Source organism: Bos javanicus, chromosome 19, assembly GCF_032452875.1.
Source record: "Bos javanicus breed banteng chromosome 19, ARS-OSU_banteng_1.0, whole genome shotgun sequence".
NCBI classification, from domain to species: Eukaryota; Metazoa; Chordata; class Mammalia; order Artiodactyla; family Bovidae; genus Bos; species Bos javanicus.
Window position 1 is genome coordinate 42,541,431 of NC_083886.1, and position 60,948 is coordinate 42,602,378.

General features: G+C 38.7%; 4 protein-coding genes and 1 pseudogene across 4 annotated transcripts; 1 reads left to right on the forward strand and 4 right to left on the reverse strand.

Moving 5' to 3' along the window:
* Window positions 1-20,864: 20,864 nt before the first annotated feature.
* KRT39 (keratin 39) lies at window positions 20,865-30,217 on the reverse strand. Its single transcript, XM_061389871.1, has 9 exons — window positions 30,158-30,217; window positions 28,744-29,343; window positions 27,810-27,892; window positions 26,929-27,085; window positions 26,053-26,214; window positions 25,812-25,937; window positions 24,259-24,479; window positions 22,596-22,866; window positions 20,865-21,539 (listed from the first exon to the last, which is right to left on the reverse strand). Exons 1-8 carry the CDS (start codon window positions 30,215-30,217, stop codon window positions 22,605-22,607), a joined length of 1,671 nt encoding a protein of 556 aa, XP_061245855.1. The 3' UTR covers window positions 20,865-21,539; window positions 22,596-22,604.
* Window positions 30,218-31,117: 900 nt separating this feature from the next.
* LOC133231479 (bax inhibitor 1-like) lies at window positions 31,118-31,942 on the forward strand (annotated as a pseudogene).
* Window positions 31,943-38,700: 6,758 nt separating this feature from the next.
* KRT40 (keratin 40) lies at window positions 38,701-45,691 on the reverse strand. Its single transcript, XM_061389963.1, has 7 exons — window positions 45,180-45,691; window positions 44,249-44,331; window positions 42,718-42,874; window positions 41,751-41,912; window positions 41,546-41,671; window positions 39,877-40,097; window positions 38,701-38,996 (listed from the first exon to the last, which is right to left on the reverse strand). The coding sequence occupies exons 1-7, from the start codon at window positions 45,624-45,626 to the stop codon at window positions 38,897-38,899; spliced, it is 1,296 nt and encodes a 431-aa protein (XP_061245947.1). The 5' UTR covers window positions 45,627-45,691; the 3' UTR covers window positions 38,701-38,896.
* A 3,924-nt stretch (window positions 45,692-49,615) lies between these two features.
* Window positions 49,616-50,357, reverse strand: LOC133231602 (keratin-associated protein 3-3). Its single transcript, XM_061389964.1, has one exon. It carries the CDS (start codon window positions 50,283-50,285, stop codon window positions 49,989-49,991), a length of 297 nt encoding a protein of 98 aa, XP_061245948.1. The 5' UTR covers window positions 50,286-50,357; the 3' UTR covers window positions 49,616-49,988.
* Window positions 50,358-57,407: 7,050 nt separating this feature from the next.
* LOC133231603 (keratin-associated protein 3-3-like) lies at window positions 57,408-58,127 on the reverse strand. The gene has a single exon (XM_061389965.1). It carries the CDS (start codon window positions 58,055-58,057, stop codon window positions 57,761-57,763), a length of 297 nt encoding a protein of 98 aa, XP_061245949.1. The 5' UTR covers window positions 58,058-58,127; the 3' UTR covers window positions 57,408-57,760.
* Between the last annotated feature and the right edge of the window lie 2,821 nt (window positions 58,128-60,948).

Sequence of the window (60,948 nt, forward strand, 5' to 3'; positions counted from 1 at the left end):
ACAGCAACATAAATCAGTCATAATTATATATATACCTCTTCCTCTTGAGCCTTCCACCTCCTACATCCCCTCCCTCTTGAGCCTCCCTCCCTCCTCCCATCCCATCCCATCCCATCCCTCTAGGGTCATCACAGAGTGCCAGGCCAGGCTCCCTGTAATTCACTTAATTATTTTATTGAAAATTTACTTTTAAACATTTATTTAAGCATTTTTTATTATTTATTTGACTGTGTTGGGTCTTACTTGTAGCATGTGAGATGTTTCATTTATTCGTTGCAGCACTCAGGCTCTCTAGTTGCAGTACTCGGGCTCAGTTGCCCCATGGTATATGGGACATGGTCTCATCACTTCAAGATTTCCCTAGTGGCTCAGACGGTAAAGCGTCTGTCTACAATGAGGGAGATCTGGGTTCGATCCCTGGGTTGGGAAGATACCCTGGAGAAGGAAATGGCAACTCACTCCAGTACTATTGCCTGGAAAATCCCATGGATGGAGGAGCCTGATAGACTACAGTCCATGGGGTTGCAAAGAGTCGGACATGACTGAGCGACTTCACTTTCCTCCTTCCCTTTCCCATCACTTCATGGCAAATAGATGAGGAAAGAATGGAAACAATGGTAGATTTTATTTTCTTGGGCTCCAAAATCATTGTGGACAGTGACTGGAATCACAAAATTAAAAGACGCTTGCTCTTTGTAAGAAAAGCTATGACAAACCTAGAAAGCATACTAAAGTGCAGAGACATCACTTTGCCAACAAAAGTCTGTACAGTCAATGCTGATTTTTCCAGTAGTCATGTACAGATGTGAGAGTTGCACCATAAAGAAGGCTGAGAGCCAAAGAATTGAAGTTTTTGAACTGTGTTGCTGGAGAAGGAAATCCAGAAAGCCGACTTTAGAACTGCTCTGATTCTAAGACACAGTCCCTGCCTTCAAGGATCCTTCAGCCTATGGAGGTGGGGTTTGTTTTGTTTTTCACAAATTCAGTTCCTCTGCCAAATGACACAACCTGTTACATCAGGGTCTGTTCTGGGTGCTTAGGAGCAGCTACTGATCTTTATCTATTTGTACCTTGGACTCAGAGTTTTAATTTTCAGGGAGAAAATTTAGCATTATCACCAACAGAGAAAATCTCATTTTCCTGTTTATCAGGATCTTTCCCCCTTTTATCGATGAAGTCATCATCATTGGAGTGACATGTTTGTCGTTAAGTACCTTAGTGTGAAGCCTGGGAAGAACCAGTCAGCTTCTCCCACGATACTGGGAGTTGAATCTCATTTATCACCATCACCTTCAAAAAAGGAGGCCCATCTCTGCCCCTTTATTAGAATCCTTTTCCAGTTGACATCAAACCTATCAGAGAAGGTAAATGATGTGTCAGCCAGATAGCTTCTTTGAAGGGAGTGCTGGGAGAATCTGGTTTAAACACGACCTTAGAAAGATCCTTCAGTCCTTTTGAAATCCCTTTGGCATGTCACCAGGCCTGTTGGGTGATTTTGTGCATTTAAGGCTACAGAAGAAAAACAGATGCTCACTGGTGGGTGGGAAGTGCTAGCACAAGACTACAGTGATTTCACTTTTGTGGTTTTCTCCTTATTATCATCTTAATCCAGAGAACATGATAGATAATCAAATAAATCCGTTGTACAATGGCTGTTGTCACTGATAATCCTTGAATTAACCCACACTTTAGCTTTGGTGCCATTAGGTATGATTTTCTTTTGCCATTTAAGGAGGCATTTTGAGTAACTGTGGTGTTGGTTTGCTGAGACATCATCTCATGCAATTTGCTGAAATCTTATTTTTTTTTAAAATTGAGGTGTAGCTGACTTATAATATGATACTAGTTTCAGGTGTACGACATAGTGATTTGATATTTTTATAGATTATGCACCACACGAAGTTATTACAACATTGACTGTATTCCCTGTGATCTACATTACATCTCCATGACTTGTTTATGTCTGGTAGTTTGTGTCTCTTATTCCCCTTCAAATATTTTGCCCATTCTCTGATTCCCCACCCTTCTGGTAACCACCAGTTTGTTCTCTGTATCTATGAGTTTGTTTCTGTTTTGTTATGCTTGTTTTTTAAGATTCTACATAGAAGTGAAAATATAGAGCATTTATCTTTCTCTAACTTCTCTCACTTTGCATAATATTCTCTGGGTCCATCCATGCTGCGGATTTGTAAAATAGTAATGTTTCATTTTTTACGGCTGAGTAATGAAAGGCAGAGGAACCAGAGACCAAATTGCCAACATCCGCTGGATCATCGAAAAAGCACGAGTTCCAAAAAAACATCTATTTCTGCTTTACTGACTATGCCAAAGCCTTTGACTGTGTGGATCACAATAAACTGTGGAAAATTCTGAAAGAGATGGAATACCAGACCACCTGACCTGCCTCTTGAGAAACCTGTATGCAGGTCAGGAAGCAACAGTTAGAACTGGACATGGAAAAACAGAGTGGTTCCAAATAGGAAAAGGAGTACATCAAGGCTGTATATTGTCACCCTACTTACTTAACTTCTATGCAGAATACATCATGAGAAACGCTGGGCTGGAAGAAGCATAGCTAGAATCAAGACTGCTGGGAGAAATATCAATAACCTCGGCTATGCAGATGAAACCACCCTTATGGCAGAAAGTGAAGAGGAACTAAAAAGCCTCTTGATGAAGGTGAAAGAGGAGAGTGAAAAAGTTGGCTTAAAACTCAACATTCAGAAAACGAAGATCATGGCATATGGTCCCATCACTTCATGGGAAATAGATGGGGAAACAGTTAAAACAGTGTCAGACTTAATTTTTTGGGCTCCAAAATCACTGCAGATGGTGACTGCAGTCATGAAATTAAAAGACGCTTACTCCTTGGAAGAAAAGTTATGACCAACCTAGATAGCATATTCAAAAGCAGAGACATTACTTTGCCAACAAAGGTTCGTCTAGTCAAGGCCATGGTTTTTCCAGTGGTCATGTATGGATGTGAGAGTTGGACTGTGAAGAAAGTTGAGCCCTGAAGAATTGATGCTTTTGAACTGTGGTGTTGGAGAAGACTCTTGAGAGTCCCTTGGACTGCAAGGAGACCCAACCAGTCATTCTGAAGGAGATCAGCCTTGGGATTTCTTTGGAAGGAATGATGCTAAAGCTGAAACTCCAGTACTTTGGCCACCTCATGTGAAGAGTTGACTCATTGGAAAAGACTCTGATGCTGGGAGGGATTGGGGCCAAGAGGAGAAGGGGACGACAGAGGATGAGATGGCTGGATGGCATCACTGACTCGATGGACGTGAGTCTGACTGAACTCTGGGAGTTGGTGATGGACAGGGAGGCCTGGCGTGCTGCAATTCATGGGGTCGCAAAGAGTTGGACACGACTGAGTGACTGAACTGAACTGACTGAATATTCCATTGTATATTGGGTTGGCCAAAAAGTTTGTTTGAATTTTTCTGTACTATCTTTTGGAAAAACTGAAATGAACTTTTTGGTCAACCCAGTATATACTATATGGCACATCTTATCCACTCACCTGTGATGGGTACTTCAGTTTCTTCCATATCTTGGATATTATAAATAATTCTGCAATAAATATTGGGGTTCATATATCTTTTCAAATTAGTGTTTTCATTTTCTTTGGATAAATACCCAGGAGAAGAATTGCTAGATCATATGGTGACTCAATTTTTGGGGGGAAACTCCATACTCTTTTCTAGTGGCTGAACCAATTCACATTCCCACAAACAGTGCATGAGGATGCCCTTTTCTCTACATCCTCTCCAACACTTGTTATTCTTGTCTTTTTGATAATAGCCATCTGAACGGTCTGAGGTGACATTTCATTGTGGTTTTGATTTGTATTTCGTTGATGATTAGTGATGTTGAACATCTTTTCGTGTATCCATTGGTCATCTGTATGTCTTCTTTGGAGAAATGTCTATTCAGGTCCTCTGCTCATTTAATTGGATTGTTTGTTTTCTTATGTTGGGTTGTATGAGCTCTTTATATATTTTGGATATTAACCTCTTATCAGACATATCATTTGCAAATATCTTCTCCCATTCAGTAAGTTGACTTTTTGTTTTGTTGATTGTTTCCTTCACTGTGCAAAAGCTTTTTAGTTTAATGTAATCTCTTTCTATATTTCTGCTTTTGTTGCTCTTACCCAAGTAGACAGATCCAAAAAAAAATATTTCTTAGACCAATGTTAAAGTGAGTACTGTGTATGTTTCCTTCCAAGAGTTTTCAGGTCTTACATTTAAATCTTTAATCCATTTTGAGTTTATTTTTGTATGTGGTGTGAGAAAATGTTCTAGTTTCATTGTTCTACATGTAACTGTCCAGTTTTCCCAGTACCACTTATTGAAGAGATTTCCCCTGCCCCCATGGCATATTCTTGCCTCCTTTGTTGTAGAATAACTAATCAGAAGTGCATGGGTTTATTTCTGGGTTCTCTATCCTGGATCTATGTGTGTTTTTGTGCTAGAACCATGCTGTTTCGATTATTGTAATTTTGTAGTAATAGTTTGAAATCAAGGAGTGTGATACCTCCTTCTTTGTTCTTTCTCAAGATTCATTTGGCTGTTTGGGGTCTTTTGTGTTTCCATACAAATTTGGGGGTTATTTATTAGAATCTTGTTTGGATAGCTTTTACTTTTAGTTCAGTGTGGTTCATGTTGTAGCAGAACCAGTGTATGGAAGACTATGGAAAAGTCCTTACACACCAGGATTCCTCCCCATTTGGCAGTTGTCAGTGCCTGAAATTCAACCATTTATTGTGTTTGGTTCACCAAAATATTGTTCCTTATTTAAAAAAAAACTTAATGTATTGTTTGCTTTTTTATTCATTCATCCACTCATTGAACAAATATCTAGTGAATCTAAATGGCTAGAGCACAAAAAGTAAGGGAGAAAGTAGAATGAGATGAGCTGGCAGTACACACGGCTGCTGGGTTGTTCTGGGGTTTTTCAACTCTGCTAACTATTTTGAGCTTCAGCATGAGAGTCGTGGAAAACCAGAGGCAAATTTTAATCAAGGGAGTGCCATGGAGTGGTCATATTTGTGTTTTAAAAAGACAACCCCTTCTTCCTTGTAGAGAATGAATGAGAAAAAAGAGTAAATTATGGGGATCAGCTGGTAGGCTATTACAATTGTGCAGAAGAGAGAAAATGGTAGGTTATTATTTATTTTTTGTGGAAGAATTATTTAGAGCAGTAGCACAGCATTTATTAGTTTTCTACCCCGAAGAGCATATTGAATAAAATTCAGCTTATTACAGACTCTTATGGCATCTATTGTATGTGTAGGCTGCATTCATATATTTTATAGGATTATATAATAAGCAATGTTTATTGTGCTATCTTAAACTCTACATGCTTGATAATATTCTAATCAGTATTCTTTTAGATAGGAAGTAGTTATATATCCAAAGAGCTGACTCATTGGAAAAGACCCTGATGCTGGAAAAAATTGAAGGCAAAAGGAGAAGAGAGTGACAGAGGATGAGATGGCTAGGAAGAATCACTGACTCAGTGGACATGAACTTGAGCAAATTCTGGGCGATGGTGGAGGACAGGGAAGCCTGGCATGCTTCAGTCCATGGGGTTTCAAAGAGTTGGACATGATGTAGTGACTTAAGAGCAACAATCACCGTCATATATTTCAGTGAAGTGTTTTTTATTCAAGGCTCTTGTTTCATTGCCAGATTACTATGATGGACTAAATGAAAGAATTAAAGCAGTGAAAGGAGAAAGACCTGCCTAAAGTTGTCCAGTGAGTCAGTGGCAGAGGTGCCATGGAGCCCAGCTCCCCACATAACCACTGGCTTCATATTTCAGCTGTGTTTACAGCCACTTCTTGTGTGTTTATAGTATCTTTGAAGATTTACTTCTAGTAGCTCCTTGCTATCAGAGAAGGCAATGGCATCCCACTCCAGTACTCTTGCTTGGAAAATCCCATGGACGGAGGAGCCTGGTGGGCTGCCATCCATGGGGTTGCACAGAGTCGGACATGACTGAAGTGACTTAGCAGTAGCATCTCTTTTCTATGGCATCACCGACTCAATGGACATGGGTTTGGGTTGGACTCCGGGAGTCGGTGATGGACAGCGAGGCCTGGCGTGCTGTGGTTCATTGGGTCACAAAGAGTTGGACGTGACTGTGCGACTGAACTGAACATAAGCTCCTACATTTGTGGATGATGTTCTCTTTATCTATTTTCCTGCCTATTAATATGCTCCATGATTTGACTTTTGACAAAATTAAACTTATTCTTTCCTCTTTCTTTCCTTTTTTTTTGGGTACAGAAGATTGCTTTTTCTATGCTTCCAGTTTCAAAGATCTCTCCATAGCCTTTGAAAAGTCTTGATGATACTGCACCTTTTCTATATCTTTGTTACGGTGTGGATTAGCAGAAAAGGCTTTGGGCTGGGGGTTAAGTCTCTGCTTACTATTCGGTTAAAAGCACTGGGTGTTCTTAACTTCTCTACTCCCAGCTTTTTCTTATCATTAAAATGGGACTAATAATTTCCCTTGTAATTAATAGAGCTGATATAAACAGTGAATGTATATGAGGTCTGTGATGGATGTATGTATATGAGCCTTGTAATCTGTAAACTGCAGTATGCAGATGAGGGCAGAAGATGGTGATAATTGTAAAACCTTTTGTCTGGCCTGCAGCCATGACCCCACAGGTCTAGGGAGAGGGGTCAATAAAGTTGTCAGGCAGTCACAAGAGCTAGATAAAAACTCCAATATAAAAGGCATGGCTAATTCACTTTGCTGTATAGCAGAAACTAACACAACATTGTAAAGCAACTATATTCCAATTTATAAAAGGCATACTTCTGTCTCCAGGTGAATTAAAAATTAAACATTAGTTGCAAGAGTTTATATTTTATCAATAAAGTTCATGTAAAGGTCAGCCTAAGTTTATGCTGATGAATGTTCTGGTTACCAGCTTTAAGTTTAAACTCTGACTTTGCTATTTGCTACCCAACCCCTTCAGACCTCAATATCCACAAATGTGAACTTAGATTAATACTCACCTCTGATTGATGAGGTTATTGTGTAAATTAAATTAGATAATCCATCTCATATAAAAATGCCTAGTGGTCTTGTTTTGTTATATTTGTTCATTTGTTTTGTTTTTTAGATTCCACATATAAGTGTAAACACAGAGTACTTGTCCTTCTTTGACTTATCTCATTAAGTAGAATTCCTTCCAGGTCTATGCATGTTGTGGCAAATGGCAAGATTTCATTCTTTTTTTATGGCTAAGTAATATTCCATGATATACCACATCTTCTTTAGCCATTCATCAGTTGGTGGGCACTAAGAGATACAAATGGCTAGTTATAAAATGAATAAATTGCATGGATGTACAGCACAAAGAATATAATCAATAACTTTGTATAGAGTGTACTCTATAAAGTATTGAATTACTATGTTGTACACCTGAAACTAATACAAGTCAACTATTCTTTAATTAAAAAAAATAAAATAAAAATATGAACAGAGAAAAAAGCTCAGTTGGTTCTATTATTAAAACACATTTGTAGTGCATGTGTGTGTGCAACAGCATACTCTAATTTGCACAACTCAACCACATAAAAGCAAACAACCTGATTAAAAAGAAAACAGAGGAACTGAATTGAAAGTTTTCCAAAGAAGATACACAGATGGCCAACAAACCCATGAAAAGATGCTCAACTTTACTAATTATCAGGGAAATGTAAATCAAAAACGCAATGAGATTATCACCTCCCCCCTGTTAGAATGGCAATTATCAAAATGATAAGAAATCACAAGTGTTGAAGAGTATGTGGAGAAAAGGGAACCCTCATACATTGTGGGTGGGGATGTAAACTGATGCAGCCACTATGGAAAACTGAACGGAGATTCCTCAAAAAACTAAGAATGCAGATGCCATGCAGCTACTCATTTGCTCAGCTGTGGCCAACTCTTTGCGACCCCATCGGTTGTAGTCCACCAGGCTCCTCCGTCGATTAAATTTTCCAGGCAAGAATACTGGAGTGGGTCACCATTTCCTTCTCCAGGGGACAGCTGCCATATGATCCAGTTATTCCACTTCTGGGTATTTCTCCAAAGAAAATGAGAACGCTAACTCAACAAAGATATATAAACCCCAATATTCATTCATTCCAGTATTGTTTACAGTAGTCAAGATGTGGAGACAACTTGCGTCTATCAGTGGATGAATCAGTAAAGGTGATATGGTACACACACACACACACACACACACACACACACACAGTGGAATACTGCTCAGCTGCATGAAAAAAAGAATTCTTGACGTGTGTGACAACGTGGATGGACCTTGAGGGTATTATGCTAATTGAAATAGGTCAGGTGGAGAGAAACAAATATTGTATGATTTCATTGATTTGTGAAATCTAGAAAACAAAACAAATGAACACACGAAATGGAAACAAACTCATAGAGATTAGATTCATGGTTACTGGGGGGAGGCAAGTTGCAGGGAGGATGAAATGGGTGAAGAGGACCAATTGCATGATGATGAATGGTAAATAGACTTGCGGTGCTCATCACTTTGTAGTGTATGCAAATATCCAAATTAATTATGATGTTGTACCTGTGAAATTTATATAATATTTTGTGTCAACTTGGCCTCCATAGAATATTAAACTACCAAGTGCAAGTTTTATCCAAATTTTAGATACGGATTTGACAAACATGAATTTGAAGCATAAAAGTAATAATTTCACAATTTGAAGGCAATTGGGAGACTACTGCAGATATTGCTCACTATTTACCAAAATTCAATATTTATTCAGCCATAGAAATGGAATTTTGGCCAAGCACATGCCTGTCTAACCATACTAGTTTTCTTAGCTTTGTTTAAATTTAGCCATGGTGGTATATCTAATTTCTTTCCAGTGAAGTACAGTCAGAAGTGTGGGTGCCAACTTACAGGCTGTGGCTTTGTTCCTGAGGGTGTGCCTCCTCAGTGTTCTCTTTCTTCTTCCCACCAGCTGAAATCCGAGAGAACATCTGTGATTTATGCAGACTACATCAATGCCTAGGGCTGGAGTTATGATACGGGAGGATAAACGTGGGTCCTTAAATCAACAATGTAGAGCAGATGTGTCTGCCAACCTAGGATACTCACCTTGGACTATTAAAAAGGGAACAATAAACTTCGGTGATTTTGTCTCTTAAAAAGAGAATACTCTGTTTTGGTCAGGTAAAATGAGCCTAAATCACACTATGTTCTGGCTTTGGATCCAGTTTGCTGGGAAGTTATATTTTTTTAAATAGAATGCTCTAAACTTATGGACTTTATTTCAATATCCTGGGTGCCTTTTTTTTTTGGCTGCATCTTACACTATGCAGGATCTTAGTTCCCCAACCAGAGACCAAACCCGTGCTTACTGCAGTAGAAGCACAAAATCTTGACCACTGGGCCACCAGGGAAGTCCCAGCCTGAGTGCATTTTAAAGTCTCACTTTTTTTTACATAGATTATATCCTAAATATAATTCCCAGTTTCTTTATTTGGTATATTTTATTCTTACTCTTACTATGTTATCTGTTTAAAGTTATTTATACTTTAGGGTGGATGCTATGTCCATTCTCAGGTTTCCAGAACATTCCATATGTTACAATGTGTTATAATAACTGAGGTTTAAAAGGTAGGGTGTCTTGCCTGAGGACAGTGTTATCTTAAAATGTAAATTATGGGAGTAGGTCGGAGGAGGTCTTTACAACCTCCAGACATTCTTTGGATTATATAACCTCATTATTAACACTAGCAAGCGGGTACTCTTTCTACCCCCTTCTGATGCCTATGTCAGAAGCTTTCTTTATCTCCTTTATACTTTAATAAAACTTTATTACACACACACAAAAAAATAAAAGGTAGGGTGGAGCAGTGTGCCAGTCTTCGCTAGGGAGGCTTTGCCTGTGTCCTATTTCTTTGGAGCAGGTGAAAGTCATCCCCAAATGTCTCTTGTTATATCTCACTCCCAATCTTTCCCTACCCTCTCTCTGTCTTCCTCATTTCTTGTACGAACTATGACTCCTTCCCTCCTGCTTTTTCTTTCAGTTCTCTCCTAGAATTAGAGGAGACATCAGGGGAGAGTGGTCAAGTTGGTTGGAGGGACAGAATCATTCCAGCTAGTTGTCCTTTTTCTTTAATATTGAGATCATAACACGTCAGGCTTCCCTGGAAGCTCAGCTGGTAAACAATCTGCCTGCAATGCTGGAGACCCCGGTTTGATTCCTGGGTCAGGAAGATCCGCTGGAGAAGGGATAGGCTACCAACTCCAGTATTCTTGGGCTTCCCTGGTGGCTCAGCTGGTAAAGAATCCGCTTTCAACCTGGGAGACCTGGGTTTGATCCCTGAGTTGGGAAGATCCCCTGGAAAAGGGAAAGGCTACCCACTTCAGTACATGGGATCGCAAAGAGTCAGACATGACTGAGTGACTTTCACTTTCTTTTCACAAGTTGATTAGGGAATAAATTCTTGCCAAGTGTATATTGCTTTAGAAAGGAAGAGGTGGTTTTGCATGATGGTTTAAAGTGCAGGATCTGGAATCATGCAGTCCTGGGTTTGAATCCCAGCTCTGATACTAGCTATGCTAAATTTTGAATGATTCATGCCCCAGGCTCCTCATTTGTAAAATGAGCAGTGTAGTAAAAGCACCAGGAGAACACTAAACACTTTGTCTCCAACATAGGAAGTACTCAGTAAATGTTACTTGTTATTATTGTTGCTATAAAAAGATGACCCATAGAAGGTTATGGAGCATGTTTACATCTTCAAATTATTAGTTAAGGTAGAAATCTAAATATATACTATCATTACATCAATTGTGTTCCCTGAGGCTCAAGTACAACAGGGAAACATGATTTCATGTTGAAATGATTTAAACACTCATGCCTTTATATGCACCGATCTCCAGTTTTGGCTTTTGGTGTTCTATGGAGATAATGCATGAGACTCCCCTCTCCAGGTTTACCTTTGATTCAGTTGTTAGATAAGGGTGGCAGACAGTAATGCTCCTCTAAAGATGTCCATTAATACCTAGAAGCTGTGCACATGTATGCTACATGGTAAAGTGGAATTAAGGATGCAGACAGAATTAAGATTGCAAACAAGATGGTCCTAAAATAGGGAGGTTTTCTAGAATTATTCAGTTGGACTTGATGTAGCCTCATGTGTCTGTAAAAGTGGAAGAGGGAGGTAGAAGAGTGAGTCAGAGAAGGGTTCAGAGTGATGAGATAGCTGACTTGGAAGATGGAAGGGACACACAAGTCAAGGAATGAAGGAAACTGGAAAAGGCAAGGGAACAGATTCTCCTCTGGGATCTCCAGGGAGGAAAATGGTTCAGCCAACACCTTTTTTTTTAAAGCCCAGTGAGATCCATGTCAGATATCAGACTTCTGAAATAGAGAACTGTGAGACAACAAGTGTATGTTGTTTTGAGCCATTAAGTTTGTGCTAATTTGTTACAGACGCCATAGAAAGTTAATACGGCATGTATATATGTGTGTATAACATTGCAAGTAGGAATTCTAGCGATTGATTTTGGCTGAAGATTAAATTAAGACCGATAGACTATTTTCCCATGTCACTTATAAAACATATATTTTCAATGCACATATATAATATGGAGTTTTAAATTATTACCATGGCAGCAAAGGTGATTGCAGTGACTACTTCATAAACTCTACATTATTCAAATTATAGGCAAATTTTTAAATTTACAAATTAATTTATGTATTATGCCTCACAGAATTAGAATGTAAATCACGTTAACTTGAACATTTCACAAGTGAGTTTATTGAAAAGTATAAAATTAATAAAAATCAAGGTTTTTCCTGAAGATGCAAGGTGTACATGGTACCATGGTTAGGGTGGATGCAAATATTTTTTTCTTTACACCCAAGTCCATCTCCCACCTGATCTCATTCTCTGTCCACATGTTTTTAACTCCCCTGTGGACTTTGCTCTCAGACAAACCTGAACTGTGAGTTTCTCTGTCACTAATTACTGTTTACTGCATAAGCTTCATATCATTAGTATGAAGTGATGGTGCACTAGCTGGACAGTGGACATAATATCTGCATTCTGCTCCCATTGAATATTCAGTCCTATTTGGGTGAGCTCCAAATGATCTCTTTGATTATCTCACTCTGTGGCCACCAGACCATACATTTTTCTTCCTTACTTTTTTCTGTTTCTCCCAATTTCTCCCCTGAAGTCACAAACATAGCATCTTCTATTTTTACTATCTAAACCTAATATTACACTTGATTTCTTTTCTGATAACTAATGCCCCCAAATTTGTAGCCTTCATTAAACATGATTCTGGGGATGGATTTTCAATATCCTATCCTATCCCCCCTTTCCCTGTTAATCTCAGGATGGATCAGAACCAGAAACCCCCTAGAGCTTTAGTGGCCCCTGAAGCTGATGAAGCCACAAGTCATCTGTTGGAAACATGAGTATCTTGTAGCCATTGTTTCAACCCTGTGTTTATCATGAATATGAAAAGGATTAGAATGATATTTAGTTTTGATATGCACTTCTCTGATAATTAGTGATGTTGAGCATCTTTTCATGTGCCTCTTGGCCATCTGTTTATCTGATTTGGAAAAATGTCTATTTAGATCTTTGGCTTATTTTTTGATTGAGTTGTTTGTTTGTTTGTTTGTTTTCATGATATTGGGTTGTGTGAGCTGTTTGTATGTTTTGAGATTAATCCCTCGTCCATTGCAAGTATTTTTCTAGCCCTGGGATTTCTTTGGAAGGAATGATGTTAAAGCTGAAACTCCAGCACTTTGGCCACCTCATGCGAAGAGTTGACTCATTGGAAAAGACTCTGATGCTGGGAGGGATTGGGGGCAGGAGGAGAAGGGGACGACAGAGGATGAGATGGCTGGATGGCATCACTGACTCGATGGATGTGAGTCTGGGTGAGCTCTGGGAGCTGGTGATGGACAGGGAGGCATGGCGTGCTGCGATTCATGGGGTTGCAAAGAGTCGGACATGACTGAGCGACTGAACTGAACTGAAGGGTTGTCTTTTCATTTTGTTTATGGTTGTCTTTGCTGTGCAAAAGCTTTTAAGTTTAATTAGGTCCCATTTGTTTATTTTTGTTTTTATTTTCACTACTCTAGCAGGTGGGTCAAAAAAGATCTAGCAGCTTGGTGCTCTGTGGTGACCTAGATGGGTGGGATAGAGGAGGGTGGAGGGGGGTCCAAAAGGGCGGAGATATATGTATAATACAAATAGCTGATTCACTTTGTTGTACAGCTGAAACCAACACAACATTAAAGCAACTATACCCCAATTAAAAAGAAATGAGGTTTTCCTGATAGCTCTCCAATGAAGACCTCTTGGTTTATGTCTGGTGGAGTTGAACCACTGCATGCCAACCTTCAAACAATAAACTTTACATGAACCCAGCAAACATAACTGCTGTGGTTAGACTGAGATGAGGTGGAGATGCTCTTTAGAAAGGCTCTGTCTGATTACCAAGGCAAAGCATTTCCAGGGTGACACTCCTCTGAGCAGTCACAGTGGTCCATCTCTGTTCTCAAGCTGGTGGGTCCAGGAGCATCATTATTATTAGTGTACCAGAACCAGAGGAATGTTCAAGAGCTGATTCGTAGTAACCTAACTATTAAGTGACAGTTGAGTGAGCTAGAATGCAAATGTAATTAATTTAACATTGAGAGATGATCCATTCTGCAGCCAGAAAATTCCCGTCTACACCTTCTTTATTGTATTGGAGAAACCAATTTGTGGTGTGGAGGTTGTTCAGCAAAATGGACCCAGATGAGAGATGCTGGGTTTTCATAATGAAGCCTTGGGAACCCTCCCAACTCTCCATGTACTGTGATTGTGTTCAGTGTTGGTCTTTCATAGATTGGGCTGGTTATGAACACCATTGATTTGTTTTTAGGGGTCCCCTTCTTCAGACCTCTATGACACACACGTTATTTCTTTAAACAGTTATGCCTTGATTGGGCCACAGATACTGTATTGTCAAACTTGAGTGATTAGGCTCAGGTCTTTTGGCATATATTAATGGAAGACTTGAATTTATTCCAATTTTAACTTGAGTGATTAATAACCGTATGACACTGAGCGAGTGGACTTCCGTAAGCTTTGGTTCACTTATCGGTAAGGTGAGAATGATAATAATAATAGTAGTATTACAGGTTTGTTTTGAGATTGAGAGACAAAATTCATGTAAAGCTCTTAGCACAGTTATGCTAGGAGAATGGTCACCAGTCCTATCTGAACTGTTCTGTCATAGCCATATTCCACAACAGTAATCCTATTTACAAGGCTGGCTTCAAACTATTTTCCATCCTCCTCCTGGGCCATCTTCTTCCTATTGACTGCCAAAGACTGTGAAGGTTGACATATTAAGAAGAGGTCATTTCCATCTGAGTTCCATAACATTCTGGAAAATAGAAGAGTTAGACCTATATGTGGCAATCATTCACTATGTGTATGTAATACGTCAAAACAACTTGAATGTAGGTAATGTTTATTAAAAAATAACATATAGATTTCATCTTAAATCTAGAACTTTCATTAGTTATCAGGATGGCTTTCCATTTTCTGTACCATTGCCAGAACAACGGAAATACTTCATTAGCTCAAATGCGGGTATTTTGCCCATTGAATGTACACTTCTCAAAGCAACGCAGTGAAGTCATACTCACAGTGTTGCCAGGTACTAGGCAGGCTTTCAGAGCTTTGCTTGCATTAATTAGTTTCATCATCTCAACCCTATGACGTCGAAGCTATTAATAGGCAGTGGAGATAGAGAAGTTAGGTAAGTTGCCCAAGATCTCATGGTAGGTGGCAGGGAAGGGCTGGGAATCAGACCCAGCTAGTCTAACTTCAAGTATTTGTTCTTAATCAGCATGTGACTCTGCTTCTTAGCTAGAGATGGCCAACGTTCTCTTCTGGCTTTTTCTGATGCTTTGGTAGGGGTCACGGGTTCTGAATTTTCTTTTTTTTTTTTTAAATTTTATTTAATTTTTAAACTTTACATAATTGGATTAGTTTTGCCAAATATCAAAATGAACTTGATCAAGTTAGAGTCTTCATGAATGCTGTAATTTTTATTTGCCTTCTACTGTGAGAGTTTTCTCTGCACCCACAAAGCTATGCTGAGGGATGGGGAGGGATGGTCTCTTGGACTGTGGTGGTTAAGGAGGAAGGCATAGTTAGTTTTTTCAGATGGGTCAGTAGAAAATGAGTTGACAAACACTTATTCTCCACTGAGATGCAGAGAGAAGACCTTTCTATTGTTACATACAAGTGAGAGATAGGCGGGTCTCTATAACCAAATACATGGCTTTGGAGAAATTCAGTCCCAAGAGGGCCTTCTGGGCCTGTAGCCTTAAGTTGCTTCTCCAAGGGCAACATGTATCGAATTAGTAGGTACAATCCTCTCCAGTGTAACTCACAAGCATCTGCTAGACCCACTGGGCCATCACAAGGAGGTGTAACACCAGAGATCTTTGCCCCTGGCTTAGAATAAAGGCCTTCTTATTTTTTTCAGGGTACCAGTATTATGTCCAAGTTGATTGTTAGCATTGTTCTAGGCAGAGAGGGAAGAGAGAGAGAGAAAAAGAGAAAGAAGGGGAAAGGAGAGAAGGAGGAGAAGACAGATGGAGGGGAAGAGAAGGGGCAAGAGAAGAAGGAAGAGGTGGAGGAAGAGGAGGAGGAGGAGAATATGAAGAGAACAGTGGGAGGGCCAAGAAAACACGTTCAGAAACTTGGCTATTGGTGACATCACCTTAATTAGAATATTTAGAAACATTGGCATATTACGTATTTTCTTATGTGCATGTAAGTGGTGGTCTACGTTTTAAATGCATCACCTAAGAAAGAACTGCATATATAATGTTCAACCCCAAATGATAATTCAATTAAATAAACCTTTTCAATGTTGCCAAATAAGGTTGTTCCCATTTGAACTGGGTGCGTGGGTTGTTCCCATGAAGCTTGTGAATCATGCATGAACACACTGGCCAGATATTTCTGGCCAGCCAAATAGCCAAAGGATTCATTTCCTATAAAGTCATTTGATCACAGTGTTGAAACAATGTATCCCAGACTTGCTTGAGTGATACTAACCCATGGCACTATCTCATGGACGCTGGTTGCCTTGGCCTAGGAACTCTTCCTAGCATGGATGGCATACCTCATTTCTCTTTTGGGACACTTACCTTTTCTCCTGAATTTTAATCTCTTTCTCCCTTCCTCTCATTTGGAAAGGGCATTTGCTTTTAAAATACCGTTTATTATCAAAACTTGAATTTAATTTTTTCTTTATTTTATTTTTATTTTTTTAAGCTCTTTATTTTGTATTCAGTTATAGCCGATTAACAATATTGTGATAGTTTTATGGGAACAGCAAAAGGACTTGGCCGTACACATACATGTATCCATTCTCCCTCAAACTCCCCTTCCATCCAGGCTGCCACATAACATTGAGCAGAGTTTCATGTGCCAACCAGTAGGCCTTGTTGATCGTCCATTTTAAATATAGAAGTGTGTACATGTCCATCCCAAATTCCCTAACTACCCCTTCCCCTTATTGCTCCCCTGGGCAACCATAAGTTTGTTCTTTGAAAACTTCAATTTTAAATCAAAACAGAGAGAATTAGGATAAACCTACTCAAACAATGAGTAAGATATTTTTCTCCATTGTTGGAGAGATGGAAGTTAAGGGAATTAATAATCATAACAACATACAATTATTAGCTTATAAAGAACTTAAAGAGCTTATTGATAGCATCAAATTGCTTTTTTTTTAAATTTTATTTTATTTTTAAACTTTACAATATTGTATTAGTTTTGCCAAATATCGAAATGAATCCGCCACAGGTATACATGTGTTCTCCATCCTGAACCCTCCTCCCTCCTCCCTCCCCAGACTCTCCCTCTGGGTCGTCCCAGTGCACCAGCCCCAAGCATCCAGTATTGTGCATCGAACATGGACTGGCGACTCCTTTCATACATGATATTATACATGTTTCAATGCCATTCTCCCAAATCTCGCCACCCTCTCCCTCTCCCACAGAGTCCATAAGACTGATCTATATATTTTGAAAGAAATCAGAGAGAGGAGTTGGAGACGTTTTGCCAAGTGTCATTTCCTGTGTACGTATGCAGAGGACTAGACACATTGAGTGACATCAGGAATTGTAAGGGGAACTAACCATGTTAGATCAAGAAGATTCTGGGTGAGGAGCCAGAGCACAGGGAAGTCAAATGATGCTCCTGACTATTAGACCTGAATGGCACTGTCTTGTGGCCCAGGGTGGTTTCCATCAGACCCAGTTTCACGTCTATCTACTACAGACGCGACAAAGAGAAGCAGAAGAGAGAGTACTGGAGTCTCTTACTGACTGCGTAGTGATGGGCCAGTCACCTTTCTCTCTGAGTTGCAGTTTCTCCATCTCTGATACTAAAAAAAAAAACCAAAAAAACTATTAGATGCCACAAAAATACTTTCCTGATTTTCAAAGAGATATGAGCACTTTCATGTTCATTGTGGCACTATTCTCAATAGCCAAGAGAAAGAAACAACCGTCTCTGTTCATTGATGGATGAATTAAAAAAAAAAAAAATCACACACACACACACACATACACAAACACTCACACACTGAGCCTTAAAAAAGGGAATCCTTCAATATGTGGCAACATGTCTGAACATTACACTAAATGAAATAAGCCAAGCCCAGAAGGACTAAAAATGCATAATTCCATTTATATGAATGATTTTAAATAAAGTCATCGCAACAAAGGGTAGAAGTTGCCAGGGGCTTGGATGAGGGGAAAGGGGGAAGTTACTAATCAACAAGTATAAAATTTCAGCTATACAAGATAAATACGTTCTAGAAATCTACTGTATAGTATTGTGTCTAACAAAACTGTATTGTTCACTTAAAAAATCTGTTAAGAGGGTTGATCTCATGTTAAGTGTTCTTACCACAGTAAAGTAAAATTTAAAATAAACACACTTAGTCTATGAAATTATGGACAAAGAGAACTATCAGTGCTAATGACATAAAGACTCCTGGGATGGTTTCTCACTGGAAGCAATGACAAGCAAGCTGGAGAAAGGTGCTTTGAAAGGTTGAAAAATAATCTGTTGCTGCTGTGAATTGTTTCTATTCTCGGACACTGATTATATCAAGTATCAGGTGCTATTGTGACTTTCCTAAGGAAATCAAAGTACTTAAAATTCAGTCTTATTGTGTGGTGGCATTGAGTGAGTCACTTAACTTCTCTATCTGTTGGTTTCTTTATTTTTTTGTATTTTATTTTTTATTTTCTATACAAGTTTGAAAGACTATTTTCCCATTGACAGTTATTAAAAAATAACTTTATTTTGTTGGTTTCTTTATCTTTTATATGGGAATATTAATAATAACTACTTTATGGTAGTGTTTTGAGGATTAAATGAGTAGTTAATAACACTTATTAACAGATTTATTATTGATGAACCCCACTGTATAAACAGGTGGATGGATATGTGGAGAAGGAGCTGTCTGCAAGTGTGGTCATCTAGCAAGCTCATTTCAGAACCTAAAAGAAAGCCCCCGACAAAGGTATCATATCATCCAGAACTTTAAATCAAAAGGCACTTGTCAGATAGAAAGCAATGGCTTTTAGTTCAGCATACATGCCTCGGCTGAGGATATTTGTTTAAATTTGCATTTCAGGGTCCCACACCTGGAGATGCTAATGCAGGAGGTCTGGGATAGGGCCCCCAAATTTGAATGTTACAAGCTCTCCAGGGTATCTAGACATAGTTTCTGGGTCAACTGGAGAATTTCTGGTGGAAAGTAATGCAAGAGGTTGTCACTAACCCAGTTCTTGGGGAAATTATTTTAGGCTGCTTCGTTTAACTAGAAATTTCTGTTAGTAATGGCAGTATTGATAATAATACCAACTAACAGTTACTGAATACATACTGTTCATCAGCTACTCCTTTAAGCACTTTACATGCTGTAGTTCATTTAATGCTCAGAATGATCTGGTGGTGTTACTGCTAATACCCTCATTTCACAGATGGGGAAAGTGAGGTCCAAGAAGGGTCAATAAACAGTCTGAGGTCTCACAGTGAGGAATCAGAGGTGGGATTTGAACTCAGACTCCAGAGAACATGCTGTTTCCTGATTTATGATTGACTTTTGAGCTGTGCTAAAGTTACACTTTAAATTTTTTTAATTTTGTTGACGTATATTTGGTTTAAAATGTTGTGTTTGTTTCAGGTGTACAACAAAGTGATTCAGTTATACATAGATACATATCTATTTTTTCAGATTCTTTTTCCTTACAGGTTATTACAAAATACTTACTTTAGTTCCTTGTGCTATATAGCAGGTCCTTGTTGGTTATTTTATATACAGTAGTAAAAACTCCTAATTTATTCCTCCTTCCTTCTCCTTTGGTAACCACAAGTTTTGTTTTTTTTTAAATCGAATTCCTCCTTTTCCTCTCTATTAGACCCTTATGTACTGTACTCCTGGCCTACACCTAACTAATAAAAAACCCTTTAACTCCCTCCTGTGGCTGTATAGGATATTAATTTAGCTTCCTGGGAAAAGTCCAGACCCGCTTATCACCTTTAAAAGGTTTGGCCACTCATATACAAAGTCCAGTAGATAGTTTTATCTTCCCATATATAGAGAAACACTTAAGAAACCCATTAGCTGTTGAGTGGTCAAACCCCCTCTTTACCACGCAGTTTCTAATAATTTACTTCGATCATGGAAGGCATGTGGGAGACTTTGCTCTGAGCAGAAGGAAGATGTCCTATTTTTGGGAAAAGTTGGCAATGGCATTGCCGTATCAGCCCAAGGTTTCTCTGAATCCAGCAAGGCTCCTAAGCCCTGAGTCGTGTTGGACTTGAACCTCAGAGCAGACTGTGCAGCTCTGATCTTTCCTTAGTTGGTTTCCCAGTTAGTGTTGATGGTGTGTACAGGGTTGACTGGGGACTATCTCTGAACCAGACACAAAGGAAGAAGGTATGGAAGGAAATGACACATGCCTAGATTTCAATATAAGGAATAAAAACTCCCTTCTGCACAGCGTTTTACAGCTTACAAGACCCTTTCACCATCATTATCTCCTTTTTAAAAGTTTATGGTACATTTTATTGAATATCAATGTTGTCACTATTTGCTTAAGACATAAGTCCCCATCACCATGAGGTATTTAGTGAGGTCAGAGAGGAGGGAGCTTTCCCTGGAATCTTATAAGATTTCAGTTTTAATGAATTTTGGAAAAATCATTGATTTTAAGGGTCATAGACCACTTGCATGGACTAAAGTTATGTTGATCACAAGATTGTTAAGGTGATTTTCATTAAAAGGTGATTTTCACCATTATCTCCATTAATCTTTCCAGCTGTGCAACAGACAGGGCCCTAGTTATTATGTCCTTTTTGTTCAAGGGCTCACACTCACACACAAGCTGATTTAAAACTCTATCTTGGAGTTTCTGACTCTAAACTGCATGCTCTTCCCACATTTCCATCCTTCAGTCTGAGATAGAATGCAAGGAAGTGCTGATCAGGGGTAATATGAGCATTCAGAGTTAAAAGAGATTATTGATAGAAAAGAGATCCCTCTGGGAGTCCTGCAATCCATTTGCTTAGTGTAATTTGTTACTTGTCTGGAAGAAGTGTAAGGCTAAGCTGTGAGCTAAACAATGCTTTCATCTTTGATGTGGCCACAGCCATCAACTGATACTGATATGTGCTCTAAGACTTCAAAGATGTTTTATTGAGTAGAACTGTGGGCTTGATCACAGGAGATCTTATTCTATTCTTTTTATCCATCAAAGCCAAACACTATTAAAACTCTAAAATCATTACTGGAGAACTAAATTCATGGAGAAAGAATTTTAACATGAGATAAAAATGATAAAATTAGTTCTAGGGCTTATATAAAAATAACATTTGTATAGTACTTTTCAGCATACAGAGCAGCTTCACATAGAAACTGCATCACATAGAAACTTCATCTGATCATCACAACAACCCTGTGAAGCAGGCATGAATCTCACTTAACAAACAAGGGAATTAAATTTCATGATGGCTCAAGATTTGCCAGAGTCATGGTTAGAAAGTGGCAAGTATAGGACTTCAGGACTTTTGACTTCACATTCTGTGTGTGGGTTGAAATTACTTACTGAAACCTCTGGAAAGGTAAAAAAAAATTTGTACAGACTGATTTAAACACTCTGAGACCCTACTGTAAGAAGCTCTGATAATGGCTGGTACCTAAATGCTTTCTCACATTGGGACTGCTTGCAAGCAGGAATTATTCTTGATTACTTCTCTGCAAAGTTTGTTGCTATTGAGTCCATTTCTCTATTCTGATAGATTGAAGCAGGCATCTAAGTTATTTTTTCAAGGTGCCTGTCACAGGGAGATAGAGGAGCAGGGTAATGTCTTGAGATTTCCAGCTACATGTCCTTTGTCAAACAATCAGAACTAAAGCCCATTCCCTAAAGAATAGAAAGAGAAATAGCAAACATTTAATGAAAGGATCCAAGATATGTCTTCAAAATGCTCTGGATTCATACCCCACAAGGATTCCCGATTCTTGATGAAAATGTTTGGAGAGCCTGATGATTTACAAAGTTTTGGAGAATGTGTACGTCTTTAAAAATATTTTTGTGCATGGCGCTTCCCTGGCAGTCTGGTAGTGAAGACTTGGTGCTTTCAATGCAGAGGGTGCGGGTTCTATCCTTAGTCCAGGGACTAAGATGTTGCATGCCATGCAGGCAGACAAAATACATACAACAAGATACATTCACACAAACAAAAATAAAAACGAGGAAAAGCTCCAGTCTTCATCTAGAAGGAGTGCAGAGAGAGAACAGAGAATGGGAGATAAAGGACTTGAATATCCTCAAACCCATGAGTTGTAAAACTTAAAATTCAAGAAGCCCAAAACATCTTGAGCATAATAAATAAAATGAGTAAAAAATTAAAAAAATATTTGAGAGCAGACAGAGTGTGTATGTGTGGATAAACAGTCATTGAAACAACAGAGGTGAATAGGATTCAGACTCATGACTATTCAAGGAAACTAAGTATTAAAGACTTTTCTCTGTTCATGCCATACTCACATAAGCTTCTTTCTATAGACAAATAAGGAGTTTAGAAGGAAAGATTTTAACTTTTCACCTTCATGTTCTGTGGCCAAAAACAACCCTCAAACTTGTCTGACCGGCTTTAGAGAGGAATGTAAGTAAACAGGCCTGAATGAACACAAGAGAACCTGCCCATCACCTGTGGAGTCAGGTAATGTAGGTCACCTCGTCACACCTACGTATCCGTGCCTGACCTTCAGATGCATGGGAAATGTGCTTCCAGAGAAATGTCATTTATTGTCGTGTTGGTGGCAATGACTTAGGGAAGGAGCAGAATAAAAAATCTTATATCTAGCAATGGGGACCCAATGTAGTAGCAAGAAACTAAGTACCTCAAGGGACTGGGGGGTTCTGGCAGAAACAAGGATTGGTCTCTCTTTCATGAATCAGAGTCATTTTTATCACCTTGGGATGTCAGGCTTTGGCAGTTCTGGTGATGAAGCAAGGCTGCACGTGCTTGTGAGAAGAAATGACTTTGCCATCCTTGATCTCCTCAGTGATGGTGCAGATTTTAACCAGAATTCTGGGCAGGATGCTGCAGGCGCTGCGGGACTCATGTATCCCACAGGGGCCTAAGGATGACGTGTGAACTGGGGTTGTGCATTCCATGGTCCTGGCCTTGCTGGATATGCAAGCAGAAGGCTCATGCTTGATGGCACACGGGTGACAGGGAAGCCTAGGAAAAAACAGAATTCTGCTTGTGATTGAGGGAAGGCAATGGTGGCTATGGAGAAACATGGCAGTGGTTAATTTTTCAATATGTGTCGCTTAAAACAAGTACTTCCTAATACTTGTTTATTCATTTTGCACAAGCACCAGCGGAAGAAAAAGAATCAGACCAGACCCATGGGAAACAGCATTCTAGGTTTAGACGTGCTAGATTATGTAAGCTGCCATTACAGCCAATGCCGTAGTGTTGGATGAACAGGCCAGGCGTCCAAGACAAGGGTGGAGCCCAGGTCTGTCATTTGCCAGCTGGTGACCTCAGATAAGTCAGTTAACCCTCCTGAGCTTTAGTTTTTCATCTGTAGAATGGATATAGTGGGAACTCAACAGTGAGAAGGGACAAGTCAGAGGGCTTACTATCTGCAGAAAGGAAATTAATCTGGTATTTTTCCTAATGAGAGTGTTAGTCACAGAACTTTTGGTGACCGAACTCCATCTATGGAAGAGTCCTCAACACTTCATCCAAGATCTCTGAAGTACCTTCTGGGTGTCTATAAGTGACTAATCTTTAGAGAATTAGAGTTGGGAGGACTTACAAGTGAGAACTCTTTGAGGAAGCATCATGTTTCTTTGATGGATGATTCAAGGTACTTTGGTATGTTATAGCTCCTCAGAGTGATCACAGAGGTGAACATTGTGCTAATATAATGTGGACATGCCAGTGAAAAGATTGCTGTGAACAGAGTTCACTGATTGTTTCTGGGAACGAAGTCTCCTTCGCAGTTGTAAATTAAGTCTGCATTTGGGGCATTAGTTGGTATGGAGTTGATTCAAAGAGCTCATACTCCTTATCAGTTCTTTATGAGTTGGTTAGCTTCTTATCATTAACAAAATCACAACTTCTATAAAAGATGCTGATACACACACGTGTACATGCTGCTCTTGGCCATCAAGGGCAAGTGACTGGACAAGGCTAGGAGTTTCATCCTGAGCAGAATGTTTCTTCTAAGGGAACATGGTTTTCCTATTCGATCTCATGACAGTCAGATTTTCATCTCAGTAGGGGAAAAATCTGTAAATCACCAGGAATGTTCATCTTTGGGGAAACTATTCTTTTCCCCTAGTAATTTTTAAGACTTTAAGAAGCTAGCCAGCCTGTAGGGAATCAATCTGGAGCACTGGCTCTTCAAAAACAATGCAGTTCAGCTCACCCCTCAAATTTGGACTAGGTTACGATTGTAGGCCTCCAAACGGTATAGCTCTAGAGAGAGTGGATGGACTGTTTCAGCCAAAGCTCCCCATCTGACAAGAAGACCAAGGCGATTGTTCCCCGTTGCTGGTGGCAGCACACGTATGTGTGTGTTTGAGCCTTTTCTTGCAGAAACTGCTTTTATTTACGTACTTGCCATCTGAGCTCTCCAGAAGGCTGTGGTATGTGGCAATCTCACACTCCAACCGTGACTTGACATCTAGCAGAATCTCGTATTCTCGGTTCTGTCTTTCCAGGGCCCCCCGGATCTCTGCCAGCTGAGCCTCTAGGTTATCGATCAGACACTGGATCTGGGTCAGCAAGGCTGCGTAGCGGGCTTCCGTTTCTGTCAGGGCACATTCCTGGGAGTCTCTCTATCACAGAGGAGGAAAGGAGAATTTCTAATGATGACTCCCTTAAACCCAAGTCATTTGTGATCAGCATCATTTTAAACAGTGTTTTTTTTTTTTTTTTAATGATGGGTACTAATGACTCTCCAAGCCCTCTTATTACTTCCTGATCAAACAAATCTAAAAATAAAATTATCAACTATGTTAAAACTCGCTTTTGTCTTTTTTCTTTGGGCATCTCTTTAAATAATTATCTTCCTCTTCCTTAATCACTTGACAATCTCCTACCACATTCTCCTACCTAAAACAGAAAAAAATTTCAACATATTTTACACTTAGGCATTAAAACCGCATTACCATGGCACCTCACTTTATGAGGATTTGTACCTTAAAAAGGAGAAAAAGGAAGTGAGAAGCAGTTAGACATAAACAATTCCTTCACTGGAGCGATTCCTTTACATGTAAAATATGAGAGTTGAATCTTTGGTAATTAAAGTTCTTTCCTGATCTATCATTCTGTATGACTATATATAATGGGATTTTAGTTTTCAATAACATATGTCTTGCATGATTATTCCAATTTTTACAGATGAGAAAACCGAGGCTCAGGAATTTAAATGAGTTGACCAGCTGGTGACAAAACCAGCTTTGGGGCAAGGTCTTCCTAATAGCCTTCATACCAGAGCATTTAAATAATTTCCTACTTCAGAGAGGTTGTAGAATGAGGAAGAAGTGGTTCCAGCTTTGGAACCTGCATTCTGGCTCAGACTTGAATTTTTTGTGTGACTTTTAGCAAGTTACTTAATGCCTCAGGAGCTCATATCTCCATCTACAAAATAAGTGAGATGCAACTTCTCTTGGATTTGACTTGGTAAAGCCACCTTAGCTCTCTGAGCCTCGTCTGTAAAATTGGCTTAATAATTATGCCATGTTCTTCAAAAGATTATTTTAATAAATTTGATAGTTTGTAAAACTGTTTTGCATATAATAAAATGCTCTTATAGAGTTTCCCAAAGTGTACTCCAAGGATTATCATTGCTGTGAGATGCTCTTTTAAAAAAAAGGAGTCCATGGTCAAATGAGTTCTAAAATGCTGAATACGATATATCCTTTTCTTGTTGATTCATGGTGAACATCAGCTTATTAAAGGCCTGTAGGAAGGTACCCTGTTTCACCTTTGTTTAATCCAGGATTTCTCTGGCTTATTTGACCACAAAGTCTTTTTTTTAGCACAGACCCTTTAGGAAACAGAGGAACTATTATTCTAAGGGACACATGTTGGGAAACACAGCACCACACAGATTCAGGGACTATTGCCATCACTGCTGTGCTGGGTCTGGTCAGTGTTTCGGGTACCATGCGGTGCTGGGCGTGCAGTTCAATCTCCAGAGCATTCATGGTGCGTCTCAGTTCAATGATCTCCTTCTGGTAGCACTGCTGTTGTTGAGTGCTGGTCACCACCTGCTGGTTCAGCTCCTCCATCTGAAACACAGTCAAAGGCCATCAAAGGATATCATGAAGGGAACACTTGACTGTGTTTCAAGGGCCCCTGGAAGTAGGGTTAACTTTTTGTTTTTGCATTTTCTACCCTCCCTACCTGTGTGTTGAACCACTCTTCTACATCTTTGCGGTTTGTCTCCATGATCGACTCATATTGACATCTCATTTCTCGTAGAACCCGGTTTAGGTCAACAGAAGGGGCACTGGTCACTTCAATGTTGAGTCTGTCCCCAAGCTGGCTCTGTAAGGAACTGATTTCCTATGGAAAGAAAAGAATGTGAAGTCACTTGATGAACAGATGACCCTCTTGTGCCCTTGTTTCTGTCTAACAGTGATAATTTAGCTTAATTGCATCTGAAAGAAAGCCCACAATAAAGGAATATATGATTTACAGGTGCTATTGTATGGCAAAAACCACTATAATATTGTAAAGTAATTAGCCTCCAATTAAAATAAATAAATAAAACATGTTACGACTTAAGGCTATTTTAGATACGACTGTGTGTTCAAGTATGTGCAATATTACAAGGAATTAACTAGCAAGATCAGGATTTAAAAGAATTTAGATAGTTTCCATGGGTAACGGGTGAAGTGACATAGAGGTGAAATTTATAATGAGAGATCATAGTCTTTATGATGCCAATATGTCCTTGTGCCAATATTGGCTTATACCAGTAGTGGCAGAAGTCTGTGCAGAGATGCCTATAAAAAGATGGGAAACCTGTGAGCACAGGAAAATTGGGTTGCTTCCTTTTCCTGGAAAAACTAGAGAGGACAGTGGAGGCTTCAGATATTGTGTTATAGGCAACAGATTTGAAACACACTGAATCAATGAATGGTAGTAGTAGTAGATATAATCAAGGTAAAACAGAGTAGTGGCTAGTGGGGACAACTTTTGTCACATTCAACTCAAAAAAATTGATGCTACTTTTAGAGGCTTAGTTTGTAATAACTCTCTTGGTCTATCTCTAACCTGTTCATGGTCATTTTTGAGGCAAAGGAGCTCCTCTTTCAGAGACTGGACTTGTGCCTCCAGGTCAGCCTTGCCCAGCGTCAGTGCATTCAGGATCTGCTGTAGGCCATTGGCATCTGCCTCCACTAGCTGGCGTAGGGACACCTCAGCTTCGTACCTATAAAAATGAGACATGAAAAAGTAGGCATTAAAATGTAGATGGTGTAAATCAAGCCAAGAAGAACTTTCTTCTGCATTTTTCACTAGGCTTCTCATTTCTTATGTTTCCGTCAGAGGTTTTATTCTCTTTAAAGGTAGAATCATTTGAAAACATCAAAATGGGTTTGCAAATTATACAGTTATGCAATTATGCAGTCCATGGGGTCTCAAAGAGTCGCAAAGAGTTGGACACAACTGAGAGACTGAACTGAATTATGATTCCTTAGTTTGTCAGTGGTGCTCTCTTATTATTTAAGATGAATGAGTTTATCGTCCTTCTCCTTCCACTAGAGGCAGTGTAGTGTAAGTGCAAAGAGCAAAATTAAGATTTAGCAAGCTTGGGTCCAAGTTTTCATTTTGCCTTGTACTAGTTGCATGCCTTGGAGCCTGTTAAACCTCAGTTTCTCACCTTAAATGGGATAGTAATACATTAGCTCTATCTATCTTATTGACTATTGTGCAGGTAATCAGATGTGTTCATATGTTATAAACTGCAGATACTGGATGCATGTGAGTGGTCGTGAATCTCAATCATTTATATTGGGTATGGAGGTCTTCTCTGGGCTGGTGCTGACATGGCATGGGCAGGAGAGTGAGTAGACTTGGAGATGGTCTTATCGGGACTGTGTCGCATCAGACGCAGGGTGAACTCTGTCATGGATGACAGAGTCGGGTGGGCTTACTTGGCTCTCACGTCATCAGCAGTCAGTTTGGTGTTGTCGATTTGTGAAACCAGTCTGGAATTCTCAGCCTTGGTACACAAGATCTAGAATTAAGAAGTTGCACACACAAATGAGACAAACACCAAGATATCCTCCTTTAAAAGCCTCCAAGGGGCTTCTCTGTGTTTCAGTTAACAGGGGGAGGCTGATTAGGCTTTTCGTAGCTATGCTTAGTATGCTGGGGAACTTTGGGAAGTCAGAGTTTTTTTGTTATTTTCCTAAAAGATCAGCAAAAGAATTACTTCAACAAAAACTTCTGTAGATGTTTTGCTGTTAAAATATAAAGTTCATCGCACATTTGCATAACATACCAGGGTCCACTAGAATGTTCATACTATGAGGGTGAGACATTTTAGTTCACCGATATGTTCCCAGAGCCTAGAATAATGTCCAGTACATTGTTGCTGGTGCCCAATAAATATTTTTTGAAAAAATGTAACAGAAAAAAAAATCCATGATGTGTAGCAGCAGCATATCATTCAGAATTTTAGGTTTGGCATGGGAAGAAACTATACAATTTGGAGATGATGAAATGAGCATAAAAGGAGAAAAGAGTGACGATGATTGAAAAAAATGGATACGAGTCAAATTGTTTCGGAACTTGTTTAAACAAAATTCATTTTCTCAGATCCCAGTTTTCTAATCTTTGTTAAAGAAATGGCAGCAGATATTAATATATTTTGGTCATGTGTTATCTGATAGCAGAGTGTAACTCTGGAAGATGAAAAGCTGTAAAACTCTAAATATTGCCTCAACAATTTCATTCAAGAAATTTTCTTATTCTACAAAATATTTTTCAGTATAAAATGAACTAAAATACTAAAGTTTAGCAAATGACTATTGCTTTGAGACCATCAACTCACAATGGGATTATACATGTTCCTAAGAATCTTACCTTTTGCTGGAGCTCCTCAATGGTTGCATAGTAGGACAGGTAGTCAGGACATATGACTGCGAGTTCTTTGTTACATTTTTCCTGGATTTTACACTCCAGTGCGGCGTTCTCTCGTTCCAGCATCCGTACCTTTTCCAGGTACTTAGTAAGGCGATTGTTCAAGATTTTCATGGTCTCTTTCTCATTACTATTGATGCCCCCATCACACCAGCCACAATCATTCAGAAAGGGACAGGTATGGAAGTTGCTGATTAAGCAGAGGGGTGTGAGAGAAAAGCAAGGAGTGGGTTCGTCGTCCTGGGACTGGAGGGTTCTCAGACCATGGCCGGTTGGTTGACAGCTATTGGCTTTAAGACCACCATGCTGGCAGCTGGTGTTAGGAAGGATGGTTGTTAAATTTGTAATCCCAGAACAGCTTTGGCATGGTGTTGCAGAAGACATAGTTGTTGTACAGCCCTTGGTATCCAGAGTGTGTGCCCAGCTTTGGTTGATTTCAAAGTCTGTGGTCTCCGGGATCCAAAGCTCAAGGCAGCCACGATTGAGTCTAAATTCCAAGCCTCTTGGCTTTTTCCTCTTTGAAGTACTTATATAGCCTTTGCTCTAGGTGGTGTCACAGTAGGCAGGAAGTTTTCCTTTCTAATGTTTATATATCAAATCCCACAGGAACATCTCATTAGTCTGCTTTTTACTTGCCTGAGAAGGGCTACTTGTCTCATAAAAATGTGTATTTAGGCTGTTACTAAGTTATTACCCATCACAACTACTACTTATCATTAGATTCAGAGCTTCACCTTATATCTTCAAAAGGATCTGTCGTCATGATTCTAACAGCATCCATTATTAAGCAAGTGTGAGTATGTTAAGTTCATTAAGTCCTTGTTGACCTCTTCCCATGGCATTAAGCTTGATCAGGAATGAGTCCATCCTTCTTTTCCTTTCTTCTCTAAAAAGGGGAAACTATTGATATCTAATAATTATTGGTGAACTTAGAAATCAGTATTTTATTTTGGTATGTCCAACAGAATTTCCCATTTTCATTGTTCTGACATGTTGGTCTTAAGACTCTAAGTAATTGCTGGATTTCTGTTTTAGATTTCCAGGTTGGCTTTGATTGCTAATAAGAAATTCCTTGGAAAACAGGCGGGTCACCTTTCAAGTTTCCAAAACTCACACTTTTAATACTCAGTGTTTGTTTGGTGTATTACATTAGCTAAAAATTTGCTATGGTGTTGGTTTATGTTTGCTGTTTAAACATGATCTGCTGCAAGACAAGTGTGCTCTTTTTCAGGAATACTTAGCATTATTCTTAAGAAATACTTTATCAGTATTTTGTTCTTGATCCTTTCTGGGGGACCTAGGAGACAATAATTTCCTTACCTTTTCCAGCTTCTGGAGCCTATCTATGTTCCCTGACTTGCTGGCCCTTCCATCCTAAAAGCCAGCAACAGCCAGTCAAGTTTTTCTCACATCGCATCACTCTAACACTGACTCTTCTGCTTCCATCTTCCACATTTAAGGAAGAACCCTTGTGATTACATTGGACTGATGTCATCTAGGATAATCTTCCTATTTTAAGGTCAGCTGATTAGTAACCTTTCTTCTCCTTTGTCATGTAGCCTAATATATTTGAAGTTTCTGGGATTAGGACATGAAAATCTTTAGGGACTCATTATTCTGCCTAACACACAATGGAAGGGAAAAAAACGCAATTTATAGTAGTACCATAAAATGTAAAATATGCAAGAATAAATTTAGACAGGTATAAGATGATGCTGTTAAAGTGCTGCACTTATTATACCAGCAAATTTGGAAAACTCATCAGTGGCCACAGGACTGGAAAGGGTCAGTTTTCATTTTAATCCCAAAGAAAAGCAAGGCCAAAGAATGTTCAAATTACCATACAATTGCACTCATTTCACACGCCAGCAAGATTATGCTCAAAATCCTTCAAGCTAGGTTTCAGCAGTACAAGAACCAAGAACTTCCAAATGTACAGCTGGATTTAGAAAAGGCAGAGGAGAAGCACATCCAGTGTTAGAAGAGCTGTATGGGCTCCTGAGAGGTGGGTCAGAAGAGTGGAGGCTGTATCCCACAGACACTGCTGCTGCTAAGTCGCTTCAGTCGTGATCGACTCTGTGCGACCCCATAGACGGCCTCCTACCAGGCTCCACCATCCCTGGGATTCTCCAGGCAAGAACACTGGAGTGGGTTGCCATTTCCTTCTCCAATGCATGAAAGTGAAAAGTGAAAGTGAAGTCGCTCAGTCGTGTCCGACTCTTAGCGACCTCATGGACTGCAGCCTACCAGGCTCCTCCGTCCATGGGATTTTCCAGGCAAGAGTACTGGAGTGGGGTGCCATTGCCTTCTCCTAGCATCATGCATAAATTTGATCGGAAGATCAACTTTGATGCACTCTTTAAATTTTCCCACATAACCCCCTCGACATAGCAGCACCTGAAGAAGGTCTCTGCCAGTTTTGTCCTCTGTATGTTTGTGGTGGCTGCAGGGGCCTATGTCCATGTGGTCACCCATTTCATTCAGGCTGGCCTGTTCTCTGCCTTGGGCTCTCTGGGGTTGATGATTCGGCTGATGGCAACACCTCACAGCCATGAATATAAGCAAAAAAAGACTGGGACTTCTGGCTGGATTTGCTTTCCTTACAGGAGTTGGCCTGGGCCTTGCTCTGGACTTGTGCATTGCCATCAACCCCAGCATCCTTCTCACTGCCTTCATGGTCCCAGCAATGATCTTCACTTGCTTCACCCTGAGTGCACTCTGTGCCAGGTGCCATAACTACTTCTTTCTAGGAGGTATCTTGATGTCAGCCACGAGCCTGATGCTCTTGTCTTTCCTGGGGAACCTATTCTTCGGATCTATTTGGCTTTTCCAGGCAAGCCTGTATGTGGGGCTGGTGGTCATGTGTGGCTTTGTCCTTTTTGATACTCAACTCATTATTGAAAAGGCTGAAAATGGAGATAAAGATTATATCTGGCATTGTGTTGACCTGTTCTTAGATTTTGTAACTCTCTTCAGAAAGCTCATGATGATCCTGGCTATGAATGGGAAGAATAATAAGAAGAAGCGAAGCAGTCATCCAGCCTTCCCCAATTTGACTTCCTTTCCCTCCACCCCTCTTTACCTCTTTGCACACATTACAGTTGGCATGTTCTGTGATAATGAAAAGCATCAGAAAAAAAAGAGAAGAAAAGGCAGAAGAACCAAAGATCAAATTGCCAATATATGCTGGATCATAGAAAAAGCAAGGGAATTAAAAAAAAAATCTACTTCTTCTTCATTGACTATGCTAAAGCCTTTGACTGTGTGGATCACAACAAACTGTGGAATATTCTTAATGAGATGGGAATACCAGACAACATGACCTACCTCCTGAGAAACCTATATGTAGGATAAGAAGCAGCATTTAAAACTGGACATGGAATAACAAACTTGTTCAAAATTGGGAAAGGAGTACATCAAGGCTATATATTTTCACCCTGCTTATCTATCTTATATGCGGAATACCTCATGCAAAATGCTGGACTGGATGAAGCACAGCTGGAATCGAGATTGCCGGGAGAAAAATCAACAATCTGAAATATACAGATGATACCACTTTAATGGCATAAACTGAAGAGGAACTAAAGAACCTCTTGATGAAGGTGAAAGAGGAGAGTGAAAAAGCTGGCTTAAAACTCAGCAATCAAAAAATGAAGATCATGGCATTTGGTCCCATCACTTCATGGCAAATGGAAGGGGAAAATGTAAACAGTGTTAGATTTCATTTTCTTGGGCTCCAAAATCAGTGCTGATGGTGACTGCTGCCATAAAATTAAAAGATGCTTGCTCCTTGGAAGAATAGCTATGACAAACCTATACAGTGTATTAAAAAGCAGAGACATCACTTTGATCACTCTGCCAACAAAGGTCCGTATAGTCAAAGCTATGGTTTTTCCCACAGTCATGTTTGAATGTGAGAGTTGGACCATAAAGAAGGCTGAGTGCTGAAGAATTGATACTTTTGAACTGTCCTGCTGGAGAAGACTCTTGAGAGTCCCTTGGACAGTGAAGAGATCAAACCAGTCAATCCTAAAGGAAATCAACACTTAATATTCATTGGAAGGGCTGGTGCTGAAGCTGAAGCTCCAATACTTTAGCCACCTGATGTGAAGAGGTGACTCATTGGAAAAGACCCTAATACTAGGAAAGATTGAGGGCAAGAGAAGGGAGGTTGAGATGGTTGGATGGCATCACAGACTCAATGGACATGAGTGTGAGCAAACTCAGGGAGACTGTGAAGGACAGAGAAGCCTGGCGTGCTGCAGTTCATGGGTTTGCAGAGTCAGACACGACTTAGTGACTGAACAACAACAAAGATTTTCAACTGATACCACATAAATACAAGGAATCATAAGTGATTACTATGAACAATAACAAACCAATAAAATGGACAACTTAGAAGAAATGGATATACTCCAAGAAATGTACAATCTGCCAATACTGAATCAGGAAGAAAGAGAAAATAGAAACAGATGATTACCAATAATAAAACTGAATCAATACGACAAAAAACTTCCAACAAACAAAAGTCCAGGACAAGATGACTTCGTGGGTGAGTTTTACTAGTCACCTTTTCAAACTATTTGAAAAATTTGCATAGAAAGGAATGCTTCTGAATTCATTCTACAAGGCCAGCATCACTGTGATACCAAAACTAGATAAGACACCACAAGAAAAGGAAAACGAAAGGGCAATATCACTGATGAACCCAGATGTAAAAACTCTCAATGAAATATTAGCAAACTGAATTCAACAATACCTGAAAAGGGTCATATACTACAAACAAATGGGATCTATCTCAGGCATGCAATGGTTCAATATTTGTGGGTCAATCAATGTGACACACCACATTACCAAACTGAAGAATCAAAACTATAGAATCACCCCAATAGACGGAGAAAAAGGTTTTGAAAAAATTCAACATCCATTTATTAAAAAACTCTCAACAAAGTGTGTGTAGAGGGAACATACCTCAGCAAAAACGGATCCTATGTGACAAGCCCACAGTTAACATTATACTTAATGATGAACATCAAGAGTATTTCTTTTAAGATCAGGAATAAGATGAGGCCCATTCTCACTACTTTTATTCAACATAGTATTGGAAGTCTTAGCTACAACAATCAGAGAAGGAAAAGAAGCATAAGGAATCCAAACTGGAAAGGAAGAAGTAAAACTGTCACTGTTTGTAGATGTCATGTTACTATACATATATAATATCCTAAAGAAGCACCCCAAACTATTAGAACTAATGAATGAATTCAGTAAAGTTGCAGATACAAAAATAATATACAGATATCTGTAGTATTTCTATATACTAATAGCAAACTATCAGAAAGAGAAATTAAGAAAATAATCCCATTGAAATTACATCAGAAATAGAATACCTGGGAATAAATTTAATCAGAAGGTAAAAAAACTGTACTCTAAAAACTATAAAACATTGATGAAAGAATTGAAGACTATGCAAACAAATGGAAATATATACGGTGCTCATGGATTGGAAGACATAAAATTATTAAATTAACCATACTACCCAAGACAAAAATCACTGCAGATGGTGAGTGCAGCTGTGAAATTAAAATATGCTTACTCCTTGGAAGGAAAGTTATGAACAACCTAGGCAGCATATTAAAAAGCAGAGACATTGCTTTGTCAACAAAGGTCCATCTAGTGAAGGCTGTGGTTTTTCCAGTGGTCATGTATGGATGTGAGAGTTGGACTATAAAGAAAGCTGAGTGCTGAAGAATTGATGCTTTTGAACTGTGGTGTTGGAGAAGACTCCTGAGAGTCCCTTGGACTGCAAGGAGATCCAACTAGTCCATCCTAAAGGAGATCAGTCCTGGGTGTTCATTGGAAGGACTCATGTTGAAGCTGAGACTCCAATACTTTGGCCACCTGATGTGAAGAGCTGACTCATTTGAAAAGACCCTGATGCTGGGAAAGATTGAGGACAGGAGGAGAAGGGGACGACAGAGGATGAGATGGTTGGATGGCATTACCAACTCAATGGACATGGGTTTGGGCGGACTCTGGGAGTTGGTGATGGACAGGGAGGCCTGGTGTGCTGCGGTTCATGGGGTTGCAAAGAGTCGGATACAACTGAGCAACTGAACTGAACTGAACTGAAGACAAAGTAGAGATTTGATGCATTTGCTATATAAATACCAAAGAAATTTTTCACAGAGCTGAGCAAGTAGTCATAAATTTTTTATGGAACCACAAAAGACCCTAAATACTGAACGCAACCTTGAGAAAGAAGAACAAAGCAGTATCACATTCCCTGATTTTAAACCATACGACAAAGCTACAGCAATCAAAACAGTACAGTATGGGCATAAAAACAGACAGATAGATCATGGGACAAAATAGAGAGCTCAGAAATAAACCCACACAGATACAGTCAATTAATTTATTGCAAAGAATACAAGAATGAGGAAATGAATTCCTTCAATTAGTGGTGTTTGGATAACCGGATAGAGCTATATAAAAGAATGAAAAGAGACCACTTTTCACACCATATACAAAAATCAACTCAAAATGGATTAAAGACTTAAATGTAAGATCCCAAATCATAAAATTTCTAGAAGAAAACATAGGTAGTATTCTTTCTTTGAAATTGGCCTTAGCAATATTATTTTTGGATGTATCTCCTCAGGCAAGGGAAACAAAAGCAAAAATAAGCAAATGAGAACACATCAAACTAAAACCTTTTGTGCAGCAAAGTAAACCATCAGAAAAATGTAAAGGCTGCCTAATGAGCTGGAGAAAAAATTAGCAAATGGTATATTTTTTAAGAGGTTAATATTCAAAATATAAAAATTCTCAGACAAGTTGACATTTAAAAAACACAATTAAAAATTGGCAGAGAACCTGAATTGACATTGTTCCAAAGAAGACATACAGATGATCAACAGACACATGAAAAAAATATTCAACAAAACTAATCATCAGGGAAATGCAAATCAAAGTCATAATCAGATACTACCTCAAACTCATCAGAATGCATATCATCAGAAAGACAACAAATAACAAGTTTTGGGGAGGATGTGGAGAAAAGGGATATGGACAAATACAAATTGGTGCAGCCACTATGGAAAACAGTAGGGAGGTTCCTAAAAAGCCTAAAAATAGAATGCCCTGTGATCCAGAAATTTGACTTCTGCATATTCACCTGAAGGAAACAAAAACACTAACTCAAAAAGATATAGGCACCCACATTTTCAGTGCAGCACTATTTACAATAACCAAGATAATGGAAGCAACCTAAGTGTCCATTGATAGATGAATGGATAAAGAAGATGCAATGTTACTCTGCCATAAAAAATGAAATTTGCCATTTGCAATGACAATTACAATGGATGTAATTCAGAAGACATTATGCTCAGTGAAATGTCTGAGAAAGACAAATACCATATGATCTCACTTTTATGGTGAATATAAAAAACAAACAGAGCAAAATGAAAATAGACTTACAGATTTAGTAAGTCTATTTAGAATGTAAGACTTACTAAATAGACTTTAGTAAGTCTATTTAGAATGTCATGTAAATAGAGCAAAATGAAAATAGACTTACAGATTTAGAGAACAAATAAACTTCCCTTAGTTTATTTTGAGTATTTTTATTACTCTTTTGTTATTGTTAAATCAGGAGGATGCTATATAAAACATCTAGCATAAAATTTTACGTCTCAAACTTGATTTTTCTTTCAACCTGTATTAACTATTATTATTATTACTGTTATGTGCTTTATTTCTGGATTTTTAAAAAGGTAGAAATAGAAAATTGAGGAGAAGAATTCTCTCCAGCTTTCTGGTATTTTTTCAAACTCTTAAATTTTGAAACAGTAATAGAGTCACAAGGATTTGCAAAGATAGTACAAGAGCTCCCATATACCCTGGTTTTCTGCAATGGTTATATGTCATTTAACTGTAGTACAGTTGCAAAATCAGGAAGCTGACATATTGATATAATATTTGTGTTTCACTCTATATAATGTTTTTTCACACATGTAGTTTCAGGTAACCACCACTGCAATTAAGATGTGCAACAATTCAACCAACACAAAGATCTCCTTCATGCTACACCTATTTGTTCTCCATCTCTATAATTTTGTTATTTCAAGAATGTCATGTAAATAGACTCATACAGTATCTGACCCTTTAAGACTATCTTTTTTTCACTTAGCATAATGACCTTAAGATTTTGAGCACATTTTGGTTGTTTGTAGTTGTTAGCTATTATCAATAAAGCTTCTATGAACAATTGTGTGATTTGTTTTGTTTTCAATCCCTTTACTTACAATGGTACCTATACCATTGTATTTGAAGTGATCTTCTTGCTGAAAGCATAGAATTGTGTCATGCTTGTTCTAATCCATTCTTCCAATCTCTGTCCTTTAATTGATGTATTTATACCTTTTCTATTTATTGTAATTATTGATATGGTAGGGCTTAAGTCCACACTTCCTTTTTTGTTTTCTGTTTGTTCTCTCTGGGTTTTTTTCATTTTTCTTTTTCCTGCCTTCCTTGAACATGTTTCAGAATTCCACTTTGATTTGTCTATAATGTTTTTAAGTGTATTTCTTTGTATATCTTTGAAAGCAATTGCTCTAGGTATTACAGCATATATGCATATCATGGTCTACTGGACTTGACATTTTGTCAGTTCAAGTGAAGTTTAGAAACCTTGCCTCCCTTTTCTTCCCTTTATTCTCCTCTTCTTGGAGCATTTTTTTTTCTGTCTGTACCAGCTGGTGTTACTGGGTTCTCGGTTTCTCCAGCTCACAATTCCAGCGTATATGAGGCAAAACAAAACCCCAGGGAATTCACCACTCTGTTGTTCCCTGAACAGCAAGGAATCTAGATGGTTTGGCTTCTTCCAACTTTTCAGAGTCTGCTTTTGTTTTATATATGACTTCCAGGGTTTCTAGCCATACTTAGGAAGGGAAATAGGGAAATACAGGTCTACTTTATCTTTCTGGCAGTTCTCTACTTTGCCATTTAAATATGTAAAAATATTCATTCTTATACCCTACATGTCCAATAACAGACCAGTGTACCTTAAGGTATTTTATGAAACCACAAAATAATGATCATGAAACAATCTTATATTTTTATTAGGAAGGAAAATGCTTAGATAACATAGTGAAAAAATAGGTTAATATTATATGCATATGCAACTATGATTACTACCATTATAGGAAAGAAAACTGGAAGTTCCCCAAATACCAACAATGGATATTTGGGGTATGAAATTATGAGTGATTTTTCCCTTTCCTCTGCCAAATTGCAGAGAAGGTAATGCCACCCCATTCCAGTACTCTTGCCTGGAAAATCCCATGGATGGAGGAGCCTGGTGGGCTGCAGTCCAAGGGGTCTCTGGGAATCGGACATGACTGAGCGACTTCCCTTTCGCTTTTCACTTTCATGCATTGGAGAAGGAAATGGGAACCCACTCCAGTGTTCTTGCCTGGAGAATACCAGGGATGGGGGAGCCTGGTGGGCTTCCGTCTATGAGGTTGCACAGAGTCGGACACGACTGAAGCGACTTAGCAGCAGTAGCAGCAGCAGCAGCAGCTGCCAAATTGAAAAAAAAGGAATCTAGTACTTTTATAATTAATATTCTCAAGTGTTTCTTCTCAGAATGATATATACACCTATCTTCCATGATATATGACATTTTATATGAATTAGCTAATCTATTTGTATTCAAGGAGTTAACAAATATTTTCCTTCTGGGTTTAGGCAAAACCAAACTACTGGCATGGGTTTAGACAATTACCTTGGCATCAAATGGTTATTATATTAACAGTAATGAGCTACGAGGCAAGTATTTATCGTGCTAAAGGAATGAAAACATTTTATTGGAGAGCAGCAAGAAAGCTTTACAGACTCCTAGAATATCACAAATAAGCAAGCAGGAGAGGAAATGACAGAATAGAGATACTTCGTGCATGCTTAGAGGACAATTTTAGAATACAAAAGCCTTCTTAACTTGAATTTCAAGTTTGGATGTCCCTGATTGAAGCACCGTCTTCTTTCAAGGATTCTGCTGGCTTCCCTTCCTCCATCTGCTGGGTTGGGTGTTTAACCTTCAGGGACAGCTGTTTTCTACTGTGCAAATTACGTACGCCGAACATGGCTCACAAGTGTCATTTGACATGCTTGTTGCAGAACATGGGTTACAGGGAAGCCTGTGAAAAATCCATTTTTAACTAATCTCAATATGGAGAAGCTGGATAAAATGTCAACTCAGAAAAAAATCATGCCAAAATTTGCCCTTCAAATTATATTTTGAACTCTGTTTTCAGAATAACATTTGAATGAAGCCTGTTTTATCCCTGGACCCAGAATTGTCACTTCATGTTCACTGTAGCAGAGACAGTTGGATAAACTTTTATGTATTTTCTTTAGTTGGCAAATGCCATCTTATGTGTGTTACTGACTTTCCTTTTTTTCTTCTTCCAGTTTTATTGAGATATACTTGACATACAACACTGTATAAATTTAAGGTGTACAGCATAATGATTTGATTTATATACAGCATGAAATGATTAGCACAATAAATTTACTGAGCATCCATCAGCTCATACGGATATAAAGTAAAAGAAAAGGAAAAATATTTTTTCCTTGTGATGAGAACTCTTAGGATTTACTCTCTTAACATCTTTCATGTTAATATATCACATACAGCAGTGTTATTAATTCCATTGCTTTCTAATGCCTATTTAGGTCCCATTAGCCAAAAGTTATGCATATTTTGTCATTTGTCTAGTAGTTAAATCATTCAGTACCCTGGAATATTTCTCCTGAGTTTCCTGAAGTCAGGAGCAAAGTGAAAGTCCCAGCTTGAAATGTTACATATTATATTTTTTTCTGCCTTGGAAATTTAGAACATTTTGAACATTTCAATTGTCATGTGACTAGCCTTGCTGCTTTTCATCACTCTTTAAGAATATCCTTTAACACCTTTAAGGAGGTTTGAATATGGCCAGATCTTTGGGAAACAGGATGGTCCTTCAAGAGCCTCTTTGTGACTCTGGGGGATTTTAAGAGGGATCGTGTGGAACTTGCCTGCTGTCCTCGCTGTCCAGCAGCCCCTGGTATGTGTTGATCTCACACTCCAGCCGGGCCTTGGTGTCCAGCAGCACCTGATACTCCTGGTTCTGCCGCTCCAGGTCGCAGCGGATCTCAGCCAGCTGGTTCTCCACGTTATCGATCAGACATTGTATCTGGGCCAGCTCCGAGCTGTACTGGGCCTCAGTCTCTGCCACGGTGCATTCCAGAGATTCTGTCTGCAGAAGGAAAGAGTGTAAAGAAGGGGGTTGTAGAACAATCTCTGGGGCCAGATTGCCTGTTTTCCAACCCTGCTCTACTCTTTATCTTTCCAGCTATGTGACTTTGGAAAATTACTTAGCTTCTCTGAGCCTCAGTTTTTTTTTTTTTTCCAGTTTGGGCATTATTTATTTAGTATAAATACATTTTAAAAGCCCCAAATCTCCTACTATTTTACCACCCTGGAAACACCATGTTGTCAAAAGTCCTGTTAAGATCAAAACTGAACTGAAAAGCCATCAGTCTGAACTCAGTTTTACTGTATAAAAAACAAAGAATGCAAAGTACCAACCTCATAGAATGGTTGGAGGGTTAAATGAGTAAATATACATAAAGTGTCTAAAAGAGTGCCTGGAAAATTTTAAAGGTAGTAAGAGTTATCATTACCACTATGACCTCTGCGACCTATAACATACTCGTGTAGCCTAAGAAGGATCAAAAGCATTGAGAGAAAATGTTGTAATGGGCTCCTGGCTCCTAGTGTGGTTAAGAGAAGAGGCTCTGAGATTGAACCACTTGGATTCAGCTTCCACTTTTGCCACTTAAAACTTGTATGAACCCCTGTTACTTGATCTGAGCCTCAGTTTTCCTCATCTGTATAATGGGGTCAGTGGAGGGATTTACCCCATAAGGTTAGTGTGAGAATTAAGTTAGCACTGTGCCTCTCACAAGATGAATGCTCAGCTATTATTCATTTAGACATTCTCTATAGGACCTAATGTGGCTTTCATGGTAATGGAAATGCTTAGTGTAATCTTGAATGCTTTTCAAGATATTCTTGAAAATATCTTTTCAAGGTATTCTTGCTGCTTGGGTGAAGCATGGTACAGAGAAGGGTCCAGCTGAGGTGTGCATCCTGGGAAAGTTTAGGATAGTTATAAAATGTAAAGTCTGAGTATCTTCATTTTAAATGTGATGGTGAGCTTGGAAAATTGGCCCAAATCACAAAAGAGTTAGTGGGAGAAAATATTTGTGAACCATGAAACCAACATCTCTAAAATTTGCAAGCAACTTATGTGGCTCAATTTTTAAAAAAACAAACAACCCATTCAAAAAATGGGCAGAGGGCCTAAACAGACATTTCTTCAAAGGAGAGCCTTTGGTTTGTAAGTTCCTCTCTCGTTCTGCTCCTTTCTGTCCCCCTTCTCTCTTTGTCTCTGGAGGATGCTGCAGGATCATGCCCAAGCCCAGAAAGGAAGGTCAGGACATCCTAGTGGTACATTACAAACTGTTGACCTATCACTTCTGCTTCTAGCTGGGTAAACAGCATCCTTGAAAAAGGGAAGGAAATTCAGACCTTCTGCTGCATGAACTGTGGGTTTGTCCTTTGGGTTACAGAATAGGGGATAGTTAATATCTTAAGCATGATTCTTCAGTGACAAAACAGAGTGGTCTTGCCCTTACATACCAGGCTCTGCTGTGCTTGAAGCTCAATTTCCAGAGTGTTGGCTGTGCGCTTCAGTTCCAAGATCTCCGTCTGGCAGCCCTGCAGCTGCTCTGCACTGGATAGCTGCTGCTGATTCAGTTCCTCTGTCTGAAATACAGGCATGATTAGAATACGCAAATTAGGCAGAAGTCTGCATACCTGTCATTTTATTGCTCTAAGTGCCAACCTGAGCAGCGAACCATTCTTCCACGTCTCTGCGGTTGCTGGCAAGCACAGTTTCATACTGACAACGCATCTCATCCAAGACCCTGTTGAGATCTGTGGTGGGGGCCGTGTCTAGCTCCACACTGAGTCGGTCACCCAGCTGTCCACGAAGCACGTTGACCTCCTGAGTTGGAAATGGAGTAAAGAATGTCAGACTGGTGGGGAAAAAATTCAACGCGATGTACCAATAGCGCCCTATTTCTGTTTTTTGCAGTAGTGAGTAAAAGTGTGAGATTTAGATTCAGATTGCCTAGCTTGAGTCTCCTTTCATCGCTCAGTTTTTTCATCTGTGAAATGGGTATGATTTTACCTTTACAAGAGAGTTATTGTGAGATATATGAGAGTTCATATTCATAGAAAACACTTAAACAAGTCCTAAGTGCCTCATAAGGTCTCAATGTTAGTTACTATTATCATAAACAAATGTTCAAAAGGAAGATATACTCTGTAACATCATTCAGCTTTTCATTTGTCAGCTTCATAAATATAGGATAATTATATAATTCACGTTGATGATTTCAAAAGTTTATAAATGCAGAATATTAAAAAAATCAGTCTAAATATTGCATGAATCTTTTCTCCTTTATGAAACAACCTTCACACTCTGCAATTATCAGCTTGATTTTCATACTTTATGGGTTAGAGATAAGAGTGGTATAAAACACCCAGGAAAGCTATTTGTGGAGCTACCTTCTCCCCCAAAATAATGGCAGGTGAAGTTCCTCCATTTGGCACTGGCCAGTGGTCATTTTACATTTACGTTCAGAGATATTCCAGAATGATCAGGCTGAATAGTAACAGTGCCTACAGTGATTTTCTTGCACATCGATCAACGTCTACTCAAGTTCTATGTATATACACAACATGAGCTCTCCCAGCTTAACTTTGTCACTTTGAGAGTCCTTCAGTGATTTTGCCATTTTCCTCACCTCTTCATGGCTTTTCTTAAGGCAAAGGAGATCATCCTTCAGAGACTCCACATGGGCCTCCAGATCAGATCTGCACACAGTCAGCTCTCCCAGAATCCCACGCAGGCCACTAATGTCTGTCTCTACCAGCTGGCGAAGAGAGAGTTCAGACTCATACCTTTTACAGCAAAAGAGATACAGTCAATGCTTACTCTGCTGGACACTGAGAAAAGTGCTGAGGCATACAGATGAGGGACACATGACATCAAGGAACCCACATGCCATAGTTTCTTCTACACCCCAAATCATGAAAAATTCAAGCTTTGTGAGCATTCTTAGCTTGAAAAAATATTATAAAGGGAATACTTGTGATGTGTGCATGTAGGTATGTGAGAGACGAAGTGAAACAGCCTACCATATATTAAGTTCAAATTCAGATCTGGTCTTACTCTAGCTTGGACTTGCTTCTAAGTCCATGATATAAGCAGCTCATACAGCTCAATATCAGAGAAATAAACAGTCCAGTCAGAAAATGGGCAGACCTAAACAGACATTTTTCCAAATAAGACATACAAATGGCCAATAAACACATGAAGAGGTACTCTACATCTCTCATTATTAGAGAAATGTAAATCAAAACTACAATGAGGTATCACTTCACACCAATCAGAATGGCCATCATCAAAAAAACTACAAACATTAAATACTGGAGAGGATGTAGAGAAAAGGGAACCTATTGCACTGTTGGTGGGAATATAAATTGGTATGGCTGCTATGGAGAACAGTATGGAGATTCCTTAGCAAACTAGGAATAAAACTACCATATGACCCAGCAATCCCACTACTGGGTATATACCCTGAGAAAACCATAGTTCCAAAAGACACATGCACTCCAGTGTTCATGGCAGGACACGGAAGCAACCTAAATTTCCATTGACAGATGAATGGATAAAGATACTTACATTCATACATACACACATAAAGATACATACATGTACATATATGTATGTAAAGATACATACATACATTGTGATAATACATATAATGGAATATTATCCAGCCATAAAAAGAAAAAAATTTGAGTCAACTGTAGTGAGAAGGATAAACCAATAGCCTATTATACAGAGGGAATCATTAATAAGTTGGAAAGAGAACAACAAATATATTAATGCATATATATGTATGGAATCTAAAAAAATAGTACTGATGAACCTATTTACAGAGAAGAAATGGAGATGCAGATGTAGAGAATGGTCTGGTGGACACAGCAAGGGGAAGGAAAGGGTAGGACAAGTTGAGAAAGTGACATGGACATACACACACTATCATGGGGAAAATAAATAGCTCATGGGAAGCTTCTGTATAACACAGGGAGTCCAGCCTTGTGCTCTGTGGTGACCTAGAGGGGTGGAATTGGGGCGGGAGAGGCTCAAGAGAAAGGGGATATACATATATATATAATTATGATTGGTTCATGCTGATATATGGCAGAGACTACCACAACATTGTAAAGCAATTTCCGTCAAGAAAAAAAAGTTCAAATTAAACTTACTTTGACCTAAAGTCATCAGCAGCCAGTTTGCAGTTGTCAAGCTGTACAGCGAGTCTGCAATTCTCGGCCTTCGTACACAAGATCTGGAAAGTAAGTTCCTATGTCGTGAATGGTTCTTTGAAAGAAACCCACATATCTACTCATTTAATAACTATGCCAGTGTTTATCTTTTAAAAGTCTTTGTAAGAAAATATAGAATAGCTTTCAGCCTGCTTTTATTGACCACATCATTTCATGAAGGAATAAGGAGGGCCAATTTATAAACAAAATAGAGAAATAAAAAGTTTTATTTTTTTTTAATGACTTAAAACATTTTTGCAGTATTCCTTGGCCACTGAACTTAGATAGATTTCTCTCTAGGAGTTTATATTATGACTACATCTCCACCCATAATAATAAAAATTTATCAGTAAAAAAAGGACATAATTACTAGGTAAAATTATATGATTAAAAATATGACATTTCCATATCTATGTTAAATAATGTACATGTACACTGTTACACAGAGAAATAATTTTAGATATAACACTGCTTTTCCTCATTCTCTAGCTGATAAAGGTAAATTTAGGGATAAGCGAGTTTATTATGGTCACTTGGTAATTAGCGGCAGCATATAGGCTAGCGCTGACGTTTACTGACTTTTTTCCCCGCTCTATTCTTCTTGGCCATGCCGCATGGCATGTGGGGTCTTAGTCCCCCACCGGGGATGGACCCTGAGCCCTCTGCAGTGGAAGCACAGTGTCTTAACCATTGGACCACCAGTCACCCTGTTTGCTGACTTTTTGTCCAGTACCCTTTCCTCTACATCACGTTACCTCCGGGAAGTCCCTCCCCTTTCCCGGGTTTCCCTCCATAGAACAGACTCGTAGTACAAACATAAAGCACATCACAGACTGGGAAGGTGGAACATTAGGGTGATGAGATACTAGACCTTTTGTTGGAGATCTTCAATGGTGTCGAAGTAACACTGATAATCAGGGCACACCAACGGCACATCCTCTTCACACTGTTCTCGGATCCTGCATTCCAACTCGGCATTCAACTCCTCCAGCCCGCGCACCTTCTCCAGATAGCTGGCGAGCCTGTCATTCAGGAACTGCATTGTCTCCTTCTCGTTACTGTTGAACACACCATCCTCACTCCAGGCGCAGTTCCCCACCACGCACGGAATATTACAACTCCCAGCAAAGCAGGCCGGCGGGAGGCACCCAGTTGGCAAACGAGCCCCGGATGGAAAGCTGGGAGTCTGGCAACTGGATGTAGCGCAGGCGCTGGGGAGACATGTGGTTTCCACGGAACAGGTTGAAGCAAGCGCACAGTCAGAAGCCCTGGCACTGGATTCAGAAGAGCAGCCCGTGGGGGAACAGTCAGAAGCCATTCTATCAGGACTGAAGGATAAAGACTAGTTGCAAAACTCCAACTGCCCGCCTCCAAAAGTCTCATTCCCTCCCGAGACTTTTATATATACCCCACTTCAAATGGGTATTTACAGACTACACCGGATGTTTTCCGCTGCCAGTTTTCATATGAACATTCATTAGTGTTGTTGATTTGCTGAAGAAGAGTTTTATGCTTCATAAAAGAGACATAACTTCAGGTTTCTAAATAAGGATACCATCTCCATGTGCCAGTAGGATAAAGCACTTGTTTCAGCAAATCTTCATAGGAAGCATTGTCCTTTTGACAGAATGAGGAAAGAAAGAGAAAATTTGGGCAATCAGTAATTATAGATACAACTGATTACACATAAGGGAAATAATATCCCTACAGATTTTGATCCTGTGCATTGAAAACTGCTCATGTCTCCTTTTGAAATTAATATTACAACTCATGTAAATGCCATTTATTTGTTTGTGCCACCACCATAAAAGAGTTCTGTGTGATTAGCCATCTTCAATGCTGTTTGTGGTCTTGCTGTGCTCACATGGAGGAGGAGTGTGTACTGAATTTGAAGTGTGTGTGTGAGAATCATACATGCCCATGTGCAAACTGAAAAGTCACTTTACGTAACTGATGGGCATCACTTTTGCCCTACATGCCAAAATATAAATTGGTTATCAAAACACGGAGTTGTAACCTTTGATTTCCTGAAACTTGCCTTCTCCACTTTTCCTATGCTTCACTTTTATATTAGAGATACTGATTTTTATCTGTATCTCTATAAGAATGAAATACAAATTCTGTTATAATTTTTTAGTCTCAGGAAGCTAAACCTTCGTTAACTACACTTCAGTATAGAAAGAAGAAAGTTGCAAAAGGCATTTCTTCTGGGACATGAAAGTCGTTTTCTCTTATTTACTTATTTATTTAATTTTGAAGGCCTCAATTTCATGAAAATTGAATATGTTGAAACTTGGGAATAAAGTTCTATTGTATGAGTTCCAGCAATTCCATTGGATGAACTCCCTGGGGCAGTACTGAATGGATAGGGATCTGAGATGTAAGTTTTCTGGGTTCTTTGTTAAGTTTTATCTCCAATTTTCAGTTTTCTTGCCTTTGATTGTGGTATTTATTTCATTTTAAAAAGTGTACAGAGCAAATTGTCTGCAGAATGTTCAAGATCTTTATGGGGGGCGGGTAGCCCATTACTCCGACAAAGTTAAAATTTTCATAATTCAGAATAAACAATTTTTTTCTAACTCTGAGGACTTCTTCCTTAAATAGCTGATAATGGAAAAACAACCAACCAACCAAAACCAAACCTGGAGACTTAAGATAGAGGATTAAAATAGTCTCTTAGAATTTATTATTCATTGAGCAAAGTTGGCTTTGATTTTAGTAATTCTCCTTATATTTCAACACTAGGCTAAAAGTTCTTAACTGTATAGAAATTAGACATCCTTTTACTCTTTGATACCCTCTTTGTAATGTGGGTTTCCCCCTCATTTAAAAAAATATATTCTATTGATCTTTGTTAATTCAGCAGTTTGAACATGATATATCTAGATGGTGTATGTGTGTGTGTTTGTTTAGGTTGTATTTATCCTGCTTGAGATTCTTGAATTTGTGAGTTACTGAAATACATCACTAAATTTGGAAAATTTTCAGCTTCCCCTCCCCCAGTTTTTCTGCCACATTTTCACTTGCCTATCATTCTGGAATTCCGATTTCATGCATATTGGACTACTTGACACTGGCCCAGAAGATTTAGTTGGCGTTTTCTATTCTGGTATTAATGGCAACTATTGACTTTTTTTTTATTACAGTCTTTAGTTCTAGAATTTTCATTTGCTTCCCTCTTAATTTAAATAAATTTAATTTATTATTAATTTATCATATAGAATTAAAAATTTTTACTTTTTCTGGTGAGATTCCTCATCTTGTCCATTCTTTTCCTTTTACCTTTTGTCCATCATTCCCTTTAAATCCATGAAAATATTGATAATACCTGTTTTAAGATATTGTCTGCTAATTCTAACATCTATATATCTATGGATCTATTTCTATTGGCAGCTTTTTCTCTTGTTTATAGGTGAGATTTTCTTGCTTCTTCATGTGTCTGGAAATTTTAAATTATATGCTATCCATTTTAGAGAATACATTTTAGGAAATTTCAATTATGTTGCAGAGTTTTGAGTGTCGGGCTTTGTTCTGACAAGACGTCAAATCTCTGGAAGATCCCCTTGCTCCTCTCAGGTTAGGTTTTAGAATTTTCCAGGGCAGGTATAATTTCATGTGTTCTCTTCCCAAAGTTGTGATCCTTACTCTTTTGGTGTGTTCTTCTGGAATATCAGTAGAATCCCCAAGGTACACAAAGAGCTTTGGCCCCTCTAGATAGGCTGGGAATTCAAAGTCCATTAGTACTGAATGACTTCTGGTATTTCCAGTCAGCTCTTTATCGCTCAAAAGCCATTCTATGGCAACCTCATAGAATTTCATTCAGTGCGCGTGCAAAACAGCTTTCTCTTGACTATCATCTTTTACACAGACTTCCTCACCTTCCCTCATATATGTGCTTCCTTCTAGAACACAATCACAAATTCCGGTTGCCTAAACTTCATTTGTTCCCCTGGTGGCTCAGACGATAAAGAATCCACCTGCAGTGCAGGAGACCTGGGTTCGATCCCTGAGTTGGGAAGATCCCCTGGAGGAAGGAATGGCAACCCACTCCAGTATTCTTGCCTGGAGAATCCCCATGGACAGAGGAGCCTGGTGGGAAGTCCATGGGGTCACAAAGAGTTGGACATAACTGAGCGACTAAGCACAGCACAGCACAAACTTCATTTAGATATGTCACTTGCGTTTTGACATTTCTAGAGCAGAACACAGCATTCCTTTTTAAATTGGTGACCTTACACTGCTGCCTAGTATCTCTCGACATCTTTTCCATATTCATTTGATCTCCAGCTTCGGTCAATTTGTCTTTGACTGTGTGTTTTCTCCTTTTTATCACTTAAATCTTAATTTCTTAATTGTTCTCCATTTTTCCATACCACAGCACTTCTCTAATGCACATTTTTGACTCACCTTTTTTAAATTGAAGTATAGTTAGTTTACAATGTGGTGTTAATTTCAAGTTTATAGCAGTTATACATACGTATATGTGTGTGTGCTAAGTTGCTTCAGTTGTGTTCCTCTCTTTGTGACCCCAGGGACTGTAGCCTGTCAGGCTACATGAGATTCTCCAGGCAAGAACACTGAAGTAGATTGCCATGCCCTTCTCCAGGGGATCTTTCTGACCCAAGAATTGAACCTGTGTCTCTTATGTCTCCTGCATTAGCAGGCAGGTTCTTTACCACTAGCACCACCTGGGAAGGCCCTGCATATAAATACTTCTTTTTCAAATTCTCTTCCATTATACCTTATTACAAGATTTTGAGTATAGATCCCTGTGTTATACAGTATAATTCATATATTTTTATTATAATAGAATGCTAGCATTCAATAAATAATTGTTAATTGTATGAGGGAGTGAGTGGATATTGTATATATATTTGCCTTACTTTCCAGACAATCAGTTCATTTTTAGCAGAGATGGTAAAATAGGGTACATAATAGGTACTTAGTATGTTTATTGAATGAATAATATTGCTGTATATTTTTTGCACAAATAGATCTGGCATCTAGATTAGTTGATATATTAGGTCATATTTGGTCTTTGGATCATATTTGGTGTTTCCCAATCTACCTTCAACCATTTTGAAGGAAGGACAAGTTAGGGATATTATGCTGATATCCTGGACCATTTTATATGCAACGCCGTTTAGTTTTCTTAAAACAACAAGAACAACAAAAGCAAGAAGTATTTGTCTGTACTGCCACCCTTTTCAGTTTTGCAGATGTTCTGAGTTTCTTAAAATGCTGACCTTTGGAGTTAACAAATACATTTGATGCGTTAACAAAAATAAATGGGAGTAATTATAGACATTTGTGTTATGCCAGAGATGTAAACTTTATTAGAATAATCATGAAGAAGCGCCTCAATTTCCAGAAAGATACCATTCAAGACTGGAAACAGAATTCCCAAAGCACCAAAGAAAGATAGAATTTAACATGAAGGAACTGAACAATGTTGGGAAGCCTATAGGCATCTACCTATTCCAGCTGTCCTTGTTCACTGACGTCTACTACACAGCCATCGAAAGTCTCTTGGTTTCTTTTTTGTGAGGGTTGTCTGTGATAATGCCATCCTTGTTCCAACTTCGAAAGCGGAGCCACAGTTAGTTGCAGTACTGAGACAGGTGAGCACTAAAGCTTCTGGGTTGACTCTGTGTCAGGAACTGGGTGAGGCAGCTGTCGGTCAGCAGCAGCTTGGGATGCAGGGCTCACAGCTGGGCTGAGTGTAGGTTGTGAGGTTGATGGTTTCCAGGCCTGGGGTGGGCTGGGAAGAGTTGAGCAGGAAGCAGGTGGGCACACAGGGCTGAGGAATGTGGCAAGGTGGGGGGCAGTTGTCACAGCAGGTTGGCTCCAGTAACCAGACTGTGTGTGGGCAGGTGCTGGGCAGGCAGACTCCACATCTGCAGAATTTGTCAGAGGAGCAGATAGTGGTGGCGGGGCTGGTACGGGCGCTGCAGCAGAGGGGAGCACAGCAAGCCATGGTGTTGGGAAGCTGTGTTTTTTATTGATTTGGTTTAAAGAAGATGAGTCTCCTGAAGTGCGAATGTCTCTTTTTTGCTCTGGGGCTCTTATATACCCTCTCCAGTGGGTGTTGGTCCAACCGGAAGGCTTCTTTCCTGATTCTTGTTTATGTTAGTGTACCCATTATCCTTTGACTGGTTTGACATTTAGATGCTTGTAAATTTATTTTCCTAATTAGCTTTTGTTTGAGTTCACTGCTAAATTTGAACAGATTACTCTTGCCATTTGTCACTGGGACACAAGCTTTATGAGGTGTCATCAGTGGCTTCTGCTATTATAATTCCAGCGCCAGCCCTGATGGGGAATATGCGTGAGAGCACAGCTGTAGGGCGTAGGGCTTTTCTCTCGTGCTGGTCAGTTTTTATTTTCTTTACCTTTATCTGTTATCAATTCGTTCGATGAACTATTCTTCTTTTAAAGATAACTTGTTTTTAGTAACTCTCTTTTAGCTTTGGGGACTTTAATAAATTAACTGACTTTTAATTGACACATAATATACATGTAACATTGTATTAGTAGTATTGTAGTGCTGGGACTTTTGAAGATCTAACTTACATTAATATGGAGACATACACTATTATCCCATTTTTATTGTAAAGTGTTGCATATTCATTAAAAATGCAGACTATATAGAAATATATAAAGAAATTTTCCACAACACCTTATCATCAAGAGAAATTATCTATCAGCATTTATATATATCCCTCTAGTCATTTTTCTATAACTTGTTTATCATTTTATGACACCACTGGAATCACATTGTATATACCATTCTATTACTTGCATTTTCACTTAAATATATATATTTTCATGATCTTATATTCTTAAGTATATTTGATAATATTATTTTAAGTATTTCCTAGTGTTCATCATACAATTGTACTTCTAAATTGCTTAGAAATCTCATATATTAATCATTTAAACTGTTTGCAACTTTTCTTCTAAGATAATTGTGGCAATAGTAACAACTGTGTACATAAATCTTTATGCACATGTCTGGTCATTTCAGGAAGAGGACTAATTATTAGATAGAATTATTGGAGCAAATGTTATTTAATGATATTTTAAGACCTTTGATATTCATTGCCATATTGCTCTCCAGAATCATTTTATTTAGGTATTTTTTTCTGTTTACATATTCCCAATTGCTATTTGAAAATTCCTGTTTCTGTATACTTTGATGGATATATTATTTTAAAAGTGTTTGTCAATTTGTCAGGTGAATATGAAATTCCATTGTTATAGTATTTGTATTTCTTTCATAACTGTTAGGTTAAAGCATTCTCTCATATACACATTGCTGCTAAGTCACTTCAGTCGTGTCCGACTCTGTGCGACCCCATAGATGGCAGCCCACCAGGCTCCCCCGTTCCTGGGATTCTCCAGGCAAGAACACTGGAGTGGGTTACACATTAACCATGTATATTTCTATCGAAAACTGGTTTATTTTCTTTCTCTACCGAGTGTGGGAAAGTTGAATTTTTAGCTTATATGGGTTCCATTGCTGGGTCGGGAAGATCCCCTGGAGAAGGAAATGGCAACCCACTCCAGTATTCTTGCCTGGAGAATCCCATGGACAGAGGAGCCTGGTGGGCTGCAGTCCACGGGGTGGCAAAGAGTCGGACACGACTGAGAGACTTCACTTTCTTTCACTTTCAAACACTAGAAGAATAATTTCACTACCAATATTGCTACCAATGGAAAGTGAAGTTAAAGACCTATGTTAATCTATCCACAATCGATTTTGTTCATTGTTTTTTTTTTTCCCCCCAAAGTAGTACATTTTCTCCCCAAGTGAAATGTAGCTGTGGTAAGGAAGACCTGTATTCTAGTTCCAGTAGACCTTTTAGGCTTCAAGCATGGTCCAGCATGAAGAGTAAGCACAGTGCAGACTCCTGTCCAGGGTCATCCTGACAACTCAGACCATTTCCTCTCAACTTGGATTCACTCATCCTTCAAGCCAAGGTTATCCTCTCTTCTGTTAAGTCTACCTGTATCTCAGTGCACGATGGTGGGAAAGTCTGTGTGGTTTTTTCCTGGAGAAGGTGTGGATTCAAGAGCACCCCATTAAGAGTTACAATTGGTTGCTGCACTGCTGGCTACCTTTCTTGCTATGGCAAGCAATTAACTTTTTGGAAGCTCATCTTTCTCCTCTGTAAAATAAGGATAATTCTATCTACATTCTTCAACTCTGAAGATTATTGTGAGGCTCGAATGAGATAAAAATGGGTTAAAATCCATAGATGAAGTGCAATGCAAAGGTAAATTATTGTCATTATCTAAGCAAGTTACAGATCAAACTCAGGGGAAGAGGAAGGCAGAGAAACTAAGTTAAAGAGCAACCTTACAGGAAATAGCAAAATTTACCTAAAAGTTCACACCTACAATTAGAGAAAATGGCTGGCACAGAAATGAATACATTTCAAATTTTAAAAAGTTCTCTATGGCTCTGCTTGAAATAAAGTGTTCATGATCTTTACTGATGTCCCTGGATTTCCCCCAGATGAATCTTTGAGTGAATACCTGCCAAATTGACCACCCTTTTCCTCAGGCAGATTTATATTTTTTTCCAGTATTTAAAAAATAATTCAGTAGATATTTATTGAGCTGTACCATATGCCAGAAACTGTGATTATACAATAGTGAACAAAATAGACATCATCCCTGCTTTCAGGAAGCTTAGGGTCTGGAGGAAGGTTTGTCATACATATATGTCTTATGTCATAATGTATTCTTATAAGTTACTGTTGTTATAATTTATGAAGGAAAAGAAAAGACTGGGTTCCAAGGATAAAAAATAAGCTGAAGGAAATTATTTTGACATTTTAAAGAAAAGTATTATAAAGGAGTTTTCAGACTCTTGCAGTTAGAATTTCATGGCAGAAAAACATCAGTCTCTTACTTAGAATGCATATTATTTTGAATCAACCTTATTAGGATAAAGGAATTGTTATTATTTTGTGTGGAATGGTATGTTTCTAGAACTAGAAATAAGACTTAGCATTACAGACTAGAAAGAGTCATAAAATACCAAGTTTATGAATAAACTCATATCTTTTATTGAAAGGACTTGTACTTCATTAAAATGTATTTTCTCTGCAATTGTCTAAGAGACCTGGGAATAACTCTCCTTTGTTTTTAAATTAGGATCATGAATCTTAGACAGGTAAGATGATTTGCTTTAGGTAGCCTGGTGACCGACTTGTTAAGAACTAAATATAGGACCTACTGGGACTGAGTTACCTTTTATGTGGTTAAAAATGTAAGTTTAAAGTATGTGTCAGAGATACTAAACATTTTATTTTTAGAAAGAAAAGGTACCCTTTTCCTTCAAGCAAGTGCAGGAAAAACATGGTGATCCTTGATGAATTTCAACAGTTTGAAAACCTACACACACACATACATGCACACCCACTCATGAACTTGTCCGTTTTTTTTTTTTTTTGAAATATAGTTGGTTTACAGTGTTGTGTCAATCTCTGCTGTATAGCAAAGTGACTCAGTTATACACAGACATTCTTTTTTAATGTTGTTTTATATTATGGTTTATCATAGGATACTCAACATAGTTCCCTGTGCTATACAGTGGGAACTTTTTGCTTATCATCCTACAAAAAATAGTTTACATCTGCAAATCCCAACTCCCAGTCCTTCCTTCCCCACTCCCCTTCCCCTTGGTGACCACAAGTCTGTTCTATATGTCTGTGAGTCTAGAACTTGCCCAGTTTTAATTACACCTTTTTACAGTCAGTAGGGGTATACGTGACAGTAAAGACACAGAGACTGATCATAAGAAGTAATAGAAATAAGAAGTAAAATATGATTGTTAGTCTCTTGCTTCAAATCTCTCACTGCTTCAAGGGTTCAGCCTGAACCTCTCTGCTTGGGGCCCACTTCAGGGTCTCTGCATTTCTTCTTTCTCGTTGGCCCCAGCCTCTCCCATCTTCAATGTGCCCATGAGTTAGTAAGCTCCAGTTCTGCTCTTCACCTCTTCCACCTCGTCATCTCTTTTCTTTTTTTATTCCGGCTCATCATCTTTTAATGCTTAGCTTGGATAGCTTGAAGCCTTTTCATAACTGCCCCTCACCCTGACACTGAATCATCAAATGAATCTGGGTTTTAGTTACTCTGTGTGCTTGCTTGGCATACTGCTCATAGCTCTGCCACAGCAGAGATTCCATGGTATTATAATTACATTTGTACAACATGCATAGAACATGTATACTGTGGTTGTAATCACTTGTCTGTCTCCTTCACCAGATTTGAGAGAAATGTGAGGGAACTTTAGATAATAACACTACTTTTATCTTTATACTCTTAGTGTGGATTTGAAGCCTGGCATGGGGGAGGCATGCAAGAAATGTTGGCCAAGTGAATGAGAAAATGGACTAAATCCTTTGTTGACTGTGTCCTAGATTGTGTTCCATCTACCCCGTGGCTTCTAAGTTCTGTTCATTCAAAGTCGAGCTTCTAATAAACCTGTGGGATCCTCTGAGAAATTCTTCTCTGGAGACAGTGTCAGGGACAATGAGGACATTTAAAAACATTTATTTAAAGGCATTTGCTTCTCCTCTTCCTTGTTCGTTTTCTTTTTCACATGTATGCTTTTGGTTCTAGCTCAATGCTTTATCAGAGTTTGACGTGTACCTTAATGTATATATTATAATATTTATATATAAATATTTAATATAGACTTATATATTATCTATTCTAATATATATATATGTAATCTAAGGCTGGGAAAAATTATCTGTGCAAAATTAAAAAAAGTAGGTTGGTAAAATGAAGTAAAATGAAGTAGTAGATTAAATCATGTTTAATCAGACTTTAGCTCTAGCCCTCAGACAATCACCTGGAAAATATTGCTCTTCTGTTCATTACTGGGGTAGTGTTGTGGCAGGTAGAAGGGTATTCCTATTGCCTTATTATTAGAACTGACCACTGTAAGTTCTCTCCAAGGGAAGATGAAGTCAAAATGGTTGGTCCAGTAAATGACTCAGCTCTTAGAACTGAATACCTGCCACTTTTAATCTATAAGCCAATATATCCTTGTCCATTACAGTTGGATTGGATGATTTTGTTAAAGATTTTTATACTTTTATTTCTTTTTCATATTTTAAGTTAATGTCATAACTGTGTTTATTAAGTTTCTGGCTCTGTTAGCACTGGGGGTTCTGTGACGTGATAGAAAGAATTGGGCTTGAAAGTCAAATAGATATACGAGGAGCTGAATCCTGGTATTTTTAATAACTTTGTGACTTTGAGAATGTTGAATCACTCATAAAGCTTCATTTTTCTTTTTATGCTGTTTTAAGGGTTACACGAGTTAATACATGTGATCTACCTGGCAAAGTGTAGGTAAGTAAATGTTTCACCCCCAAATTGTATTTGTCTGAGCAAGAGAAAAGAGGGTGAATTTAAAGATAAGCAATTTAAAGTTAGCAAGCCATGTTAGTAAGCTAGTTTTAGTCATTCCTCTGAGATTCTTTTTTTAAATATAGATCAATAGAACAAAATAGAAAGCCCAGAGATAAATCCATGCACCTATGGACACCTTATCTTTGACAAAGGAGGCAAGAATATACAATGGATTAAAGACAATCTCTTTAACAAGTGGTGCTGGGGAAACTGGTCAACCACTTGTAAAAGAATGAAACTAGAATACTTTCTAACACCATGCACAAAAATAAACTCAAAATGGATTAAAGATCTAAACGTAAAATCAGAAAATATAAAACTCCTAGAGGAGAACATAGGCAAAACACTCTCTGACATAAATCACAGCACGATCCTCTATGACCCACCTCCCAGAATATTGGAAATAAAAACAAAAATAAACAAATGGGACCTAATTAAACTTAAAAGCTTTTGCACCACAAAGGAAACTATAAGCAAGGTGAAAAGACAGCCTTCAGAATGGGAGAAAATAATAGCAAATGAAGCAACTGACAAACAACTAATCTCAACAATAAACAAGCAACTCTTGCAGCTCAATTCCAGAAAAATAAACGACCCAATCAAAAAATGGGCCAAAGAACTAAATAGACATTTCTCCAAAGAAGACATACAGATGGCTAACAAACACATGAAAAGATGTTCAACATCACTCATTATTGGAGAAATGCAAATCAAAACCACAGTGGGGTACCATTTCACTCCAGTCAGAATGGCTGCGATCCAAAAGTCTACAAGCAATAAATGCTGGAGAGGGTGTTGAGAAAAGGGAACCCTCTCACACTGTTGGTGGGAATGCAAACTAGTACAGCCACTATGGAGAACAGTGTGGAGATTCCTTAAAAAACTGGAAATAGACCTGCCTTATGACCCAGCAATCCCACTGCTGGGCATACACACCAAGGAAACCAGAATTGAAAGAGACACGTGTACCCCAATGTTCATCGCAGCACTGTTTATAATAGCCAGGACATGGAAGCAACCTAGATGTCCATCAGCAGATGAATGGATAAGAAAGCTGTGGTACATATACACAATGGAGTATTACGCAGCCATTAAAAAGAATACATTTGAATCAGTTCTAATGAGGTGGATGAAACTGGAGCCTATTATACAGAGTGAAGTAAGCCAGAAAGAAAAACACCAATACAGTATACTAACGCATATATATGGAATTTAGAAAGATGGTAATGATAACCCTGTATGTGAGACAGCAAAAGAGACATAGATGTATAGAACAATCTTTTGGACTCTGTGGGAGAGGGAGAGGGTGGGATGATTTGGGGTAATGGCATTGAAACATGTATAATATCATATATGAAACGAGTCACCAGTCCAGGTTCGATGCAGGATACAGAATGCTTGGGGCTGGTGCACTGAGATGACCCAGAGGGATGGTACGGGGAGGGAGGAGGGAGGGGGGTCCAGGATGGGGAACACGTGCACAGCCGTGGCAGATTCATGTTGATGTATGGCAAAACCAATACAATACTGTAAAGTAATTAACCTCCAATTAAAATACATAAATTTATATTTAAAAATAAAAAATAAAATTATCTTCCCTTTATTTTTTTTAAATGAGAGAAATATACCAAAAACTCTAACATAAATGAAAAACACAGCTTGCCACAGAAACAAAGTTTATTGGAAAACCATCAAAAGTTATTTTTCTTCTATGAAAATGCCCAATACAAGAAATGGGACCCAAGAAGCAACATGACCAAGAAAATAGAGTATGAGGTCTTATAGATTTCACTACTATTTTGATAATAGATGATCTCTATCTATCCAAACGAACCAAAGGGTTACTCAGCCAAATAAGCATATTTAAAAAAAATTTTTTTCCATGAAAATGAAAGTTAGGTTTTCCATATCTATGCCGTCTGATCTACATCATTATCTGATAAACTACCGAGGAAAGTAAATATCAAATAGACAGCTTCTGTGTTATTGCCAGGCACTGAGTGAGTCGGCCATTGGTCAGCAGCAGCTTGGGATGCAGGGCTCACAGCTGGGCTGAGTGTAGGTTGTGAGGTTGATGGTTTCCAGGCCTGGGGTGGGCTGGGAAGAGTTGAGCAGGAAGCAGGTGGGCACACAGGGCTGAGGAATGTGGCAAGGTGGGGGGCAGTTGTCACAGCAGGTTGGCTCCAGTAACCAGACTGTGTGTGGGCAGGTGCTGGGCAGGCAGACTCCACATCTGCAGAATTTGTCAGAGGAGCAGATGGTGGTGGCGGGGCTGGTACGGGCGTTGCAGCAGAGGGGAGCACAGCAAGCCATGGTGTTGGAAATCTGGTTTGCTTTTGGTTTCTAGAAAAGAAAGATGAGGTTTCCCGAATGAAATGTCTCTTCTCACTTTGGGACTCTTATATACTCCTCTCATTGAGTGTTGGTCCAATCAGAAGACTTCCTCTTATTTGCATTTATGCCACCCTTCCCCACTAAGATTCTCTAATCAGTTTGGTATTTACTTGTCCATTAAGAGTTCCTGAGCTTATTAGTGTAATCATGTTTTTGACTCATTGACTTGTCATTAGATAATCACTTTTATCTTTACAGGGTTCTGGAATGCCAAATCTTGCATGAATTATGGATAATGAATCCAAGTGACAAATCAGCTATAGTTTCAGAGGCTAAATTCTTCTCTTCATCCCCCCCCTAATAATTTTAAATAATATGCTTAACATGATATGATTTTTAATGAATAATTTCAGAATATGCAACTTGATTAACTGGATCAAGACATAGCTCCTTACAGATGAATGTTGCAGGTGACTATATGCATATATACATCACAGATATATTTACCTTATTTATTGATGATATAATTCAGTTTCTATTGAGCAAGCAAGGTGATAGCCAGAATAGACTAAGATGAAACCCTTTTCATTATTTTTAATAAATCTATAGTGAATTTCCAAAGATTGTATTACTCTGTGGACTTTTTTTAAAAAACAGTTTCTATTCTCAAAGTTGTACCAGTGTTGTAGTGAGTCAGAGTGTGAATCCACCGGAAAAGATTCACCCAGGGCTGTTTTTTATTATTGTTAAATATACCACTATAAGAAAATCACCTCAGTCTTCATTCATTTTCACAGGAATTATATATTTTAAAATGAGATGCAAGAAAGAAGAAATCACAAGATTCATAAAATCACAGTGGGTTCTTGAAGGAGATTTGATCCAATATGATTTAGCAAAATGGCATTCATAGAAATAATTTTTTCACTGACTTACTTCCTACTTTGTATGTTTATTTGCTTTCCTATCTTAGGTCTTCAATTAGATTGTAAATTCCTTTGAGGAATACCTTACACACATTCTTTGCCTCAATTCACCTTGAATTGCCTTACTGTAAGTTGGCAGATAAGGAAGTTGAGCCAAGTAATCTCCAATGTGTAACATACTATGATTCTAACATTTCTACATACATCCCCCATGATCAGCACAAAATTATTCAGAAAGTAGAATCTAAAGTACATAATTTGTTAAATAGCAAATGTACAGAATCTGTTGTCTAAATTACAGATTTGTTGAATAAACACAATATATAGAATCTGTTGTCTCTGAGGAGACATTAGGGAAGACCAACCTAGCCTGCCTAAAAGAGAAAGAAGTTGGCTAAAATAAAATCAGTGGAAAATACTAAATGTCATTGGTTAGTAAACCTCATATATTTTGAGAAGAGGAACTTGTTTGTGAAGTTGGTTTGATTTTGACTTAAACATTGATGTTTATCATAGAACACATCAAATGGAAATGAAAGTTGGAGACTCCTAGGTACTTTATAACAATATTTTTTCTTTTGTCTTTCCTCCATTTGCTTCTTCTCAAATCCTACTTGTCCCTCAAACTCCAGCTTGAGTATCCTTCATAAAGAAATTTTAGGTGGTTCTTCTAGATGTTTTCATTCTTTTCTCTGCTCTCACATTTTATTCTACTATCTATTGTAGTTTCTCATCTATATTTGTCTTCCTTACTCCAAAGGTAACTCTTTGAGAGTGGGAATTGTGTCTTAATCTTCTTTGTCTATGTCAAGCACTTAGGACAATGCCTGGAACACAGGCATTTAATAAATGTCTACTGTATTGCATTAAATAACAGATTAGAATGAAAAGTTGTATGTATCTATTTTTAGAATAGCCTCTAATAATAATATAACATATTACATAATCAGAGTGACATTTCATTTGTGAAGGGCTTTACAGTTGTCTGTTTTGATTTACATTCAAAAACTGTTCTGTTTTACATTCAAAGCTTCACCTAAACAAAACAATGGAAAAAATGTGGCTCAGCTCGGTGTTTGGGGTCTCTTCTGCAAGTTTGTTGATCTCTAATTGCCAATTCCTTAGCCTCTTTAGGGATGTAAGTGAATTACAGAGGCAGGGAAAAAAATTAAAATTAAAAATAGATACGGACCTTAGAATTTAAAGTGATTCTAAACTTAGAGTTTAATATAATATCTTTTATTATCCAGGCAATTTTCTTCACATATTTACATATCCCTGTGTGACCTCTTTTTGGCTATGAGATTTATGTTGATGTCATCAGAAAGTGTAATTCTGCTGGATATATTTATGGGTTCATGATGCATACATGTGTCAAGAGTCGGGTAATTATGGCATTAGACATTGAGACAGTCCATGGTTTGGGAAAGAGAGGTGTTTATTTAAAGCAAGGAGGTCCATGATAGCATTTTTTCCACTTCTTATTTGAAATCATTGTTCGAAACGTAGAACACTTCTGCAAAACTGAAGGCACAGAGTCAGGACGTTTTTTCTAGAGCTTCTTATTAAAGGCCATTTGCTGAGCAGCTCTTAATGACAATTGCAGTCCCTTAGGGCAATGCGGGCAAGCTCATTGAGATATCTTTGGCTAGTAGGATTTTGCTTCACCCTCACAGGGCTGGACGCAGGTTGTGACAGAGATTCCGCTCAGGTTTGGAGTAGGGTGGCAGCTGTTGAGCAGCCAACAGGTTGGCACGTAGGAATCGGGCACGCAGGAGTCAGGCACACAGCAGGGTGGGTGGCAGGTGTCACAGCAGGTGGGCTGAAGGAGCCTGATCTCGTGTGGGCAGGTGCTGGGTAGGCAGGCTCCGCATTGACAGCGTACATCAGAGGAGCAGATGGTGGTGGGGGGGCCGGTGGGCACGCTGCAGCATCCCTGGAGAC

What these genes read in the sequence shown, in the direction of transcription:
- KRT39 (XM_061389871.1), bottom strand. Translation starts at nt 30,217, where the DNA reads ATGCGATGTGAGAAAAACTTGACTGGCTGTTGCTGGCTTTTAGGATGG. An exon ending in AAGAGTGGTTCAACACACAG is followed by an intron (nt 25,938 to 26,052) that starts GTAGGGAGGGTA and finishes ACTGTGTTTCAG; the next exon opens with ATGGAGGAGCTGAACCAGCA. An exon ending in TGCACGCCCAGCACCGCATG is followed by an intron (nt 24,480 to 25,811) that starts GTACCCGAAACA and finishes CCTCTGTGATAG; the next exon opens with AGAGACTCCCAGGAATGTGC.
- KRT40 (XM_061389963.1), bottom strand. Translation starts at nt 45,626, where the DNA reads ATGGCTTCTGACTGTTCCCCCACGGGCTGCTCTTCTGAATCCAGTGCC. An exon ending in TTGAAGATCTCCAACAAAAG is followed by an intron (nt 44,332 to 45,179) that starts GTCTAGTATCTC and finishes CTTACTTTCCAG; the next exon opens with ATCTTGTGTACGAAGGCCGA. An exon ending in GCTGATGACTTTAGGTCAAA is followed by an intron (nt 42,875 to 44,248) that starts GTAAGTTTAATT and finishes TTGCTGTAAAAG; the next exon opens with GTATGAGTCTGAACTCTCTC.
- LOC133231602 (XM_061389964.1), bottom strand. Translation starts at nt 50,285, where the DNA reads ATGGCTTGCTGTGCTCCCCTCTGCTGCAGCGCCCGTACCAGCCCCGCC.
- LOC133231603 (XM_061389965.1), bottom strand. Translation starts at nt 58,057, where the DNA reads ATGGCTTGCTGTGCTCCCCTCTGCTGCAACGCCCGTACCAGCCCCGCC.